Source organism: Mytilus galloprovincialis, chromosome 11, assembly GCF_965363235.1.
Source record: "Mytilus galloprovincialis chromosome 11, xbMytGall1.hap1.1, whole genome shotgun sequence".
Taxonomy (NCBI): domain Eukaryota; kingdom Metazoa; phylum Mollusca; class Bivalvia; order Mytilida; family Mytilidae; genus Mytilus; species Mytilus galloprovincialis.
The window spans coordinates 73,008,111-73,080,199 of NC_134848.1; the positions used below are offsets into that span (position 1 = coordinate 73,008,111).

A 72,089-nucleotide genomic window follows, 5' to 3' on the forward strand; every position below is an offset into this window, starting at 1 on the left:
CATAATTTTAAATCATATGCATCATTTAAATTAAAAGAAATGTAGTCCGTTACTTTCAACACCCCTTCAGGCGAAATGGAGTCTTCCATATTATCGTTTCGAGTTGTCTCTCTTACGGAAGTCACTTCCGTGAATTCTGAATCAAAACATGTACAACACGGTTGAGAAAAATTAACTTGTTCTGTCGATAAACGTCGTATTATATTAAAAACGATCGCAATTTAAACCGAGGATTGTGTACGAAAAAGAGTCATGATCACTGACTCAAAGGAAATTAAATATTTAAAGAGTTAGGAATGGGGTTCCTCCTAGAATTAACGTAGGAAAATTATAGGTGATAAGATACGAAGTGAAATACTTCTCTCACTCTGAGTCTCACAGTGATTGCTGTGGAAAGTAAACTTGGAATTGATAGTACAAAAATAAAACACAATAGGCCTAAGTACATTGTTCATACACTTTTAACCGGGATTGGCTTTTTTGTAATTATTCAGATTACGTAAATTACATTTTACATCAGTTGAATTAGTTTTGAAAATAATATTATCCAGCTACATGTTTTCATGTGTCAATGAAAACAATGGCAATCGTATCCCTCAGAGCAATCTGCTCTTTGATTTCTTTTTCTTATTTGAAAGCATAATATTGGAGCTATCTTCTCATATTTTATCTCAAAATTATATGGTGTAGTTTTGTTTTTTTTTTTGGCGGAAAATTGGGTTTTCCATGCGTAATCTATACAAAATCTGACACTTTTGCACAACCTGTAGTGTGAAAATAAGTCCTGTGACCCATTCTGTATATTAATGTTTTTGAACAAGCAGGATATAAACTACATTTTGGCATATCATCAAAATATTTTATGGATTATAATTTAGACACCCCATCTACCTTAAGTACAGCGTATTTGAAAATGATAATAAAAATGTATAGGTCATCGATGAGTTAAAAAAAATATTACAATTCTAATGCCAAACCAGATGCTCTGCAGGGCGCAGCTTTATACGACCGCAAAGGTCGAACCCTGAACAGTTAGGGCAAGAATGGACACAACATTTAAGCTTGATACAGCTCTGAATTTGGATTGTGATTAATTAGTTGACACAACATAGGTTTCTGACACAATTTAATACGTTTAAAACATAGAGGCAAGTGCATGGGAGAGTGTGACCGGTTCTTAATTGCCACCAACTAACTTCTGTAAAAGCTTAAGTTCCATTTGTTATATTCTTTTCTAGGTTCATTTTGAATGTTCTGCTTCTCTTGTATCACTACAGTGCACGATACTGTACCTCATGTATATCCTGCACTGTTACCTTTTTCTGAGGGTGTTCTCGCTATCCTGCAAATAAAAACAAATCATCTAAATCATTTAAATAGCGTGGGGTAACACTAGAACCCCAGCGGCACCCCTATTAATTAAGTATTGACCTCCACCTCACCCACCAATCCCCGATGCTTATTTAGGTGCTGACATAACTAAAACTTTTAATTAAATACATTTAAAGTTATTATGAGGAAATATATCACTATAAAATATTGTTCTATCTTAGCAGAATTTGTCCATACTTTTTATGTTTAGGTTTGAAAGATTGTCAGATTAAGTGATATTAATATGACTGCATTGTCATGAATAACCGATAGCAAAATCTCACCTTAAGTTCATTGTAGGAAATATAAACATGCATTCACAAATTTAATTTTATACATTGCCTCGTGAAAAACGGTTTAACAAAATTAACTAGCGGAACCTGTTTACACAACACATTTTTAAAGAGTTCTTGTTGAAGGCCTTACGGTGACCTTTAGTGGAGAGTTGTCTCATTGGCAATCATACCACATCTTCTTTTTTTTTATATTTGTGGATTGTCACTAATCAGTGATGCTGCTGACCCATAGAGATCCTGGCTTGAATTTTCTTTTGGAAACGTGGCATTGATAGTTGGTGGATCTGTAATAAATGAGAGAAAATTGACTCGTTGATACTGTTCTTGGGTATTTTATTTATCTTTTTTATTGGTGGCAATAGAAACATATCATCATTCAATTCAGATACACTTTCCCTCAAATTTCAAGTAAAAACAAATACACAAGACTAAATAAGACCCTTTATCAATCCGTTTAAGAGTATCAAGGTGGTCAGTGTTCCTGTCTAGGTTCAAACTGCAACAACCAGTAGATTAATGTGTTTTAGTATTATGAATCATGACTGTTTTCGCTCCAAATTAGCTATTGTGGTTCCTTTTAATCTAACAACAGATACCAGTTTAAAGACGACATGGCGGGCACCTGCCGCTTGTGAACAAATGTTGAAAATAACACTTTCAAACCGTTATCAGTTTAAGCAAATGCAATATTGCAATAGTAAAACAAGAGAAAAACCTTCAAACCAACAATAACAATAAAAAACACCTTGAAACGAAATTTTGCCAACAATTGTTTGTGTATGTAAAATAAAAACATGTAAACACAGTTGAGTGAAACTGATCAAGTTCACTTTTTACAAAGAGCAATAAAAAGAGTAGAGCTTTGAGAAGTTCTAATTAAGGAAAAATAACATTTTGGGATATATTTTTATGTGCTAAATATTATTTACTTACTTGTCTGGAATGACTCTGTTTCAAGTCCACTCTGAATTCCTCTGAAGTGTGGTGTCCTTCATCATGTAGATAACTCTCTCCACTGCTGTGCTGGGTTGCTATGGAGCTGGTTCTCCCCTAGTTTCAAATAATTCACTCCTGTGTGTTAAAAAAATGACATTAGCCACACTTTTGTGGTGTTCTTGCATTTGTTTCGAACTTCTGTATGAAGAGCACTTCCAAGACAATTTACCTTCAGTTGATGGTTATCTAATCATTAATTTCCTTTCTTAACTTGTTTGCCACTGTGTTGGTTAATTTTCAATTTATGATATTGTAGTTTTTTTTAAGGTCTTCTTCCCCCCACAGTAAAGTTTGTCTTGTTAAGTCTTTTTACTTTGCTTGGAGTTGGTTGTGCAGATACAGTCATTTTTTTTGACAGGAACCTCCAAAAACAATGCATGATTGGTAGGTTTAATTGAATCACTTGATTAATCAGTTGATAAAACTTTAACTTTAATTAAACCATTGTGGTGACGTCAGCCTATTCATTTACCGTGGATTCTTTTTCTAGAATCTACGCTTCTTAAATCCGTCGCTGAAATGGACTCACCAGATTATATTATATTGTTTCCTTTGTGTGTCTTATTTCATTAAGGTTGAATTGACTAATTTACTGATTTCTGTTCACAAATGGAATTATTTTAAAAACTTGCCTTTAATTTTTGTAATTTCTGTATGCCTTCACTGGGAATCGAACCCGTCCATGAATTCTGTTAAATGTTACTGACTTCAACATATCGATGAAACCTCTGGGCTACCAATTGGTTACGATTTATATGTTTATTTTATATATAAAAATGAATAAATGATATACATCGGTTCAACATACACACAGGGCTTGTACCTTTATATATTAATAATAGGCAAACGTACAGTATAAGTTGGTAGCCACGAGGTTTCATGGTTAAGATTAATGAGGTAAAGTTTAGGTCTTGTATGTTTAGGTTCGAATCCCTGAATTCTCTTTGTTGTCAATAATCTCTGGTTTTCCAGTTTTTGTTCTTGTTTTGTATGTTATTGTGGATATTTTGTGTAATAAAAGCGAGTTTAGTCGTTTATAATCGGATAAATGTTGGCTATTCCACGTCCACTTTTTTTTCTGTCCATCTGATGAGTTAAGCCTGTTTCAACTGATTTTTATAGTCCGTTCTTATGATGTACTGTTATACCACTGTCACAGGTTAGGGGTGTTGGGATCCCGCTAACATTTTTAACCCCGCCACATTCTGTATGTATGTGCCTGTCCCAAGTCAGGAGCATAGCTGTAATTCTGTGGGTTTTTTGTTCAATTTTTACATAAATAAGCCATTTGTTTTCTCGTTTGAATTGTTTTACATTGTCATTTCGGGGCCTTTTATAGCTGACTATGCGGTATGGGCTTTGTTCATTGTTAACGGCCGTATGGTGACCTATAGTTGTTAGTTTCTGTGTTATTTTGGTCTCATAATAAGAGTTGTCTCATTGACAATCATACCACATCTTCTTTTTTTATATTCCACATGTTTGAAATAAAAATGAATACATTATTTTTGTCCATTATTGTTTTATAAATTAATATAATATGATTTCATCTGTTTTACTACATAATTTTACAAATGTTAATTCGCAAATTCCTATGCTAGAAAATCGTTATGTGCCTAGAATTAGGCTGCGTGTTAAAAAATTTCGGAAACACACTTATTATATGCACTATATGTATCTTTTTCCATTTTCAATTTTAATAGAAATGAGTCCGAATAGAACTTATTTTGTATAAACAGATAATATTCAGATGCCTGATAATATGAAGATCTTAATGGCGGACGTGTTGTGTAATAATGTATTTGTATTTTTAAACATTTATTTGTGATATTTAATTGTAATGGATCGTTTGACACGATCACATGGTTATTTGAACTCACTTACAATACCTTCTAATTAAGAATAGGCGTTAATTTTGACAAGACATTAACACAATAGTTTAAGTTATAGATACAATGGATAAGCGTTGATTCATGAAAAACAAACCATTCGCCCTCCGGGCTCATGGTTTCTTTTTCAAGAATCAACGCTTATCCATTGTATCTATATAACATATTGTTGAACAACAGAAAAAAACGACTCGTTAAATTTAATAAATCATTAAAATAACGACAAGATGAACAACAGACCCCTGGTCTCCACCTACCTCTTTCAAGAGTTTAGATATTATTTGGTTTCGATAGAGCCTGAAAATATCCACGTACTGCTTTTCATACTCATTGACTTTAACAATGTTTAAGAACTATACTGCCAAATTCTAAAACGCTGAAGGTGCAACACTTTCGTCATTATGAAACGTTGTGTTGTCAGAAATCTTAAATTAGATACTGAGGTGCTTACATCAATTGGAACATTTATCTATAGCACAATTCATATAACCTTCAGGACACGTGATTGGCTCTGCATCTGCAGATATATAAACATGTACTATTGAGAAGCACTCTAAAAGATTCCCAATTGCCAGTTAAATGTTTACCTATTTAAGAATTGGTCAGACAACATTTCTTTAGAATGCAAATGGCGTGATTATTTTATTATTTCTTGAAAAGTCAACTTTCAATGCTTTAGACTTCTTAACACTTCCATTAGTATTGCCCGTATCACAACCAGTCGCAAAACGTAAGAAATTTAGTAGGAGGGGATTAAAATGCGACAACCACTCATTTTTTAATCTTCATTCCTGTAATCGTGGTGTACACTTTTCCCGATTCCAAAAAGATCTGAATTGATTAATGTACCACGTTTTGTGCAATATCACATAAAATGCCGCGACTTTTATCATCAATCTTTGACTATTCATGAAAAGAGGATAACTGTGTTTAAATGCCTTCAAGGTCAATATTATTGTAATCTTCAAGGGTTTCCTCATCCAAAAAGTCGGTATTAGGCAAAAAAAGGCAGATGAATCAAGATCATTAAATGTGCTAGTGTCAGTGTTTATAATCGCCCCACTTACATTTAGGTCTAAACAACTAGTCTCTAAGACTGATTTATGTGTGAAATTCTGTTGTGCTTAGTCTAAACAATCTTTACAAACGAATTTGATCTTTGGCGAAATAAATTTTTCTCAACTAACACCAAATACGAAAATCTACTGCATAAATTTGTTGATTGCAACAAGGAACAGGATAAATAAAGGCAACAGTAGTATACCGCTGTTCAAAACTCATAAATCCATGGACAAAAAACAAAATCGGGGTAACAAACTAAAACCGAGGGAAACGCAGTAAATATATGAGGAGAACAACGACATAACACTAAAATGTAACGCACATAGACAAAATCCCACGAGAATAACAAATATAACATATATATATATATATAACATCAAAACCAAATACATGAATTTGGGATAGACAAGTACGGGACACGTATTATCGCAATGTGAATTTACACTAAAAAAAAAAGAGAAAACAAACAACACAACGTTATAATGTAATACACACAGAAACGAACTATAATATAACAATGGTCATATTCCTGACTTGGTACAGGGCAATTTTAAAGGGAAAAATGGTGGGTTGAACCTGGTTTTGTGGCATGCCAAACCTCGCACTTTTATAAACTTGATTAAAAAACATTTTGACTTAAGAAACCACATTTTGCAGCAAACTTCCAATGCGATCTGACAAGTGATGAAGATCTTCAGGTGGCCATTTATCACAGCATCTACAATTAAAAACAAAATAATGTGCTCTATATTTTTTAGAATTTTCCCCCTTGATATTGCTAATTGTTTAATCAACTCCTATGTCACTGGTGTTGCATGAACATGACCAATTTTCTGGCTGTCAACTTTACTTTCTTTGTCGTGAACCTTACTTACATTTTTTAAAACATAATACACAGTTCCAATATAGTGTTTCTTTTTATACAGTGATGTCCGGTAATTATACTTGAAATCTGACCCTTCGTCATTAAAAACATTTTGAAAAGAATTTGTTACAAGAAATCGCAAATTTGCCGAAATCCGGATGGAAAACATCGCCGAATTTACCGATTTCTGATCATAAAAATAACCGATCGCGACAAATCCCGATTTTCGCGAATACTTATTGTAATAACACAACAAAAACGCCATTAAACATTATTTAATGATCATTGGATAAGTATGAAACAAAATTGCCGCGCAAACATAAGGGTTTATGACCAAACTTAACAACATCGGTATAAATACCGATCTCGTTAAAATTAACTTCAAGGCGGAATCCACAAGTCCTGATAACAAACTAGTAAAAAAAAACGTGCGCTTGGTATTAATAGTGACATCGGACGGTTGTAATTGACTTCAGAGTTGTCTTTGGGCCATTACAACCATCCTTTGTCATTATTAATACCTCTTTCATGCTATGCCACTGCTGGTGGAGTTTTGATTCCCCGAAAGTATCGTCAGCCCAGTAGTAGTCAGCACTTATGTGTTGACTTGAGTTATCATTGATATGTTCATAATTATAAATTAACTGTTAAACAAAACTGAATTTGTGAAATACAAGGGTTTTTCTACATCAGGAATAGAATACCGTGGCTTTATTTTGCAAAACGTTTAGGAATTTTTGGTCGTCAATGCTCTTCAACATCGAACTTTATTTGGCCTTTTTAACATTTTTTGATTCGAGCATCACTGATGAGTCTTATATAGACGAAACGCGCGTCTAGCGTGAATATAAAATTTCAATCCTGGTATCTATGATGATAAAATTGAGAATTGAAATGGTGAATGTGTCAAAGAGAAAACAACCCGACCATAAAGAAGACAACAGTAGAAGGTCACCAACAGGTCTTCAATGCAGCGAGAAATTTCCGCACCCGGAGGCGTCCTTCAGCTGGCCCCTAAACAAATATATATATACTAGTTCAGTGATAATAAATGCCATACTAAACTCCAAATTGTACACAAGAAACTAAAATTAAAAACAATACAAGACGAACAAAGGCCAGAGGCTCCTGACCTGGGACCGGCACAAAAATGCGGCGGGGTTAAACATGTTTATGAGATCTCAACCCTGCCCCTATACCTCTAGACAATGCAGAAAAGTAAACGCATATCAATAATTTATAACGCATAACATAATAATGAATTTATTTAAAGGACCAATATGAAATATTCCATACATTATATTTATGGACTTTTCGCTGGTTTATTATTCAATTATAGATAAAGCTAAACTCAAAAACCTAACTGATCAATTATTCTCACCATTTATACTTATGGGCGACTTCAATGCCCACAATCCATTGTGGGGAAGCAAGTCTCATAATGCCAAATGTAAGATCATTAAGGACTATGTCTCTCAAGAAGGACTATGCATTTTTTAATGATGGATCTAATACTTATCTTCATCCTCGAAACGGGTCTTATTCTTCTATTGATATCACTATCACATTTGCGATCCCTCTCTTCTTCTGGATTATTTATGGCGTGTTCATGATGATATATGTGGAAGTGATCACTTTCCAATAGTTCTTGAACATCTTTTTACTTCTGCTAAACCGAGAGTACCACGTTGGAAACTTGACAAGGCGGACTGGTCCTTGTTTGAGAATTTCTGTTAAGCGGAACTTCAGTCAAAGATGTTTGAGACTGTACAAGATCCAATTTTAACTTTAAATACAGTTTAAACGTCAATTGCTGACCGAACTATTTCTAAGACCTCTGAAAATCTGAAACATACAAGCAAACCATGGTTTAATGACGCTTGTGATCAAGTAGTAGGTGACCTTAAAAAATCTGAAAGACGTTTTAATCAACAACCAGCGACGGAAAACTGAGTTATTTTCGTATTTGTCGCGCTCAGGCACGGCGAACTCGTAGGCAAACCTGACGAACATCCTGGAAAAAATTTGTCTCGGGTATAACATCTCCCACTCCGATGACAAAAGTTTGGAGTATGGTACAAAACAAAGTTAAACATTCTAAAGCCAATTTTAAACATTTGAAAAACGGCATTGATTTAGTAACATCTGAGAAGGATATTGCCAACAAGCTTGGTGAAACTTTTGCAAAATCTTCTAACAACTACAGGGAAGATTTTTAAAAAAGTTAAAAAAAAAAAAAAAAAAAAATTAAATTAAGCTTTAAATCAAAAATGGTGAAAATTATAATAAACTCTTTTCTCTTGAAGAACTTAAAACATCTCTGTCAAAACCCCATGATACAGATTGTGGACCTGATCATTTCCACTACCAACTCTTAAAACAGTTGCCAGATTCCTCGCTTGAAGCTCTCTTGCAGCTCATGAATGACATCTGGGAATCTGGTGATTTACCATTAATCTGGAAGCTTGCAACCGTCGTGCCTATTCTTTACCCAAGTAAAGATCACACGGATCATATTAATTATCGACCAATTGCTCTTACCAGTTGTGTCTGTAAAACACTCGAACGGAAGGTCAATGATCGCCTTGTTTGGTTCAAATGGACTATTAGCAAATACCCAATGTGGATTCCGGCAGGGCCGCAGTACTCTTGATCATATTGTCCGATTCGAATCATTTGTCTGTAATGGTATTGCAAAAAATGAACATGTGGTGTCGGTCTTTTTCGGTCTGACACTACGTGGAAGTATGGTATTTTAAAAATCTTTTTGATGTGGCGTTAAAAGGCAATATGCCAAATTTTGTTTCTAATTTTCTCTCTAACAGAAAATTTAATGTTAAGAGTAAATTCGACCATGTCTGATCTATATGATCAAGAGATGAGTGTCCCTCAGGGGTGTATTTCATCTGTGACATTATTAAGTCTTAAAATTAACAGCCTTGTTGGAGGTTTAAAAAGTAATATTGAAGGCTCATTGTACGTTGATGATTTTGTAATATGTCATAGAGGCAAAAATATGAATAAATTAGAACGCCAATTACAACTATGTCTCGGAAGATTTGAAAAATGGGCCTCAGAAAATGGTTTTAAATTTACAGATCTAAATCGGTTGGGATGCATTTCTGTAAAAATGAAAGGAAATTGCATCTCGATCAAGAACTCACTTTATATGGAAACCCAATTAAAATGGTTGATGAAACCAAAATTATAGGATTAGTTTTCTCCCCCATATCAAAAAGTTAAAATCAAGATGTTTAAAAGCATTAGATATTTTAAAAGTTGTCGGCAGCACCGACTGGGGTGCTGATCGCAACATTTTGACATAATTAATATAGATCAAACTAGATTATGGCTCTATAGTGTATGGCTCTTGGTGCCTTTAAAACCTCACCAGTTGAGAGTCTGTATGGAGAGTAGAGGCCGATGATCATTCACTCTTTAACAGACGTTGGAAGCTTAGACTTCAATATACTGTCAAACTAAAAGCCTATTCAGATAATTCTGCATACAGCTGTTTTTTTGATCCAACTAATGAAGATATTTTTGCAAAACACAAAAATGAAATTCCTCCGTTAGGTATACGTTTAAAATCAAATTAAGCTACTTTTGATTTAAAATCTGTTGCTTCGGGAACTTCCCAAATCAAAAATGATCATATGATATTTGGTCTCCGTAAACACAACAAAAATGAAACAAATCCTCTTTTAATTCAGCAACACTATGCTAAAATTAAAGCCAATTATTCAGATTTTTTCAACTGTCAATACTGATGGATCAAAAGATGGCGATAGAGTTGCATCTCCTGTTGTCTTCAGGGACAGAGCTGCAACCCTTCGTTTGCCATCTACTGCATCCATCTTTACTGCTGAAACAGAAGCAATACTTTTGGCTTTGAAATGTATTGCTTCTTCAGATAAATCCAAATTTATGTGAACTACATTACTATAAGACGTGTAACGGTACTTATCTATCCCAAATTCATGTATTTGGTTTTATACTAGAGTGACACACGAGTATCTTAAAAAATGAAGATGAACCACAATATTGATTGATTGATTGTTAGTTACTTAACGTCCAGTAGCAAATATTTCATGCATATTCAGGACGAGAACAAGTTAACAATAAATACAATAGGTAGGTTGTTAATATAGAGGATGATGGTCGGGGAAATGTTGACTGCCACTGGAAAATTAGGGTATATTGGGTAGAGACAGAAACTTTGCCTTGCAACAGGCCACCTACGGACCCCTCAGAGTTGTTGCAAGGGTTCTTAACGTGCAACGAGCGTGGCACTCTCTTTACACGAGGCATCGGATTTAACGTTCCCATTCTGACCGGACGTGACTGCAAACTAAATACATCCCGCACAGCCAAACGGACGCCCCACATCGGCAATATGTACCTTTCAACTACAAGTATACTATTAAACATGTTTTAATTAATTGTATTGACTTTGCTGATATTCGTAAGAACATTTCAATGTCATAAACATGTATAACTTATTTAATATCATTCTAATATATTCGAAATACTGACAGCTTAACGAAAATTACTTTGGTTGAGACTGTCCCATGTGATTTTGAACAAAACGTCATGTTCCCCTCTGAAAATCATATTCCATTGCCATATTCCCCTTATTTGAATTTCCCAAGATTATACTAGAGTTATCCTTTGAACAAAAAATAATAAATTGAAAAATCTGGAGAGCGTCTGAAAACTTTTTTATGTAAAGAAAAATGGCCAAATTATTTCATGTGGCAGACGACGATGAACTTGGATAATTGTTACAAAACAAAGATTCGCTGAACACAAAAAAAGTACTGCAGTGGCAGTTAAATGTTTCCGAAAATTTCTTGAGGAGAGTGAGAGGGAAAACAATTTGAGGAGTATGAACTTTTAGAACTGGACGTTGCGCTGAAGAGTTTTTATGCTGGTGCACGTAAATCGGCTATACAAAATGTCAAATATGGATTAAAAAGATACCTACATGAACAATGATAAAAAAAAAAACAAAAAAACATTGACATGAACAAGGACAATGAATTTACTCAGCGCAATTTGATATTCCAAGCCGTAAAGGTTGATTAAAAGCACAAAGGCTTTGCTAAAGTTGATCACTATCCTGACATTTTTAAGGAGAATTTACAGAAACTATACAGTGGTGATACCCCTGTTTTTACATTACAACACCTTATGGCCGCCAGTTCAAAGCAACCAACAATCAATCAATCAAAGTTTGGTTTGAAGTAATGCTTTTCCTCTCTAGCAGAGGTCAGGAAAATTTGAGAACAATGACCAAAGATACATTTTATGTGACAAAAGACGTTATTAACTTCCTGACGGTGTATTAATGATTGACACATTTTGAGAGGTTCTAAAATGTGTCCAAATGGGTCATAGAAGCTACAAAATCTCGTCAATATATAGGCTTGAACCCGTCTGAAAAACAAACAACCTACAGTACGCCAAACACAATGATAAAAAAGCTGTAGACTGAACAACACGAACCCAACTGAAAACGTATGTTCTCTAAAAGGGTGCATAGATTCATTCCCACTTGTGACCCCATGAAGATATTGTACATCGTTCCTCGTTTGTCTTGCAAATTATTTAAAGCTTCATTTGAAAACGTTCATCAATAAATGGTTTAGTTTATTATGAAAATGGATAATTAAAAAACAAACTCTTTGTTCAATGTCAGACTAATTTGTTAATTAACTTTAAACGCACGATTAAGCATAACATTAAAAATGGTATCCAATTAAGTTTGTTTCCGCACCGATGAAAAGATAACTGATAATTAAAGTTGAAGTTTTATATTTCAATAGTTCATTCAAGTTTAACTACATAAAACAAACATAACACACAAAATAAAGTGGTCATGTGTAAAACTTTTGATAACGTCATGTTAACGAGAATAAAAGAATTATTTAAATATATATGTTATCATTAACAACGATACCTAAGAGAAAACAAGGTGCTTCTACTGTTTCATGTTTTTGTTAGGTTATTTGATTTCTATCTTTTATTTTGAATTTAACAGTTTTGTTTAACAGCAGTATACAGCTCAATAAACTTTAATTAATTATTACCACACACATACACATTAGTAGACTCTTGTGAGATTTTAAAATCAGCTACAAACATATATCAAACACTTTTGTGGTCTAAGCGTATTTTTTTCAGAGTGACACGTGAAAGTCGAGTAATTAAGCGTGAAAACTGGAAACGAAGTCCGGTGGGACACGGTAAATTATGCGCTATAATGGCAACGAGGAGCGGGATACGGGATTCTCACTAAACAATAAGCGGTATCCGGGATCAGAACTCTTCCCACACAAATGAGAACCCCGACAATCGCGACATTCATGCATTCAAAACAGAAACAATTTACTACAACATTATAGTGATAATTAATGTGTTATCAGCGCTTAAAAATTTACAATTTTTCACCCAATTTTGTTTTATTGTAATTATTTCATGAATCAAGATTTATCAAAAAGAGGTTCATTGTATTATATTTAGGAGGGGTATATACGAAAAGTACATGTCATGGCAACCTACAATCAATCATGGAGATGCTACAGTCGCGAATTAAAAAAAATTGGATTATATTTTGTCTCTTTATATAAATACGATGTAATAAAGCAGTTATATCGTCTCCAGGATTGTATTGTACAAAGAATACAAGTCAACTTCGGAATTTTCTTAGATCTTGAAATTTCAAATTTTTCCGAGTGGTATTTAACGTAAACTCCCGTCCTGAACATGCTATTATTGATAAAAAAAAAAAAGCCCTATTTAGAATGAAAGCCCCCCATACATACATTTATAAATCATAAACTAAACTATATATCATTAAGATGGAAGCCATCTCTGGGATCCGCTGTGAATAACATGTGATTAAAAAATATATCTTTACCATAGGACATGGGGTTGTCAACTGAAACCAAAGTTTTTGACCTTGTCCTTAAAGAAAATTGTTCATAAATTATGACACAACCTCTTGTGTTGGTGAATAAACATTTGAAGTATCAACTTTGAAATCATTACGGATCTCTCGATATAGAGTGGACATTATTTTTTATGAACGGACGGACAATCTGATGCCAGAATTTAGCTGTTTTTAATTTGCTGCACTACAATAATGTGTACGGAAATCAACCAGTTATTAAGTTACTAAACTTCTAATACCAGTGTTTGATGTGAACTTATTGTATTTGACACAGATAATAAATGATCAGAATTATACTACTGCTTATGCTAATTTATATACAAATATATATCATGCTTACAAGGGGTATTTGCCAAAAATACCGGTTGAGAGGTACAAATTTCCAGAGCCGTTAGGCGAGGGAAATTTGATTACCTCGAAACCGGTATTTTTGGCAAATACCCCTTGTAAGCATGATATAATTGTTTAATTCCACCGAATGTTCCACCTCAGAAAGTTTATTATAATCGGGTATCATATGAATTTCGACTTAAATGTATAATTTTTGTATACACTGCAGCTGTGCTATTTGCGCAGTCAAATTGCATTGACCGTATAATCATTTCTTATCATTTTTTTTATGTACAGTCACTGACTGTATATATATCTCCCTTTTTATGATAATAAGCTGGTTCTCGGCTGACTTCTACACTTTGTTCATCAGTTTCAGTGAAGCGTAATACAAGTGGATTCCAGTTGTATGTGACGGTTGACAATTCAGTTCCGTTGAATTTTATTTATGACGTCATTCGCGGAATTTTTACGTCATTCGCTCCAAATTCAATAATGATGCTTTTTATCCTAAATATTTCATCTGAAACCATATATTTAGAATGACCATGAATTTGTCATATTAGAATAGAAATAATTCATTGAGTTATTTTTAGACATGGTATTCCCCATCTGCCATGGTATTTGCTAGGGTATTTCCCATCTGCCATGGTATTTGCTAGCAAATTCCCCGGCACATGGAATTCCCTAAGGACAAATTCCCCGGCAGAGAAAAAAATCCCAATAAATAGAAAATTGGTGAAAAATACCATGTCTTTCATCCAATCAAAAGACAGCATTAATACATGAGGTGGAATTATTGTTTAAATTTAGTTGATGAATGTAAATTGTGTTGATTTTTAATGGAACAATTTTGTTTTTGTGTGATGTTTTTAATATACTTGTCGACTTTACAAGCTTGTTAAAAGTAAATTCAAAAAAAGAAATATGATGACTGGGGAAAAGAAATATGGTCACTTGGTCTTCATTCGACCATCAGAAAAACGCTTGCCAAAGTGGGGCGTCCGTTTGGCTATGCTGGATAAACTAGATTGCATCCACGTTCGGTCAGAATGGGAACGTTTAATCTGATGACACGTGTGAAGAAAGTGCCTCTCTCAATGCCCGTAAAAAACCCTTGCACCAACTCTTTGAGGGGTGCGTAGGTGGCCTGTTGCAAAAGAACTTTTCTGTTCCTTTTTAATATATCCTCATTTTCCAGTGGCAGTCCAACTATCCCGACTATTATCTCGGATGGCCTCTATAACAAGACCTACCTATTTTATTTATTGTTACCTTGTTCTCGTCCTGAACATGCATGAAATAATTGCCACTGGACGTTAAGCAACCAACAATCAATCAATATCAAATTCCATTTAGAGGTTATTTAAGAGTGTGCTGTAATAATAAATTGACATTATATGGCACTTTATAACAAACACGTCGAATTTGAATTAAAGAAAGAAAAGAAATTATGCTTTCAAAAAGCAGACAAAATATATTTTTCCTAGTTTGGTATTAACCATTCTTTTAATGATCATATATTAACATAAATGTATATATTTTAACAGTCTCAAAACAATAGGCGTTAAATATATTTATTAATAGTATCGGAAGCACATGTCTGTGTTTGTTTATGTTCAACACGTGTTGATGAGCACATGGTTGCATACCTGGTTTGTTATTGTATGATTTGATTGGCTATTGTATGTCGCAATGCAGGTATCCTACCCGTTTTTACGAGGGTAGGATCGTGATTCTCGTGCAGAATCTTAATATAAATAATAGATATTTTTATAACCAGTTATTCGACGTTCGGCCTTTTCCGAGTAGCATACCTTCCGTTTCGTTATACATATCCCCCACCCCAGCCCACCCCACCCGTTTTATAGATTTGAGTTAGACAGTTTAATGATGTGACAAGATAAATTCTAATAATAATGTATTTATTGTGTTTTGTAGATTGTTGTTGATTTTGATTTTTAGTTTGATGGAGTCCAAATACGGTCTTTGTTGTATTGAGGAAACTTGTGCGATTTTCTTGGATGAGTTATTAGATGCAGATTAACATTTGAATGAATATTGAAATATGAATAGATGAAATGGTATTTTGATGCTTGGAGGAAAAAATAAAGTATTAAAGTGTGCTACTCACAAGGTGAGCTCATTCCTATGTGTTGAGTTTTATTGACTAAATAATTTATGTTCGGTTAAGCTTAGCGAATTAGAACATAATCGATATTTAACTTGTTCTTTACATTATCAATTTAATTTGTTGGTTAACTGTTTTTAGACTCGAGTAAATAATTGAAATTTAATATTTCAACTTTAATTATCTTATTTTGTTGATCAATGCGGCTGCAAACTAGAGTGATGATATTCAAATCAATAATATTTGTGCAGTTAAAGTTATTATGTAAAAAGTTAATTAGAAACAACTCAATCATTGAGGAATGACGGTAGTACTAAATAACTTTACCAGTATCAATATTTAACTAAAAAAGATTATTGATAAAAAAATTCCATTAAAACTTTTCATCAGTCTTTAGAAGAGGAACGAGAAGGATGTTAACTATATTTACACTTAGATTAGTTACAATTTCTTACTTGACAATATCGTGGAATATACAAAACGTGTTAGGTTTATTTCAGAAAAATAAACAAATGGGCGCAAATGTGATATTTGAAATGGAAAATAGAGGACCAACCATGTGTCTTCGGGAATGTACACATTATAAAGGTTGTAGTGGGGTAAATTACAGACGAGATACCTTGACTTGCCAACTGTTGTCTGTATCCCTACCAGGAGACCAGTTAAAATATAGTGAAGTCTTCTCATTCTCTGATATATACAATTTTACCTTGGTAAGACTTTTTTTATACTAATTCTAGTTGTACATTGTTCTAATTCTAATCAACAATAATCTTAATATTATAGTATTACCTTGTTTTTATTATTAAGCAGTTGTAAGTATGATAGTTGTTTGGCACAACTTTTTGGAATTTTGGGTCCTCAATGCTCTTCAACTTTGTATTTGTTTGGCTTTTTAACTATTTTGATCTGAGCGTCACTGATGAGTCTTATGTAGACGAAACGCGCGTCTGGCGTATTAAATTATAATCCTGGTACTTTTGATAACTATTAAGTAGATAAACTCATTAAAGAGGCCAGGATTAAATTTTGTATTTAAGCCAGACGCGCGTTTTGTCTACAAAGACTCATCAGTGACGCTCGAATCCAAAAGATTAAAAAGGCCAAATAAAGTAAGAAGTTAAAGAGCATTGAGGACCAAAATACCTAAATCTTTTGCCAAATACAACTAAAGTAATCTATTCATGAGGTAGAAAAGCCTTAGTATTAAAACAAAATCAAACGTTTTGTAAAAAGTTAATTTTTAAATATGACGCAGAACGTGTAGTAATAACTGATGGGTGCGTTGTTGTATTGTTGTAATAGTAAATGAACATCAGAACAACATTTATAGGAAGATTATAGTGTTTGGAGGTCCGTGTATATCTGCGTCCATTCGTTTTTCGTTTTGAAATATCAAAAACAAAAAACGAAAGTGTTTTCATTTTTCGTTTTTGATTTCTTAAAAACCAAAACGAAAAACGAAAATGTTTTCATTTTTCGTTTTTGATTTCTTAAAAACCAAAATGAAAAACAAAAGTGTTTTCGTTTTTCGTTTTTGATTTCACAAACAAAAAACGAAAAACAAAAGTATTTTCATTTTTCAATTTTGATTTCTCAAAAACTAAAATCGAAAAATTAAAGTGTTTTCTTTTTTCATTTTTGATTTCACAAAAACAAAAAATCGAAAAACGAAAGTGTATTTATGTTATCTTTCCAACAAAGTTTAATTGTCATTCAAAAAATGACAATGTTGTCATTTGTCATTCATTTAAAGGTTGTTAAAGTATACATGCACAGCGGTTGTCAGATCAATACTACTTTAATCGAAGATAATGTCGACGGATGCAAAAGTCTTTAGCCATCGGAACAATATGGGTGCGTGAACTTTATTACTTTTAGGTTTAGAAAGGTCGATCCAAGATTATTAGAATTGATGACCAAGATCCATCTGCCAGTATATTACGAACTACGAGGACGATAATGTATTTTGCTTGATCAAATTTTCAAAATTTCCGCAATTTCAAAATTCAAACTGGGATATTAAATTGGTTTGTCATTAGGAGCCTATAAGGTATTAATTTTGCTTATTTGTGAAGACTATAAGGTGATATTAACTAGAGGTGGTTGATGGGGAATTATGGAATTGAGAATAGTGGACAAAAAATATAAATAATAGAGACAATGGACCAAGAAATAAATAAAACGGCTAGAATAATGGTGTTAAAATGTAATGATAAGAGATTAATTGTCAAAAAGTATAAAGAATAGAGAAATATGGCATAAAATATCAAAGAATACAGAAATTAAGATCCCCGAATCAATACCATCATACTAGTTGCCTTAATGAACGTTAGTTTGTCTCTGGGAGATTGCTATTGGTTATCATACGGTTTTCTTTATTTCTATGTCTATTAATTAAGAATCGTGCTTTCATCATTTACCCTGTAATTTTTTTTCAAGTGGACCTCAGTTACCCATCCTACCCCATCATTACTTAAAAGTTAAAAAACAAATGTCTACGGAAATACTTCTGTCTGAACAATGTGTAAAGGGGAGCTTGGTAGCTGATGTCTGCTGGAGAAAAAAATCAAGGTTGCTGTTTAGCTTATTTTTTTTTCAAAGATAGGTCCAAAGTTGGGGTCGAACACCGAACCCCATCCTTACCGAAAATGTAATAAAAATTATCCTCACTAGGTGCAAAGGGAAGCTGGGTAGCTGGGGTCTACAGTAGAAAAATCCAGGGTGTTGTTCTGCTTATTTTTTTTCTTCTAAAGTAGGTCTTAAGTTGAGGTCGTATACCCTATAAAAACCCTTACCAGACAATACTTTTATCTGCACTAGGTGAGAACGTAAGCTAGAGATCTAGGGCCTACTTGATCAAAATTACAAGTTAATTTATAGCACGGATCAATCTTTTTTAAGCTAATAAATAATTTATTTGCCCACCATACTTTGAATACAAAAAATAAACCTTAAATGCGCTTTTGTCCTGTCATATTTAAGCGAAATCCACTAGTTCAGAGGTAGAATGTTTTGTAAAAACAGTTTTGTGTGGCAAAAAAAAGTTAAAGCACGAGTGCAACTTTCTTTTCTTTTAATGCAGAATTATTATTACTTTTCATGAACTCTTTGACAGGATGCCGATAATAAGGAAAGCTATTTCACCCAATAGTGCAATTTTGCCATCATTAAAAAAAAAATCTTAATTATTTACGATTCTATAAACACCCCAAGTGTTGACTATTTAAAATGTAAAGCGGGCAGTACGCTGTGTAATATATCGAAAGCGATTGATTTTGGCTTTATATAACTAATAATAACATAAGATGTATGTTTCATAATAATTCGTTATTCTGATTGGCTAACTGCACATCTCATGTTACATTACACAACGAAAATCATTATTCATGATGACACGAGGTCCCACAATAAAGTGCAAAGGTGAATTTAATAAAAACTTTTTAAAAAACGTGTTTTCATGATCCTAGCTAAAACATGTAATTATAAATATTGAATTCTTCTTTTTGTAACTTCATAGGGTTGTAAAAGCGTTGACCGTGCGTACATTTTCAGAATGAAGCGCTTCCGTTTTTCATACAAAATGTATTTCGGTCATCGCTTTACACCTCAATGAAGTAACAAAAAAAAAGCATTCAATTCTTAAATAAACCAGAAATGAAATTTTAATATTCATTGAAAAGTGTCTTTAACTGCTGAATTATATTTTAAAAACTGATGATATAGTGGTTATATATTAATAAAAACATTTGAAGTACGTTTGAGTCTTATGCAATATTTGTTTTTATATATTTGAAAACTGACTGCTACCGACTGGCTGCTTGAGCCTGGTCTCACAAACTCCGCATTTTCATTACAGCCGATTACAATGAGTGTGTAGACAAAGATAATATCTTTGGATCGCTTGTTTGTTAGCTGAACTATGAAGTAACTAGGTAAGGTATACCACCCTCCTGTAGAAGGAGCCTAGTCCTACAGACAGATTGATTGGTTATCTGTCGAACTAGTTTACTCTAAATGGAGGGTAGTTTACCTAACCTAATAATACAAGCAAGCTAACCAAGGATATGCTACCTTTGCCTACACACTCAGTGCAATCGGCTGTAACAGGTTGCAACACCTTGCCAAATCATTGGGTTCCAATGTGCTTTCCCATAGGGTTTTATGAAGAACAATTACCGGAAATCTATTATGGAAACTAGCAAAAACAATATCAAAATCGAAATCTAAGTGAACAATGAAGTTACTCACATTAAAAAAGGTTGAGACATTGAAGGCCAAATATTTTTTTTTTATTCTTGCGTGTCTTACTAAATTATAATCTTGGTACCTTTGATAACTATTTACACCACTGGGTCGATGCCACTGCTGGTGGACGTTTCGTCCCCGAGGGTATCACCAGCCCAGTAGTCAACACTTCAGTGTTGACATGAATATCAATTATGTGGTCATTTTTATAAATTTCCTGAATATAAAACTTTGAATTTTCGAAAAACTAAGGATTTTCTTATCCCAGGAATAGATTACCTTAGCCGTTTTTGGCACAACTTTTTGAAATTTTGGATCCTCAATGCTCTTCAACTCCGTACTTGTTTGGCTTTATAAATATTTTGATAAGAGCGTCACTGATGAGTCCTCATACTCTTCCGGACACATTTGTTATACTAGATAACCCAATGATGATGGTGGCTAAGTTTGGTTGAATTTGGCTTAGTAGTTTCAGAGGAGAAGATTTTTGTAAAAGTTACGACGACGGACGACGGACGCCAAGATATGAGAAAAGCACACTTGACACTTCGGGCCAGGTGAGCTAAAAAACGAGAAGCGAGAACGACATCAACAAACGACAACTACTGTTTTTTTGTGTGATTTTTTTTATAACTAGACCAAATATTTCATGATTTTTTATTATCTAGGACTGTATTTTTTTTATTAATAATTGATAACCAAGTTTATTAAAATCATATGTGTGTATAGCAAACATATTAACTTTGGCTTGAAAGACGTCTATTTAATTGTTTTCGACTCGCTCTGCTCGGTCGGAAAAATTGGCAAGAATAAAATCCTAAGATTGAACGCGTTCGTTCAACAATCTTATCAAAATTAATATATATATATTATATATAAGTATTACGAAATCAGAGATATACATTTTGATTAGATTAGTGCGTCTAATTTACAAATGTAGTGTTATCTGTAGTAAATTTACTGACTTCTTTAATAAAGGATTTAAATAAGAATGTGTCCATACCACATAAATGCCCCACTCGCACTATCATTTTCCATGTCTAGTGGACCGTGGAATTGAGGGTCAGAACTCTATATTTGGCATTGAAATTAAAAAGATCATATGATATAGTATATGTGTACTGAGTTTCAAAAAAAAATATATCTGTACTTCACTTTCAAGTATAGAGATGTGATTTTTTTTCTGAGACAAGTGCTTGTGACAATCCAAAAGAACTTGCAGTCATTCGATGTTCAGTACTTCAGTACTTTGATTGTTTGAAAACGAGGTAAAAATACCCTGCCACATTCGGTATGTGTTTTTGTTAGACCTTTTTTTTTCTTCTGTTTTGTATCGATCTCATACGTTAAGCCCTTTTCAACTGATTTGTTCTTATGCTGTGCTGTAACAAAACTGTCTAGGCTATTTACAAGCATGTTAAACGCCCAATATATTGCATGTGCCTGCTCCAACTCAGGAGCATGTAGTTCAACGGTTTTCGTTTGTTGATGTATTTTGTATGTGTTTTTCGTAATTCATGTTGTTTTAAAATAGGCTGTTATTTTTCTCAATTGAACTGTTTCATATTTTTCAATTCATGGACTATTGTAGCCGACAATACCGTATGTTTTTTCTCATTGTTGAAGATTATATGGTTGCCTATATATAATTGCTTACATCCACTACATTTGAACTTTGTTGGATAGTTGACTCATTTGCATTAATACCAAATCTCCTTATTAAAAGTTGAGGGGTGTTTGTTTCTTTGGAAATTTCATTTTTTTTCTCCCAGGTCACCCAGTTTGAATAGAATATTTTGACATTTTGCTGTGCTCTTGGATTTGAGTTAAAAGCCAACCAAAGCTCACGGCCTGTTGGTGGGTAGTTGATGACTATATGGTAAGCTCTGGATGTCTTTTTGAGTATTGCATACGGTGATTTGGTGATGTCTTCATGCCATGCATTGTCCCATTACTTTATATAGACAGCTTATCAGTCAACCTGATCTATCAAAGTAGCTCTCCTCGCCTTTTGTATATTCAGACGAAAAACAAGATATAAACTGACTTAGCTTGGTATATACATGTTTATTTAATATACTCATATAAATATAAAAAAGAAGATGTGGTATGATTGTTATTGAGACAACTTTCCACAAGAGACCAACATAACACAGAAATTATCATCGTACGGCCTTCAACAATGAGCAAACCCCATACCACATAGTCAGATATAAAAGGCCCCAAAATGACAATGTAAAACAGTTCAAACAAGAAAACTAACGGCCTAATTTATGCACAAAAATTGAACAAAAAACAAAAATGTAACACATAAACAAACAACAACCACTGAATTACAGGCTCCAGACTTAGGACAGGCACATACATTTTGAATGTGGCGGGGTTAAACATGTTAGCGGGATCCCAAATTCAAGTCAAATTGATATTTTAAAACAACATAAAAGTTAAAAAGTGTAAAAAAAAATATTTTAATAAATGTTGAAAATATTATTGTGTTTGTGAGTGGAGAACTACTTAAAATTGTAGAAATATTCAAAAGTAGCTCTCGCGTTTTTGTTCTGCGGCTACGTTAACGGAACACCAATCAAGTAATCGATCTTCATGACTATGGCTTCAATATTTAATGGTATAAAATATCATATTCTGCTTGTCGTAGACTCAAAAAGACTACAAGTTGGAATAGATCTACGAAGACTAAATAACGTTCATGTGTAGTTTAGCAATTGTACATGTCCACGACACCGACGTCCAGATATTGTTCGGAAGATGTTTTGAGAAGTACCGGACAAGTAAAATTAAACTGTTACAGTATATTACAGAACACAAAACTGGCCATCTTTGCTGTAAATACAAATCCCAATCCCACGGCATCAAATAATTTAAAAAAAAAACATATGACCTTTAACATTGCAGGTCTAAACTAGCATTGAGCCGTGTCCAGGTCCAAAATAGAAAATAAAGAGATGTGGAGTAAATGTACACGGGACAAAATCGCACACAATATATAGAAAAAATACAAATTATTAATGAACAGGGCTTTTATGCCTGTTCTTCATCTTGAGAGGAGCTGGAGGGTCTTCAACGAGGAACTAGACCATTGATACTCATTATACAAAAGTAACATAGGTTAGTGCATTGGACTATACAAAAACATAAGTTCCTGGTTCGATCACCGTTCCGGTGAGAAAATTTCCAATCCAAACTAACAATAGCCACACACTTGACTTTGTGGATTACATTATTTTTTTCATCATCCTACATTATGTCTTTTGATATTGTTCATACATGTCAATACTAAAAGTCTTACACTGTATCTATATATTTTGCTCCGAGACCAGAACATAATAAAATAGATAAATTAAAACTTGCGCTTTAGATTAAAAAAGGGGTTGAAAGATTTTGTATCATTTTTTCCAGTTCTTCTGGAGTCCTTGAGCCCTTCCCTCGCCAACAATATATAGTTTGCTTTATTTGTAAAAGAGGCTAGTTACGCTACAGTATTATCATTTAAGATTAACCTCTCCAAACTTAAAAGTAAAGATCACGCACCCTTATTGTTTAGATTGATAAAGACTTTTGCATCCGTCGACATTATCTTCGATTAAAGTAGTATTGATCTGACAACCGCTGTGCATGTATACTTTAACGATCTTTAAATGAATAACAAATGACAACATTGTCATTTTTTGAATGACAATTAAACTGTGTTGGAAAGATAACATAAATACACTTTCGTTTTTCGTTTTTTGTTTTTGTGAAATCAAAAATGAAAAATGAAAACACTTTCATTTTTCGATTTTAGTTTTTGAGAAATCAAAATTGAAAAATGAAAATACTTTTGTTTTTCGTTTTTTGTTTGTGAAATCAAAAACGAAAAACGAAAACACTTTTGTTTTTCATTTTGGTTTTTAAGAAATCAAAAACGAAAAATGAAAACACTTTCGTTTTTTGTTTTTTGTTTTTGATATTTCAAAACGAAAAACGAATGAACGCAGATATACACGGACCTTTGGAGCCTTCTTTATCCAATCTGGCTTTACATTGTTCAAAACAATGACATGTTTTAAGGACTTAATGATTGGTGTTTGCTTAACGCTGTATCAGCATTATATGATATATCGCGAAGAAACATCGACGTGAAAGCATGTTTACTTGTGTTTCATTCGTTAAGCATACAAAAACAAATTTTGCGTTCTTTTTGTTATTTGTACTTATTTTCTTTATATAACTTTAATTTCAGGAAGGAGATAGTTGTCTGCCTACCAATCCCTGTAAGGAACGTGAAAAGTGTGTTCCATTGGATAAGAATGGACACGTTTGTGTATCGTATCGTGAGTAAACTTCAACACTTAATAACTTTCTTAGTAAGACTATTTCCCAATTACAAAGTCTGGATTTTTGTTGTTCATTTTGTCCTCTTTGGATATTGCAAGTTTATGTAATGTTCGTTTAAGCGTAAATGTAGAAATTACTATATGGTTCGTCAAAACATGTATGATATACTATTTATTTTTTAATTCCGTTCGATCAATTTTAAAAATAAATCTACAGTGGAATTATTCCACATAAGAGCACTAAAGGGATAATAGAAGTCGTCGATGGAAGCTTAAACGAGTAAAGTCCACAAAAACTAAACAAAAAGTTTACAAAATATCACCATTAATACACAACATACTTAAGTTGAGGAACGCCACCCTTTGGACAAAAAAAAATTGTTCGCCAAAAGAATGTAGTTTCTGATTGTCACTTTTTTTTTAAATCCTAAATTTAACCAAGGTCATTTCTACATTGATGGGGTTTCTCTGGTTTGAATAAACAATATCCTTGATTGTATTGAGTTGATAGTGTTCGCTAATGACTATGTTGTTGCTAGGAATAAAAGAAAATGTATGTTTTTGTGTCATTGATGCAACAACCCAACAACACTAAAACAGTCTTTAACAATTTACAGCTGGAGTTTTTTTAGACAAGGTGTTAACAAAGCAAAGACAATATTAGATATTTCTACTGTTCCTTCGAGGACCTTAAATGTCATATCACAATTGAGAGCAAAGTTAGTTTATGATTTAACGAAGGAGAAGTTTACTTTAGTGTCTTTACAATTTGAGATTTTACATTGCAGCTACCAATTCTATGTTTTATTAAGATATTAAAAATAATTAAAATGAATGAATATAAATGTATTGCAGTACCAGTATTTAAAATGTGTAATTTCATTTCTCTTCCTCAGGCTACGCTGGACAGGGTATCATTCCATAAAATTGATTAGTTAATTCAAAATTGGTTCTGTTTTCTGTGTTCAATTTTTTCAGCAAACACTATACAATATATCAAGCTCCAAATCGCTAACAATGTACAAACATAAGGGAAACAGAATTTCCTAAAGCAAGTCAAAATGTTCAATGATATAAATCATTTAAATATTCGAAAGATCTTCTGGATGATTTTAAATCTCGATCTTTTTCTGAATTAGTTCTACCAAAACTATACATTTTTCAACCCTGTATACAATTTTGAAAAAAATTTGAACAACAAAATTTATTTTATAATTCTTCCTGTGTGACGTTTACATTCTGACGTCAAACACGTTTTTTGTCCTAATTGAGATTGTGACACAGTAATATCTGCTGTACCCCTATATTGACAATTTTACCTAGTATGTCTGTTTTATTCGCGCATCGTTGTGAATATACTGGAATTTGATGCACTGTCATACAAGTGAGAGGTTTAGCGCCATACAAAAGGTTCAATCTACCATTTTCTACATTTGAAAATGTATGTACATAATCAGGAATGTGACAGTTGTTTGCCCATTCGTTTGATGTGTTTTATTATTTGATTTTGCCATGTGATTAGGGACTTTCCGTTTTGAATTTTCCGCGGAGTTCAGTATTTTTGTGATTTTACTTTTTAAACTGTTATCCATTCATGTTTTTAATGTGTCAATGCTTGATTTGACCAATAGCTTAATAAATGATTTCATTATAACAGTACTCGATATATTGATGTTATCTTATCAGCGTTGAGAATAAGCAATTATAAAATAATTAAACGGTAGATAATTGTAAATAATATATAAACCTATTTATTTAAATATTATTTGGTTAAACTTTCTTTGATATAATCTGTACTAATGTACGACTTCCAATCCTAAACAAAAAAATCAAATCGATATTATCACTAAAATACAAATATCAAAAATGAATGTTTTCTAGATCGTTTGTTTTTTGAACGATTTTCTTTCTTCTTGTTTTCAAGGATAGTTTCGATTTTTCCTCAACTAATAATGTTTGCTTGTCCCATTGTGGTCTGTTGCCTCTTATCACAGTTAATTTTCTAATCTAAATCATGATAAACTTGCATTAATAAAACTCATATTATCTCACCATTTTCGGTGATAAGGTAAAGGTATGGTTGAGAGGTCAAAGATATGTCTAATACAATTTTGTTTAATTTGCTTTGCCAGAAATGAACGTGCAACCTATTGGTGAGTTATAATTGTGTTTTGTATATAATCATTAGTCAAATTCAGGCTCTTAGTTTTAATTTTGTTCCCCCAAATTATGTCAACCTCTGTCTTTTAACTACACTCTATATAGTCACTACTTTTTGTTGTTAGTTGTATCAAAAAAAGTACATCACACACTCTTATTTGAAAAATAGTTTAATTGTAATTGTTATTTCTTATTTAGAAAAAATAATTATCCAAACACTATTATCATGACGATATAACCGATATGACTTTATATAGCGAAACTTGACAAATTCGCAAACATGGCAAAGGTATAGAGTCATTTGAATTGTTAACATAAACAGCTGCAATAAATACGTATCGAAGTTTATTTCATGAACCTTTTTTTATGTAGTATATACATATTTCAAACAAAGTTTTTGTACGTTAATATCCACAAAACAAAAATAAACCTGTTAAAATCTTTACAAAGAAAAGCTCATGTACCAATGTATTTATATGTATGAACGACTTTGAACTCAGAATGAATGTTTGACACAATAATCTTATTGTATTATGAATGCGACAAAAAACAAAACCCCAAGAAAACTGAAATTATTCAGGGTTTGGAAACGTAATGGTTACTAAATGCATGTAAAAATCTGTAAATTTGTCGTATGTGATGATTGTCATAAAATAAGAAAATAAAACGAAATTTTTACACTGACTGGAATGCTCAGATCCGTGTTCATTTGTGAAAAAATATGATAAAATACCATGCCTATAAATCAAAAAGAATTACAAGTCGTTATTATTAAAATTAAACCAATAATGTAAAAATAACAATACCGTTTTTATCCATTTACAGGAGTACCATGCGATGCACAGCCTTGTAAAAACGGAGGCATCTGTCTTAACCAGGTGAACAGCTATTTATGTACGTGCCCTGATGAATGGACTGGTCCTCAATGTGAAAGTAAGTTGAAACAATCTGAAAATCTTTTGTTATTACTACACATTAGGAAAAGAAAGATGAAATATAGTTGTTTCATATATTTGATTAGTTGCTATCGATACCGTTCTGACTGCAATGTATACGGATGAATTGTCATTGTAGTTAAATGATTTTACTTTATATCGCAGAATGTCTGATTTATAACGGTAAATTCGGTCAAAACATCTAATGTATCTGTTGTCTTTCGAAATTGTCGGTAGCCATTAATTGATAATATTTATTACAAAGGTCAAAAACTTGAAATCGTAGACTTAGGTACAGATATATTTGACTGCTTTTAATGTATAAAAACGAACAAAAAAACCCGATTGAAAACATTCTTTTTCAACTACGACAAGTAAAATATGGTTTAAAATATGTTACTACTAACAGGAGACATGGAAATAAGGATTGCAGAGTATCAGTTTATATTTTGTATGTGTTAAAACATGTTACCTCCCCTCCATTTCATAGTACTATCTTTATGTTGTGTAATGTATTCTGTTGTTTATTTGTCTAGTTCTGTTTAAAGCCATGGCGCTGTCAGTTAATTGTGCCATTTGAGTTTAAATTTACCTTTGGTATCTTTCGCCACTTTTTAACTTACGATGAAACAAAATATGTAAATTCCAAGGCGTTAGTCATTTATGACACTCCATTTGAACAATGAGCTAATTGAATTACATTTCTAAGATCAAGTATTACTTTTGAACATATCTTTACTGTAGCAAATATATGTGATGTAAAGATGGACTGTTCTGATCTCAAAAGCCCTATCTGTAAAACTGGTATATACCAACTCAATATAAATGGCACCATTAATGTACTCTGTGAAATGAATGATAATGGAGGCGGTTGGACTGTAAGTATTCCAAGTTAATGGTAAAACGTTATCAAAGGTACCAGTATTATGATTTAATACGCCAGACGCGCCTTTCGTCTTCATAATACTCATCAGTGACGCTCGGATCAAAATAGTAATAATGCCAATAAAGTACAAAGTTGAAGATCATTGAGACCAAGTATTGAAAGTTAATAGTAAAATGTCCTTAAAAATGGAGGAAAGATGCCAGAGGGACAGTCAAACTCATAAATCGAAAATAAACTGACAACGCCATGGCTAAAAATGAAAAAGACGAACAGACAAACAATAGAACACATGAAACAACATAGAAAACTAAAGAATAAGTAACACGAATCCCAACAAAAACTCAGTAATCTCAGGTGCTCCGGAAGGGTAAGCAGATCCAGCTCCACATGTGGCACCCGTTTATTTTGAACAAATAGACCTCTTGTTTTAAAATTTCACAACTATGCAAAACAAATCCTAGGTTCAACAAGCCTCAAAAAGGAAAGGGAGTGATCATGACGTTAAACGATGATCAAGCAATGATTGGGACATGATAAATGCATTATTCGTGATCTGAAAATATGTGTGGCCTCATAATTGCATTATACGTGATCTGACACTAAATATTACTTCGTATGTGCTTTATCCGGGATTTTACAATGATTGTTATTCCTTACGTGAATTATCCGTGGTCTGATAACATTGGCAACGTCGTAAGTGCATAATCCGTGATTTGACAAGAAGCATTATTCCGTTAGTGCATATTCTGTGATGTGACACTCTGTATGACTTTATAGGAACATATGTCTCTTTTTTCTTTCTTTTTTTTTTAGCAATGGCGTAGTCAGTTTATTTTTGATCTATGAGTCTGTATGTTCCTCTGGTATCTTTTACCCCTCTTTTAAAATATCATTTGTTATGTATTATTGATAATATATTTTACGCCCTCAATTTGGCTTCAAATTTTAACAATTATAAAAATTGTCTCTAACAAACGGGCATTGTCAATTATCGTTAATTAATTTGAGAAGGTATATAGAGTATTTTCTCATGTAAACATGTGAAAAGTGCCTTTGACATTTAAATAAAATAAAGTATTTACATTGTTATAAAATAGAATCCACTTATATTTTACGCTTCATCCGCAAGTGTAGAAGTCATCAAATAACCAGCTTAACAATTTCACACATAATTTATTTTATCAATAAACGGTTTTAAATCATGTACTAAATGTCAAAACTACAAAAAAGATAGATTTGGCAATCGAGAACGCAAAGCTTTTCAGAGCGTATATCTTTACAGGGCCTCAATTTTATTCAACCTGAAATAAAACAAAAACAAAAAATTTACATTTAAAAATGGTGTAATTAGACATCATATAATATCTCCTTATTTGCATATAAAATATTTATTAAGGCATGATTGAAGGGAACTGAAAACTTGCATACTAGTAATAATTTCTCTATGTATAACTACTATTTCAATACCATTATTCTGTTTTTTTTCTGACTGTTACCATGTTCGATTTGTGAGATTTTCCGTCTGTATATTCGTGCATTTATGTATTATGCAATTCATATGTATTTATAAGCCTTGCATCTTTGAAAACTATAAATACAAATACAATTTACACAATACATTATTTTTATAATTACAGACACCATTTGTAAGTAGTTAATCTTGTTTAAATTCCCTGTTGATAGGTTATATCACAATTTGTATGTTGACAAAACTGCTGTCATTATACCTGCAATTAAATTGATTAAGGAGAAAGAAAATAAACTCTTTTTTGTTGACAATATAATTAGTTGAAGTCAACTTTATACACGTGATCATAACTTAATATCTTTTATATCATTGTTTCTGTAAAAATAACATAGCCAGTAGTTTATTATCCGAGTTTAAAGATTAAAAAAGACAAGAATAACAATTTGACAAATGCCATTTTATTGAATTCAATGTGGAATTCTTATTTGGGGTCCCCAAGGGTGACTGGAGAATAGAAATATGGTCATTTGGTCTTCTCCCGACCGGCAGTAAAACGCTTGCCGATGTGGGGCGTCCGTTTGGCTGTGCGGGATGTATTTAGTTTGCAGTCACGTCCGGTCAGAATGGGGACGTTAAATCCGATGTCTCGTGTAAAGATAGTGTCACGCTCTTTGCACGTTAAGAACCCTTGCAACAACTCTTTGCGGGGTCCGTAGGTGGCCTGTTGCAAGGCAAAATTTCTGTCCCTATCCATTATACCCTCATTTTCCAGTGGCAGTCCAAATTTCCCCGACCATCATCCCGAATGGCCTCCATTATAACAAGACCTACCTATTGTATTTATTGTGAACTTGTTCTCGTCCTGAATATGCATGAAATATTTGCCACTGGACGTTAAGCAACCAACAATAAATCAATCTAATTTGGGGTTTAACCACAGTCAATTAGAATAATAATAATGTCGACCAAAAGAAATCGAGAAACCATTTTTTTTTGTAAACAATGGTAATTTACTGAGACTATCTTTTTTAAGATACATGTAGCTGATAATTATGACGGTCCACTAATAGGTTACTAATTTAGGTGCAAATATAAAAGCTGTGGTATGATTGCCAATGAGACAACTGTCCACAAGAGACCAATTTGCAAGTTATCCCGAGTTGTCGTGTGCTCAACAAATTGATTGTCTGTATCGATAATAGGATGTGTCAAAATCCATGTGATTAAAAAGATTTCACTATTTTTTTAAGGTATTCCAGAAAAGACAGAACGGCAATGTTGACTTTTACAGGGATTGGAATTCTTACAAACTCGGATTTGGAAATATGAGTGACGAGTTCTGGCTAGGTAGGCTGTATTTCTACGTATTTGAATTATTATTTAAATTCGTATAGAAAGTGCATTACAAAAGTAACACAAATGCTTGGCTTGTCTGATCAGATCGTGAGTCTTGAGTACGGACGCCTATAGAAAATATAAAAGTGTTTTTTGAACTGTTCTATTGTTCAGAAAAAAATGTAATATACATGTACAATAAACAACATTACGTCTCTTAGCCAGTAAGCATGATAAGATGCAAAATATTTTTTATGAACGTTTTTCAACAACGATGATACTCAAAAACTAAGGGAATTGCAAATTTTTCAAATTTATATCCTTTTTTATACGTCAGTCAAAATTTTGTAGGGACGTATTATGGTATTCAAATGTCCGGTGTCCGTCCGTCTGTCCGTCTGTCTGTCTGTCCGTCTGTCTGTCCAGCGTAAGCATGTCGTACCGTAACTTGAGAACGACTTATCTAAATTTAATGAAACTTAATATAGTTGTTTCTTATGATGGTCAAATGATCTGTATACATTTTGGTGAAAATAAGATTTAAACTTTTTGAGTTACGGCACTTTGTAACTAAAACAGGGGTGTGTTTTTTTTTTCACATGTCGCACCGTATCTCAAAAACGATTCTTGATTATTGCTTAAAACTTTACACACTTCTTAGTTATATTAATCTTAATATCTGTATACTTTTTGGTGATGAATCAAAATTTCATTTTTGAGATATTGAGTATTTTGTAAAAAAGGGGGAGGGTTTTTTACAAGTCGCGCCGTATCTCAAAAACGATTTATGATTATTGCTTAAAACTTTACACACTTCTTTGTTATATTAATCTAAAGATCCGTATACTTTTTGGTGATGATTCAAAATTTTATTTTTGAGTTATTGAGTATTTTGTAAAAAAGGGGGAGGGGTTTTTTACATGTCGTGCCGTATCTCAAAAACGATTTATGATTATTGCTTAAAACTTTACACACTTCTTTGTTTTATTAATATAAAGATCTGTATACTTTTTGGTGATGACTCAAAATTTTATTTTTGAGTTATTGAGTATTTTGTAAAAAGGGGAGGGTTTTTTTTTACATGTCGCGCCGTATCTCAAAAACAATTTATGATTATTGCTTGAAACTGTAAAAACGTATATAACACTTCTTTGTTATGTTAATCTAAAGATCTGTATACTTTTTGGTTTGATTCAAAATTTTATTTTAGTGATATTTGTAAAAAACAAACAGGGTGGGGGGGTTTCACATGTCCCGCCGTGTCTCAAAAGCAATAAATGGTAATTGCTTAAAACTTTCTCAGAAACTATTTATGATTATTGCATAAAACTTCCACACAAGACGTCGGGCGTATCATGCGCTCATGGCGCAGCTGTTTATTTAATCAGTTATTAAGTGGACGAAACGCGCGTCTGGCGTAATTAATTATAATCCTGGTAGTAGACGAAGCGGGCGTCTGGCGTTATAAACTATAAACCAGGTACCTTTGAAAACATTAGAGGAAACGAAATAGAATTCGGTTAAATCCACATGTTTCAATCAATTGAATACATCTATTTACATTTTTGGAAATATTTAAGAGATAACTGTATTGTATTTGAAACTTTAAGGACGTCCATCGGTAGTTTTACTGTCGCAAATTTAGTTTAGGGAGCTACCATTTGATTTTTATGGGGGGGCTAGGATGAAATTTGAAAAAAATAGGCAGGACAGGAGTTTTGAGTAAAAAAAAAAAGGCAGGATGAGACACTTTGCCAAAAAAAAAGGCAGGATGACAATTTAGGTAAAAAAAGTCAGGATAAACTAATAAAAAAAGGCAGGACCGAATAGAGTGAAAAATAAAAAGGCAGGACAGAGAGTACAACTAAAAAAAAATGCAGGACAAAATTTTTCATCCTAGCCCCCCCCCCCCCCCCCCCCCCATAAAAATCAAATGGTAGCTCCCTTACCTGGCGACGCGGAGCGGAGACAGGTAAACGGGTATTTGCGACAGTAAAACTACCGATGGTCGTCCGCAAAGCTTCAAATACAATACAGTTATCTCTATTCTAATGCAAAACAATTTCATTATTCAATTTCAATCATGATTTCAGTGTAAAATCTTCATTAAAGAAAATTCCGCGAAAAGATGTTATCTTCTTTGGTCCCTTCCCTGGGTGACGTCATAGGTATGCTTCCGGCGTCAAACATAAACACCCGGCTTTTTCTTGCTTCTGTGCCGCTTCAGAATAAAATAAATTTGATAAAAAGAAGATGTTTTTGTCTTATTATTGTAGAAATTACATGTCAATATATTCAGCAATTCAAAATGTCGGCTTCCTTAGTTACAGACAAGGAGATAGAGAATTTTACGCGTACTGTCATCCAATCAGAACCATTGTTACAAAATAATTGCATTAGAAATTGCGTTTAACATTTGATGCTACAACTAAATAGAGTATAATAATTAAAACTACCAAGTTAATCAAACTCCCTTTGTACACGTTTGATTCATCTTACTGTACTGGTAAAACATACGGGCATTTGAGTCACCTTTGGGTTCAGAAACAGATCAGGACACGGATCCAGTCTATTCATTAAAGAGGGGCAAATGAAAGTTGTCAATATTCAAAGTTTTTTTAAATTTATCTTGGGAAAGATCTTGCTAGATGAACAATTATTTGCCAAGGATAAATTGCAAATCAAATCTTAATAGCGTAGCATTATCTATCTTATCCTTTATCTTATTTTGGTTAAATGAAAGAAATGCCTATTGGAAAATTTTATGAAATGTTAAAGGCCCGAGTGAAATCGAATTCGAAATTAAAACCTGCCAATTACAGTAGAACATGCCAATAACGGTCTTCCTAGGGAGTTGGGAACACTGACCTAACATGAGGGTTGATATAGATTATTTAATAATTGAATGCTTCTTTTTGTAACTTTATTGGGGTGTAAAAGCGTTGACCAAAGTACATTTTGTATGAAGCGCGGAAGCGCTTCATTCTAAAAATGTGAGCAGTGCACGGTCAGCTCTTTTACAACTCTATGAAGTTACAAAAAGAAGCATTCAAAACTTATAATTACATTTTTTAGCTAGGATCTTAAAACACGATTGTTAAAGATTTTATTTAATTTACCTGTGCACTTTATTGTGGGACCTCGTTTTATCATGAATGATAAGTTTTATTGTGTAATGTAATTGCTTAATGAATAACACGTGATGCGCAGTTAGCCAATCAGAATAACGTATTTTAATGTAATTATTCAGGTTTAAACTTTATGAGGTACTCATGTAACTACAGTGACAAAAGACAAAGACTAGTGACAAGAAAGTTGATATTTATAACAGCTTTGACTGTACTTTAAAAATTCGTTTAATTTCCACATAGCACGAATAACAAACCCTACTGTAAATTAAAATATAATCCATTAAATTTTCAGGTAATACCTATCTACATCTTTTAACAAACACAGGCAACTTTACAATGAGAATCGAATTAGAGGATTTTGACGGTAATCATCGTTATGCTGAATACACCCACTTCTCTATCAGCGATGAAAGTTCTGGATTCAAACTGAAGTTCAGTACCTATACAGGAGATGCAGGTATTATTTGAAAAAAAGGGAAAAGTTGTTACAGTTTAAATCTTAGAGGTTGTTTACATAACCTTAAACACGTCTGACGTCAATTAGTCTTTAAGGGAGTGTTAATTTAGGAACTACAATTAAAACTGTCCAAACAAATATTTGAACAAAGTAGATCTCAAGATTGCTCGGTTGTCCTCCGCCAGTTTGTATAGTAAAACAGCAGAAACTATTGCATGTATTTGTCAAGATCTATAATGTCATTCATTTTTTAGACTTTCCATTTAAACGAAGAGTTTCTACTTTTTAAAAACTGAAAATACTATTGATTAATTAAAATTATCACTTTTCTGTATAAGTGGCGAAAAGACAGATAATGTCACATTCTAATATGAGAAAGTGTTATAAATATGCATACTTTGTTTTTTTAGCAAGAAAAGAGTCCCGTCATCCTATATTTTTTTCATTTCACAATATATTATTTCTAAAACAAATTCTTATCGTTTATTTACTTTTTATAACCAAAGTTGTGCTTTCCGTGAAAAACCTTTACAACTTACAATTTGTACAACAAGTGGCTAGAAACACGCATGGTGATACATTGTGTAAACTTTAAAAAAAAATTCTATCGATTTAAATTAACACCCCCTATCTAAATTAGCCAATAGAACCCAAATAGGAATAACATAATTTGCATGATTGGTTGCAAAATTAGCTTTAATACATTCGTTTTTCGTTGTACCCAGTAATTTGTATTAAGAAAAATGATTGCAATGTTCATTATAACATTACAAGTATTCTTATTGTTTATCAATAACACTCAGTGGAATTATTTACTTTAGGAGATGCACTTACGTATCACAATGGACAAATGTTTTCGACTAAAGATAAACATAAAATGAAATGTGCCCAGGACTACAAAGGAGCTTGGTGGTACAATGCTTGTCACAGTAGCAACCTGAATGGTCTTTATCTGAACGGAACGCATACGACATTTGCTGATGGTGTGAATTGGAAGGAATGGAAAGGACATCACTACTCACTTAAATCAACTAGAATGATGTTTCGTAAAGCATAATTTAATTAATGCGTAAATTACAGTGCAGATGTTGTAAACGTCACGACCGCTACTTGATCTTAATATGACACTCAATAATCACAAAAAAATCATTTCGATAAACTGTATCAGAACGACTGCTATTTTTCTAGCGGATTTCTATATGATTAAAATTATCACAATACAATATTGTGTTTTGTGAATTATTTGAAGAAATAAATGTGCCACCTCAGCAGTTTTACACTTCTTCATTAAAAATCTGAAAATTCTAAAACCGTATGAAAAATGCTTAATTTCCGCTTGCTGTCTTTTCCCTCATTTTACAATGTTTACATGATTTCTCACATCGTATTTATCAAAGATGATTTTAACTTATTTATATTCCTGACTTGGTACAGGTATTTTCTTAAATGGAAAATGGTTGATACGACCGGGTTTTATAGCTAGCTATACCTTTAACTTGTATGACAGTCGCATATAATTCTGGCCTTATTAAATATTACATAAGGAATCTGAGACTAAGATCTGAACTGCTAGTTATTTTCTCGATTGTTTTTGGACTATGAACAATAAGATATAATAGATTATCCGACCGACAATATTACAGAAACTACAAAAATAAATATATAAATGTTGGATGTACAAAATACCGTATATAATTGCAAAATCGCCCTCAGTATAGCAGTCATATTCGGGAATAAGACAATGATGGTATTGAAAGGCAACTTTATTAATTTTTTAAGACAAAAAATATTAAAAGATAACACGTTATTAAACTAAAACAAACAGTCAAAACCTTAACGAAGAAGTTGTTATGATTCGAACTAATACATAATAATTGTCCAACAACAACATCCCTACCTTCGCATATATTTACGGTAATATTTCCTATAGAGGAATTTTGAATCATAGAAAAGTTTGAAGCATAGAAGTATATACTGATCATTATTACTACATGTTTTCTATGAGATGACTCACAATTGTCAATGGTATTTGTTACTAAATGTAGATCAATATTAAGTACTACATTATCATCATTTTGAAAATCTTAATAATTGGATTCAGACATGTTTACTGTCTGTTTTTCAATAACAGAAGGTTCTGTACAAACAGTCGTACCACCGGATACAATATCAGACAATATATTGGACATTTCAATTTGTTGATCTAAAGATGCTTAATAATATTCATTTGTAGACACACATTTTACTGCATTACTGTTGTTGCCTGAACGTGCTATTGCATCAATGATGTTTTTCTTGCTGAAGGATTAGCTTTTCGACCTGTTAATCATCCTTTCTCTGACATTATCTTTACTAGTTCACCAAGTTTATTCTTGCTCATTGACTGTTCCATATAAATTGTGTTTATTTGTCGTAATCATCAATTAAAAAACAAATGTTACTTATCTGATACCAATTAATAGAAACAAGCACATGTTCACAACATTTATGAGAACAATTTGGCAACACTCTTAGGATTATTTTGTCCTTAATACTATTCAACTTAGTATTTGATTTGGCCTGTTTATAACTCGAGTATCATTGCTGAGTCTTTTGTAGACGTAACGCGCGTCAGGTGCAAATACAAAATTTCAATCTTGATATCTTTTATATAGTTTACGTTAGATTTTTCACTTGAATGTCTATTTATTGATGACTGTGTGGACTTTAGCGCGTTAGGTTCATACTCGTCACTTTTTAAATCCTCACACATGTCACAAATCAAAAACAATTGGCAAGATATAGGTCCATGTTGTCATTTGCAATGGTTGAAATCGGATGTTTTCCTTTTCGGTTTTCATTGTTTTCGTGTTTAGTTTAAACATATTTATTTAAAGTGGAGTACTCGCAATGATGTCAGTCCCTGAAATTGTCGGGAACCTTTTTGTTTTAGTTCAATGCATTACCCATCCACACCACGGTTTCTTTTGGTTTTGTTAAGGGCATACGATACAGAAACAGGGGAGGTAATGACGTTGCTAACGTAAAATGTTATTTTTGCGACGTCAAACTGTGACATATCGGGAAAAGATGCATTTTAAACTGATTTTCATCCATCAAACTGATTAATTTTGTAAACGAGTGCATGGACCCCTATTTTTTAAAACGACATTTTGTTTCATTTTGCATTGAGATTATGTTGACCAAATTTTATAAACTGTAAATAGTGCAATTTTTTTTTAATTTTGATAAATATACAGCAAAAAATGACGTTTTTTTCTCAATTCATGACCATTTGATAAATATGAGTTATTTCTGAATAAAAAATGAATGAATTTTTATGATACATATATAATACAAAAATTGCAAATTATTTAACAAAAACAAATTGTGTTTATCTTTTAAAACAAAACAGTTATGGCTTTCATTCGAAATGAAAAATACGGCCACAAATCCGAATTTTGAGCAAATATACAAAATTTCGACCTCATTTAACTCAAAAAGTAGCACATGAAGGTATATTTATTTATTACATATTTGATTTAATTAGACAAAAAATAGCCTATATGGAAATTTTTATCAAACTGTAAATACTGTATCAAAACTGTATCGTATGCCCTTTAAAGCCAAGTGTGAAACAGGCTTACGTTACTTTTATTAATGGCATTAGCATTTTCATCGAGTAAATAATATTGTTTGTTTCGCCTTCACTCATATTTATTAACGGATCTTCCTCTATCATGTTCTTTCTAGTCAGATATTTTATGCAGTTTTTGTAAACAGACGATACCGGAAATACCGTAAGTACTTTGCACGAGTGGCACTGTTGTGTATTCTTACACGAGAGTACCCTTATATGGGTTATCAGCCAGGATGTGAAGTTATGGCTTGTTTATTTCCATTCATTATACATATGCAAAATCTTTCATATATATGCTAAGTAAATGTTAAAAAACGAATAGATATCCATGATTCCATGATTACAGTTCATGGATCAGATTGGTATTGATATTAACCACAAATTCTGTCAGAAAAGTAGGAATTTATTGATATAGCTCTGACAAAGTTAACCAATTATACATCCCTACCTTCAAATTGAATAAAAGGAAACTTTATTTAAAATCCTTTGATGAATATAAGTACAAATCACAAAAAGATTAAGTTAAAATAAACAAAACCAACTTATTGCATATCTGCTTACATATAACCAATTATCTTAGATGCTCATAAAAAATAACAAGATTGTTATTGGCAGGAAATGGCCACAGCGTTTATTAACAGATAAGATGTATGTACTATTATATATATGTACTATTATATGAAATGCAATTTGTGATATGATATATGTACTATTATATGAAATGCAATTTGTTATATGATATATGTACTATTATATGAAATGCAATTTGTGATATGATATATGTACTATTATATGAAATGCAATTTGTGATATGATATATGTACTATCATATGAAATGCAATTTGTGAAACATGTAGATCTATGAACTAAAATTAACTGATAAAAATGCATATGTGTCTTTGAAAATGTTATATGATGATCGCCGAATATGTTTGGGGTGGCAGACCATATATGAAAAGGGGAAGTTCAAGATAAGCTATTAACCCTGGAAATCAGAGGCTAATGCTATCATACGATTACAATAAGTCTGTAAACTGCGAATATGCTATCTAAGCGCAGCGAAATCTGCTAAATAAGCGGTGCTGCTACAATTTTAGCCTACAGTTAAAATTTTCACAGAACCGTCAACCGCCAATAAAATTGGGGGGAGCTGCGCATAGCTGTGCCATTTCAAGCAAAATTTGATTAAAATAATTTTCTGATAAATGCATATTAACAAGCAACTATTTGTATTATTTATAAAACAGCCCAATAACGCCGATGTTTTGTTTAACTGTTCACTAAGATCATATATAGGCATTTGTTACTAACAACAAGTCAACTATAAAACTTCAAAGAGTGGAATAGTCGTCTGGAAAAGTAATGCTACCCGTCTTACTAGAAATTATTGTTTCTAGGGCTCCCTGTATTAAGTTAAAAAAAAATGTTCTTCTCTTTGTTAAATACACCCCATCTTCTGCTAGAGTCTCGTGTTTAGCTTTTATGTAAGGATATCGAATGTAACATCAATGCTTTGTCATGTGGACAACAATGGAGCTGTTTAACCGACGCCTGCACTTGTCCATACATTACAATTCCCTTTGTTTGAAGACCGTCATTGCAGTCTTGGCAATAAAACTTGAGACCAAATCAAGTTGTATCAGGCAAATTAATATATAACCTTGACATAAATTGAACAAGCTAATGATGAAAGTAACCTAGTTTGATATTTTATATATATCATTTCCAAATATGCACTATAATATAGCTGGGATGATCTTCAAATCTTCGCATTATTTTAATGCGATTCTTCACCTTAGAGATAGTTAATCCATCGGTAAAAACAAACCTACCATCAAATTTTCACTCCAGACCTTTCAAAGCCAAATTAGCTCCTCCCGGTCGTTGTCTTGCTTCCAAAATCACATTCTTAATAATTGACGACCTAACAATCCAAACCCTTATAGGAGAATCAGCAACATACACACAATTAAATGGGAATACATATATGTAACACAAATATGCACCCGCTTTCAAACGACCTAAATATTATATCGGATAATCCATCAACGACACAAGCTATCTCCATATATAGATATAGGAAGATGTGGTATGAGTGCCAATGAGACAAATCTCCATCCAAGTCACAATTTATAGAAGTAAACCATTATAGGTCCATACCAATGTTGAATGAGTTCGACGAACAACGAGAATATTTAATACCTAAAGCATGTATATGTATTTTGAGTATTGCAGAAAATTGGTATTTAGTCAAACTAGCTAACCATCAAAAGACAAAATAGCGGTCCACCTACTACAAGTCCATCTGGCAAATAGCAAAGCAATAAAAGCCACTGGACAAATACATTTGTCTAATTGCGCAGGAATGTGTATAGTTAACCCTCTACCAAACTGATCGGTCTTACATGAATCCAAAAGAATTTCTACATATTTCTTGTAAATTTTGACATCATTCTTGTTTAAAACATGATTTGTAGAACATGCATTGCTCATATTTTGAACTGTCAACTCCCCAACCATGCATAAAAAGTCCACGTCAAGCCAAGGAAAAAAACCGCATGGAATAGCCTAGCTTTGTATGCAGAACTTCATATACCTGATAATATTGACAAAATACGATGCAATATCTCTCTTAAAAAGTCAGCCTAGTGTCCATCTGAAGCAACCTTGAACGCTCAAAACCACCGCTTACTATTAATTTTTAGTAAAGTCTTCATAATCATTTAGCTTATTGTAAATGCTTAAGCGAGATCAAGCCTGATCGATGTGTACGTTTTGTTGACTGAGCAAATCTTAATTTAACATATATGCAGTAAGAGCAACAATGTCCAGCAAGGACGAAAGCCATACTTTGGCAAGACGGAAATCTTTCCTGAAACTGTTTAACAAATTTAAAGCCCGGGTAAACTTTTCTGTACTATACACTACCGAATTGTTTAAGTGAAAGTATATTCCAGTTTCGAAATGACCATATGAAAGTACATATTAGGAATGTCTGGTATAATAAATGCTTCCGGTCCCAATGTACGGGAACGGATCACCCGAAAACGAGACAGAGAATCTGCACCTGCATTACTTCAGCCTGGAATATACAACGCTCGAATCTGAAAATATTTAATCATTAATAACTATACTAGAGGACGAATCAACATCCTTACTAACTTTGATTTTGATATTTGCTTGTTAATTATCAAATATAGTGCTTGGTTTTAATATATTCTTAATAAATAAAAAAAAAAAAAAAAAAAAAATGTTGCTAAATTGAGAGGTTCAAATTAGCATTTAACAAAAATTTAATAAGATTAAAAGTATCCGATCCCAGTTCTTGATTGATTTTCACATGATAATACTAATTTCCGTGCTTAAGACATTAAATTTATTTGCGGTAGTTTAATTATTTTTTTTAACCTTCATATGATAACCTTAAGCCAAAAGTAAACCCCTCAGCCAGAGCTAGGAATCTACACTTTTGTATAACCCCCAAGTTACATTCTTTTAATTCTTTTAATTTAGTTGTGCTTAATGGAGTCCACCCTTTATCCAATAGATGATACATCAGTTTGGATTCGAAATCAATACAATCCAAATTCTATACAAAATTAAACATAAGATAAATATCACAAAAATACTCAATTTGATATCTCTTTAAGATCAATTGTAATTGCATTTGCTAACAATTCACTTCATATTTTGCCCAATATACGAGTTCGTATTGATGGGATACTGCAACGAGTTGCTTACACGTGCCTTAAATCTCGGTCTAAACTGAGGCCAAGTTTGCTTAAATCTTACATTTTGCCTGCCTTTAGGAAAACAGTCTTGTCTAGGGCACTGAATCATAAGTGGGTGCTGATCAAAACATCTTAAACAAGAATGAGTATAAGCACATGATTGATTCACGCATGAACCTTGGTAATTGAATGCATAACATTTTAAGCGCCCCATGCTTATTGCCATTACCAATACTAGACGGAGGATACATATTGGACATCCATAAGTCATGGTCAACGACAGCCCAAGAACCAGCTGAATCCTGTAACATTCTGAGACGAAAGTGTTCATCGTACGACTTCCATCCTAGTGCGCACCGCTTAGCGCCTAGCCGTATACTATGCATGTACTTGATTAAATCTTGAAAAACAGTCGAGTGAGCAGTAGTATAAAATATACTAATATAGACTAAAAACGCATCTGTCCAGTTACACATGTACCTATTGTGTAAATTTCTTTTTTTTTTGTTGCTGTCTTGGTTGTATTACGGGGGAGGGGGAAGTAACTGACTATTTTTTTGTCGGGTAAACTGTGCCGACATCACTTTCCAAATCATACCCTGTTCTAACCAGAAAACATTGCAAAACATACCCTGTTCTAACCAGAAAACATTGCAAAACATACCCTGTTCTAAACAGAAAATTTTGAAAAAAAATCACCTGTTCTAGACATGCTTAGAATTCGAATATGTATACCCTGTTCTAGACACGCTCGGAAAATGTATACCTTGTTCTCGACAGAGACCTATATGTTCTAGACTAGTTCAGAAATATAAAACCTGTCACCAAACAGTTTATTAATGTAAGCAACAACATACTTGTGTCAATATCCATTATCCAATCTGTCCTATTAAATCAATTGTTTAAAAATAAACCTGTTCCCGACAGCAGGGCATGAAAAAGCAACAAAAATAATGCTAAATTTAGATTTAAAAGTATGCTCTAAATTTAAACTAAATTCAAATTGTAAAAATGGCATATCGGAAATAAAATTTAGAAATAATTCGATGTAAAAGTAATCTATTTTCTTCTCGGAATGACGACAAAACCTGCCCATGCCGTCTGCTAAGAATCATAATTTTGCCATGACCCTTCGACAATTGTATCCATTGAGTCAAAATAAACGACAATTAAATCCTTGATAAATATTATTTGAAACAGTTTTAAAAAATAAGGTTTTTAACAACTTATGTGTCAGATAGGTGTCGATTTTTTAGAAGATAAATCTATGGCTAAAAATGCGTCTGCTTTTCCTAAATGTCGACGTCAAAAGGAGGATTATGGGTAAATCAATCACTTGCAAAGATCGATAATCCAACTATAAACCAAATACTATTACTTGACGAAGTAGTATAACGACGGACAGTGGTATGAGCACTACCGATAACTGATTTAAAATTTAGATTTTAAATCCTATTAAATCCAATTTGTCTTTTCAACTTATTTTTCACCATATAACCTGTAATAACAGAGCAAATTTCAATTTTTAATTGCTCTTATTCGGCATTAATTCCATATGCAAAATCATAAATTGCATTTAATAGATAGAAACAAGGAGGTATGAGTGCCAATGAGATAACTCTCTCACCAAGTCACAATTTGTAAAAGTAAACAACTACGTTTGAATAATACTGATTGGTAATCAATTTAATGGTTATTCATGTAAATCATGAAAATCTATTGGATGTCATCCACTTTGAAAGATAAAACATCTAAATGTAAACAAGGAAGGCAGGTAGATAAATCCAATCTAGAGAAACATAATTATAATATAATAAGTATTCCAGTTTTTCAATACACAGAAATTAATGTAGAATACACCGTACAACCGAATTATTTGGATAAGATTGAAACCCATTAGATAAGGCCACACAACTTAATAATTTGTCTTATGTCGAATATCAATATTGTGTTTATGTCATTTCCATAAACAAAAAATCATAGTACAGTCACAAACTATATAATTTTCATACAATATAAAATAGATTATAACTTTTTAAATCATCCTTCACCGATAACAGTGTTTACAATCAAAGCAATGTTATCAAAGACCAAAATGGTATTGGTTGACCTGTGATGGAGCATGCACTATCATAATCAGTACTGCTAAATAAGATTGGATTGTCTTCCCTTAAACAGATTAATTTTTGCATTTAACTATTCGTCAAAAGACAAAACATATACCTTTACATTAAAAGTAAAACTTGCATGTATAAAATGACCTTTTGACATTTCCAGGTTTCCAAAGATTTATTACCCTTGTTGCTTAAATAATAAGAAGTAAATAACAAGTCAAAAATTATATGTGTGTGGTTTTCACATTTAAAGTTTTGATGTTAATTTTAAATTGCAAGTGTTTTAGTTTAATTTCTTTAATTCAATTTTAAATATCTACTAGGAGACACCCGCGAAATCGCGGGCAAATACAGCTTGTGAACTGTTGTAGGATGATTTTTTGTAAAAGATATTATGTATGGAGAATTTCATAAAAAAAGGTACCAAAAGCCCTCTCCCTTTTTCCAAAGTCCGATATTTGTTTCCTTTCTGTTAATTTCAATTATGTTCGTGTTTCTGGCCTACGACCACAATTATTCTTCTCCTTTGCTACACTGCTTCTTTTGGTAAAAGTCAAATCAAATTAAAAATTTGCACCGTTTCAACTGTGACATGAAATAAATGTAACTGCTTATATATAGACCATTATTAGTCTAAAAAATATGCTTCTATAACAATCCATCAGTGATTTTTTTTTTGAGAGAGCCTTATTAACATGCCAATGGTAGGATTTGAATCATGTACATAAATGACTAATTCCGACTAAGGCTGAATTGAGGGGTTGTCGGAGGGGTCCTGATCCCGATATCCCGAGATGCAGAATTTTAAGAAATTCATATCCCGAAATCGAAAAATATATTCCCGGATCCCGTAAGGATCAATCCCCAAATCCCGCGCTTAAAACACCCGATCCCGACACCTCGAAAAAGGTCCTGCCTCCCTTTCATCTCTACCTAACTTTTTTGCCAGATCACTATTTTCCCTTTTAACAATAAATTTTTATGCCCCAATAATGGGCATTATGTTTTCTAGCCTGTGCATCCGTGCGTTCGTTTGTTCGGTCGTCCGCCCGTCCGTCTCGTCCGCCTGTCCAACTTCAGGTAAAAAAATTTGGTCGAGGTAGTTTTAGATGAAGTTGAGCATGTTTTACTTATTTTAATATATATATGCAAGTGGTATGACCTCTTTGATAGTAAACATTTCAAATAAAACAGTAAACAGAATCAGAGATTCTCTATATATTAAAGTAGTATAATCGTAGTTTACATGTACATAAACGCGAAAAATATTAGCCGTTGTGATTCTTGCGATCTAAACACCATGATATGGAGAACGCTCTACGATTGGTTGTACTTGTGTCACATATTTTACTTATTTTAATATATATGCAACTGGTATGACCCCTTATATAGTAAACATTTAAAAAAAAATTAGACAGAATATAGAGAGTCTCTACATATTAAAGTAGTATAATCGTAGTTTACATGTAGATAAACGCGAAAAATAATTGTTTTCTCTAAGGAGGTAAAATAGTTGTGGTTCTTGCGATCTAAACACCATGATATGGAGACACTCTGATTGGCTTAGCTATTTTTCATTTTTGTTATCTATCATACGATTGGTTGTATTTGTGCATGTTTCAAACCGGAAGTCTTATCTATGACTAAAAGTCAGTCTGATGACGGAATCATATTCGGACTCCTTTTTTGTCGTTTTTCTCCCAAAATAACTCAATCTGAATAATCATAAGAATGGATGACAAATGCGACTATACATGTTACCTATAGGACACAGAGGCATGATGATTGCTTTATTGTGGAAGGAAGAGAAGCGACACACAAAATAAGGTCTTCTCGTTTAATAGTATAGATAATCCTTGCTAAAATAATTATATCAATTAATTTTGGATGTAACGCGTTTTCTGATTGGCTGACGTGGTTTTGTTTATCATATCATAGACACAATTTTGCCATGTGACCATAACGTCATCAAAGTTTTTGCATGATGTACGCCGGTTTAAAATGGAATTTAGAATTAAATTATAAGAAAAAGCTGTAATATTTTGTCAGTCTATTCGAAATAATATAAAACAATGTGGTGCACACTGTTAAATAACCCGCTACTTTTTCTTCCATAGACAGAAAAGATAATACAGTCATTCCTTAAATAGGAGATTCACCATTATTGTGTGATTTTCACTAAGTTGCGATAGTGAATTTTAAACTTAGTGTTGATTTAAAAGTAATAAGCATAATATGTGGGTATTCTAAACGTAAATAATATGAATTTGTTTGATGTATTCAGTTATGCAACTTGCATGCAATATAGCACGAACTATGTTCCTATGTTTGTGTACCTTTGCTGTCTACATCGGAATGTTAATGACGTCGTCGTGGGCGGAAGTAATTGTATATATTGTTAAATGGTAGACTCGAACGGCTGTATTTCTATATGTCTCATATTTCTACTTCATTTTGCCGCCGTGACTGTCGGAAACAATGGATTCAAAATTAAAACCAGTACGAGGAAGACACAGAGGACAAGTTACAAAGTTATTAAAGAAATTTGATGAGATTGAAAAGAATTCGGACTTTGACAAAGACGATGTGAAATTATATTCGGATGCAATTGAACAGAAACAGAGGACTATTGTGGATATAAATGAAAAAATACTGGATTTGACGTCCAAGTTTCAGATAATCAGAAAATTATCACATTTTGATCGCAACAATGTATCTAGATCAAAATGCAAACAGTGTTATGCCATCTAACCCCATAAATTCATCACTTACCAATCCCAATGTTATACGCAGCAATGAAACTGACATTAATGTACAGCCAACCCATTTTGATAATTTCTGCTCCATACAAAATACTCATCGTGACTTGCATTCTACACATAATTGGTACAACCAAGGCTTTCCTTTCGTATGAAAAAGCAGTTAAAACCACAGATTACCTATACTAGATTTACCGCACAAAGTCATCAAAACTTGAAGACTGCCATAAACTTCATGCAGGTACATGTCTTTCAAGTTTAGCTCGATGTCATCTGAAAAAAAGAATAAAACAGACTATTCACTGTTATTTCCGATAGTCTTTTCACTAATAAGTTAAGATGTAACGTCTTTCCCACTGTTCGGTTTATATATACTAATGATAAATTGAAAAAGAGAAACAGATGAACTTGTATCAACAATTATATTTGTATATTTTCCACACACACAGGAGCAGAATTCACCTAGGGAACATGATATGCAGATATATTTGAAAAAGTTGCAGTGTTTTACTATAATTTCAAATGATAGGTTTAATTTAAGATTTAAATTATTTAATTAACAAAACAGTGAAATTTATATTTTTACACCTCAGTAATCACACTGGTTCAAACTAGATATTTGTTGTTATAAACTCTTGCATTAAAATTACTAACTAGATTATTTCGCTCTTTTTATTGGATATAAACATTTCCTTTGTTGTAAATTGTTTATTTATACTATTGCAAAGTGTTTTCTTTACATTTTTGAATTTAATATTACGTTGAAATTACCAGATTCTTCATTTTGTCCCGTTCAAACTTTTTGGAATATGAAGTCTTTAGTTTGTAGTTCTAAGAAGAGTCCAGCTTATTGTGTTATGAAAAATAAATTATGTGTTCCTGTCACATATAGACAATATCAGACAATATTGAAACAGTTAATTACTGAGATTGGTTAAGATGCGTCTTCATATTCTACACATAGTTTTACCCTCCGGTGGATCGCTATCCTTGCCGTGGTCGGAGGGCTTGCGTGTCTCAGTGACCACAAGAGCTATGCCAGCTGGAGCTTCGTCTCCTGGTAGGGTTACCCATGCTGGACAGGTCGAAGGGTAGAAACCAGACTAAAGTGATCCGAACATCGTGAGATGCCCGATGTTTTATATAAAATAGGCTCTCCAACCCGTTTGCCGTGGGTTGCTACCCGTGTCGGTTGTTGACGAGATCCTTGTGGATGAGGGCTATAGCCAGACTCCTTACGGTCAGAAAATACCCGGACGGACGAGACTATAGTTCAATAAGCTGCTTTAGCTTCGAAATCATCTAAACGGGAGGTCGGATGGACCCGGTTCGATCAATCGGCTGGTCAAGTCGAGCCCTTCAGTTAATCCTCAACAATAAGCTTTCTTGTAACAATTTTCATAATATACACATGTATTTTAAATTAAGCTATTTATATTTTGGATAACTGAAGAAGGCGATGGCTCATGGGTCAATCAAGTGGTACGCTTTCTTTTTCGCTTGATGGATACGCTCTGCTTCAGTATACTATTCTTGGAACATCTGGTGCTTTCCGCAGTGGATCTTGGATGCTGATTTTGAGGACCAACTACATTATATTTGGAGCTCGTTTTCAGCATTAACACTCGATCCCGGTTCGCCACGGAAACGCAGCATCGCCCTTGTAGGCACTCCGAGGTGGGTGGATGGCAAGAATGGTGAATCTTTCTCCTTTCATATGGCACAACAAAACAAACCCTCTAAATCAGCTTTAATACATAAGAAAAGAAAATGTGATGATTCAGAGCCCTGTCGGGAAGATGACAGTTGGCCCAGATTTATTGTAATAAAAGGAACAGAAGAAAAACCAATTTCAAAAATATCGCCCTTTGTAATTCACAAACAAATTCAAAGCGTTGCTGGTACTGTTAAAAAGGTTTCAAAAATGAGATCTGGCAATTTGTTGGTTTAATGTTCCAACAAAAGTCAATCAACAAATTTACTTACAATGTCTACAATATCAAACTTTCCTGTTTCTGCCTCTCCTCATAACAGTTTAAACAGCTGTAAGGGGATCATTCGAGACAGAAGTCAATACCTTGGTGACCTTACTGTGGAAGAAATCGGTGAGGAACTTTCAAGCCAAGGTGTAACTAATGTTATTAGATTTCAAATTAAAAAGAATGGAAATATAATCAAATTAAATACTTATCTTTTGACCTTTAGAACTCCAACTCCTCCTCCATCTATTACTTAAGGTTGCTTCGGAATCAGAGTTGACATGTTTATCCCAAACCCAATCCGCTGCTTTACTTGTCAAAAGTTTGGTCATGGAAGCAAACAATGTCGTGGTAAGCAGAGATGCTTCAAGTGTTCTGACAAAGGACACGAGGGAACAAACTGTAGCTCTGAATCTTCTAAATGCGTAAACTGTAGTGAATCCCATTTTTCATCGTCAAGGGACTGCCCTGTTTACCTTAAAGAAAAAAATATAATTAAAATTAAAACAGAAAGAAACATTAGTTACCCAGAAGCTAAACAGATAGCTTCTGTTTCGAATGATCTCCTTGTTTCAAACAGACCATCGTACGCCAGAAAAGTTGTCCGCTCATTCAGTCACGAGAATACACAAACTCGCATGACTTGGCCAATTGATACGGACAATTTTAAAATGCAGCCTGTTGAAACAGAACCTACCGATAAAATAATAATTCCAAGGAAACCAAAATCTTCCAAAACCAGTACTCAGTCAACTCAATCTTCCTTACATAGCTCACTATCATCACAAAAAAAAAATGAGAAAAAGAAATCAAATAAAAAAGAAAGAGTAGAAATACACAATTGGTGCGGTGAATCTGTCTGGGATCTTCCCAGTGACATAGATGATTCTTCCACCTCAAATAGTCTTCCTTCAACTGCATCCAAAAAGTTATCTTCTTCGTCCAATGCAAAGTCTACTAGAGCCCCATCTCCTCTTCGTTCTCCAGAAAAGAAGGATATCCAAAAGAATACATCCTCTCAGAAGTCTTCTGATTCGAGGTCGCGGGGTAGGGGTCGAGGCGGAGTAAAACCAGCTGCGTGTGGTCCTGGAGATCGACGACTCTCCTCGCACAACAGATTTTCAACACTTATCGACGAAACTGAAATGGATATCGAAAGTGTTCCGACACCCGAAAGATCCAAATCTCAGGGTGAGCGAAATAAGAATGCTGGCAAACTCGACAGCATTCGCCCTTCATTTATTAAATAAAGCAATAATTTTGGCTCTGAAATTTCATGCTTACAAGCTATACGAAATACTAAATTTAAAAACCCAACAATCCTGAAAATTTTATATGTAAGGCCACACCAATTTAATTTCTTGTTCTACGGATTTTTGGACTTCAAAATTTGGGGCGAGCGAGCGATTTGAAAATTTAAATAAAAAAATATTTAATTTGCAAATTTTTGAGGCGAAGCTTGAAAAGTAGAGGCGAGCGATTATAATTTTTTTTTGTAAACATAAAATAGTAGGTTTTGACAATATTAAAGCTTGATTTATCACTTGTACTTTGACATTTCTTTAATTTCTGAAGTATTTTTTCCCTGTTCACCAAGAAATAATTAAATCTGGTCTATGTATGACATGTATGTGTGACTGACAATGAGACAATTCTCCATCCATGTCATAATCAGTTTGGGGACAACCCCTTAATGTTATAAATATCCCTTTTACATGTTTTATGAGGGATCAATATAAGTTATAATATATTTGTTTGTACAAAAGGGCTCATATTTTCTCAAAGAACTATATATCTATCTGGTATTAAATGGTCAAAACATGTCCAAGAATTTTGTAATATTCCTGGACTTTAACCATGTTAACACATTTACTTTAACAGTTTAATATTATTCAAAATAAGTGGACCCCTCTTTTAGAAAAAGTTGTTTAAAATATGATGTAACTCTCCTCTTTTTGAGTACAAAATTCTAAGTTTTCAAAGGTTTTGTATAGAAGAACTATACAAATCCTTGGTATTTCTATTTTCTTTTCTACATCAGTAAAATGACCCCTTGTCCATGTTGTCTGAGGGAGGTTTGTTCTCAACCTGATATAAATAACAAACTTAGGTCAAAGTACGGCCTTTTACACAGGGCTTTGATACAGACCAAACAGCAGGCTATAAAGAACCCAAAATTATTTGCATACACAATTCGAACAGGAAAACCAACGATCTATTTTATATATCCATGTATATCCAAACGGGAAAATACCAATGAACAACATTACCAAACGATAACTGCTGAACGACAGGCCCCTCAATCGATCAGGACAGGTGCATAAACATGCAGAGGCTATGGATAGTTTTGTTTCGCCAGCATACAATATAATTGCAGTTGAAGGCAAATCCTTCAGAAGTTCTTTGTACTTTATTCTAACAACGTACATGTTTTGATAGGGAATATAAGTAAGGGGGAAAGTAACCAATTTTTTGTTCTTTACTCCGGTATTTCCGCTGATATAGATTTATATCGGAGATACAAATCCTTGATCGGAGCACTCCCGCTTTGGATAAGTAGGTTTCATGCTGAAACAAATATTCTCACAGATATTTACAAAGTGTGCTGGGGTGCTTTTATGTTTAAAATCGTTATATACAGGTTAGACTGTGATTTTAAAAACAAATGTTGATATCTTTTTATAATGTTTACAAAAAAACGGTGCGGGAAATGGACATGATTACATTTCCGGATGCGGGAAGCGGGAATATAAAAAAAATAAAAAAATTCTGTTTTGAAAAAAATAGGTGCGGGCGGGTCCGTCGAACAAGGAATCAAATTGGTGTGGCCTAATGAGGAATTTAAAAATTCATCTGAAAGAAATAATATTTCTATGGGTTCCGAGTCATGTTGGAATCTTTGGAAACACAGCTGTAGACCTTGAGGCAAAGAATGCCCTGGGTGATCCTCTATCTAACTGTGATATACCATATACTGATTTTAAATCTAATATTAGAGAATATGTTTTTAATATATTGAAAAATAAATGGAGTAAAAAAGATGATAATAAATTGCATGAAATTAAACCTAATTTAGGCAAACCTTTTAATAATATTATGTGCAGAAAAGATCAGTGTGTTATTACTAGATGTCGTATTGGTCATACTAGAATAACACACGAGTATCTTTTGAAAAATGAAGATGAACCACAATGTGTTCCTTGCAACTGCAAGTATACTATTAAACATGTTTTAATTAATTGTATTGACTTTGCTGATATTCCTAAGAAGTATTTCAATGTCAATAATATGTATGATTTATTTAATAATGTTCCATTTACAAATATTGTTGCTTTTTTAAAAGAAATTGGAATTTATTATAGAATATAAAAATGTTATTATATTTAAATCGATTTTAATTTTTATCACGTTATTTTACTGTTGATTTTTATTTGTATATACTCAATTTGCTTTAGTCAAGAATTTTAGTATATTGAAGGACTTTTTGTCTTATTTTAAAAATATGCTTTAAATTGTAAAAATATTCGAATTAGCTCTCGCCGCGATATAGCCTTTTTGTGCTAATGCGGCGTAAAGCAACCAACACTCACTCACTCACTACACATAGTTTTAGACGAGGGGGTTGTAGTTGGGCTTTTGCAGCCGAAGTAGCTACTGAATTAATTCAACTATACGGAGATTGGAAAAGCGAGGTTACAAGAGATATTTAAAATTTTCATTAGACGATAGGATTTCAGTAGCAGAAAAAATGACGGCACATATTTCTGATGTTTTACTGTAAATTTTACAGGGAATTTCTTAGAAAAAAGGCGACCATTGTGTCAGCGTCTATACCTAAATATGTTAGTGGAATGGATGGGTGTACAACTCAGGTCTTTCCTGGTGCCACTATTGGTCGTCTAACTAAATTAATTTCATTTGGGAAAGTAGATTTAATTTCATTAGATTTTGTTATAGTACATGCTGGTACTAATAATATTTCTTCGTCTCAATCCGTAGACATGGTAGATACTATTGTGTCATATTTTGGAGATTTAATTCACAAGTTAAACAAGAAGACATGTGCTAAGTTGATCTTTACTTTTATTCTTCCTAGACAAGTTGATCACATGGAAACTGGAGATAAAGTTAATAAGGTAAATACTGATTTAAAAAGATTGTGTATTAGAAATAATTTATTATATTGTAATTTGTAAAGGGGTTTCTTTCACAACAATATTCCAGATTCTTCCTTATTTGCTCCAAGAGATGGGCTTATTTAAATTTCGCTGGCACAGAACTTTTCAGAAAAAATATTATCAGTCTTATTAAGCATCAGAGTATATATTGTATTATGATACATTTGTGATTTTATTTACTTCATACATGTATATTGTTTGTTATAATTATTCTTTTCTCTCTTTTCAGAGAACTTGCATCCTGAATATGATGTTGGTGTTCCTCTAACTACTCAGGATTTACATATATTCTGAGTTGGTTTGCTGTTTTGTCCTTTCATTATCTATACATATTTTGAAAGGATGGAGCTTATTTGAAGAGAGAAAAAAGAGTGATAATAGTATGTCCGGTTTTTATAATGATTAACTGTTTTGGTGGTTTGTATTTTATTAATTTTTTTTTTGGCGGCCTTGCAGGCTTGACGGATGTTTGCCAAAAAATTTGGTTATATATTTTAGTTAATGTATTTTCATTTGTGTATTTAATTATTTAAGATGAATTGTGTTTTGTAATATTGAAGAAATATTTATCATGTTTATAACAGGCAATAGAAGTTATACCTAATGACTTCCTTTTATTTCACCCACTTGATACTTGGTTTAATTTAAGATTTAAATTATTAAATTAGCAAAAAAGTGAAATGTATATTTTTGCACCTCGGTAATCACACTGGTTCAAACTAGATATTTGTTAGTATAAACTTGCATTAAATTTACTCAATAGATTATTTCGCTCTTTCTATTGGATATAAACATTTCCTTTGTTGTAAATTGTTAATTTATACTATTGCAAAGTGTTTTCTTCACATTTTTGAATTTGATAATAAGTTGATATTACCCAATTATGTCTGCCAATCACAACCCAGGAACAAGTTATGAACTGCTGTCATTTCTGTAATATGTGTGAAAACATTATTTCGAATATAAAAATTTCAAAATGAAAATCCATGACATATTCAACCTAGTTTTTATTCTATCACAACAAACTCAAATTTATGTCTTCAACATAGTATGATGTTAAAAAACACAGCTTTTTGTGGGTGGGTGTTACCTTTCCTCGTTAGTTTTGTTATCTAGCGTCGTAAAACAGTACATGATATATAACATGTATAAGGCATGAAGATGGAATATTAAGGATCAGATGAATATCGTATAGAATCTTCCAAATAAATGTAGGATACAGTCACCGCATAACTGTATTATAAGTACGTATGAACCAGTGACAATTCCACGAAGATTTTTAGCAATTTGATCCCAGTGATGGCGATACAAGCCTTAGCACATTTTCTTTATATACAATTCGTGTAAATAGTAGCCAAACAATGTTAGATCTGTAAATTTGCAGAAGCATTTTTTCGCAAATTGTTTTATCTTCCCTGGCCGGGATATGAACTTATACTTCTGAGATATCGTGGCACTAAATCGCTTTGCACTATGCCTGGCGCTAGACCACCTGGGTTTGAATCAAATTCAAGTGTTCGGTTGTTAGGTGTTACCTTGTAAAATTTTTGAATTTTGTTTGTTTATCTATATTTGTAGCCAACAAAATAATATTATAATTTATTTATGTATTCAAAACGTATTAGGTTTATTTCAGAATAACAAACAAATGGACGCACATGTAATTTTTGCAATGGAAAATAGGACAAATGATGTGTCTTCGAGAATGTACACGTTACAAGGGTTGCAGTGGTGTCAATTATAGATCAGATACCCTGACTTGCTAACTTTTGTCTGTGTCCTTGCCAGGAGACCAACTAAAAGACAGTGAAAGGTTTTTTTTCTCTAATCTAGACAATTATACACCGGTAAGATTTTAATTCTGATTCTGATTCATATCATACCACTTTGTATTATCAGTAAGCAGTTGTAGTAGTAGTAGTATTAGCGGTTAGTTGGTATAATTGATGGATGTTGTTGTAGTATATCTGCCAAAAAGAAAATAATCAAACTTTACCAAATGTTTACTATAATTTCAGGATGGGGATAGTTGTCTTCCTCCGAATCCATGTAATGATCGCGAAAAGTGTGTTCCGTCGATAATGAATGGACATGTTTGCCTGTTCTTTCGTAAGTTAAATTAAATTTATTGACTTCTTACTACCAGTATTTTGTCCCTTTTTAAATGTTTTACATGTGCAACGTTTATTTAATGTTCCATTTTTGAAGGTTAACATGTCTCTGTGGTTTATCGTATCGTGTATTATAAATTATCTATTTTATCATTACTATTAGCTTGAAAGTTTTATTTTATTTAGTTATTACACAGTTGAAATTAATAAGAGGAAACGAACGTGACAGTAAAAATCACAAGAAACAAATGGGACAGAAGAAACAGTGAAACCAAAAGGTCAATAATATAGTGTTATTAACTGACTGTTTCTGTATTGGCACTGGTATAGATTCAAGGTTTGCTGTATTAGCCTCGAGACCCGTAACAGAAACAGCCAGTTCATAACATTTTTATTAAATGATAATAAGAAAATTATAAACCGTAATCAATACAGGGCTAATAGGGCTTTTTTTCCCCTTTTTTTCTGTATTGGCCCTGTTTTTCATTAAAAAAAAAACGTGATCAATACAGGGCCAATACGTCTTTTTGCATGCCTTTTTCTGTGTGGTCCTGTTTTTTCCGTATAGGCCCTGTTCGAAGGGCAATATTAAATCTTGATTTATATTGACAGTGAAACGTTTTCAGTATTTCACATGCTTATTTATTCGTATTAGGGCCTATTTGCTCATATCATTTAATAAAGTACACCAATGTCCCAGGTTTGGGTGAAGGTTGGAGTTTTAATAACTGTCTTAAATATCCTTGATTTCTACAAAACTTGGACAGAAGCTTGTTTATGATCATAAGATTGTACCAAGAAGTATATTTGTAAAAAATCAAATCCTGTTTTATAACTTTCTTAAACATGTTAAACTACCCTTGATTTGTACCACACTTGGACAGAAGCTTGTATATGATCAAAAGCTGGTATATTGAAGGGAAGAAAATTTCTTTATATAAATCAGACTTAGTTTTTCTTTCACTTCACATTACATATAAATAATTCAGTCTGCAGTTATATTTTTACAAAACATTTGTTAGATTTATGAACAAATTAACAGCATAAGTAGGCAAGACACTTGATTCTGCGAAACCCATACAAATGTTTACCCTTAAACAATGGGTATTAGTTATATGCATTTGTAACTGGTAAACCATTAGTGATAGAGACAAATGGTCTATTGATTTGAAGGTCAAACGTCAAGATCACATTCTAAATTTTGATTTTGGCCTTTAACTTCTTTCAAAAGTGTATACAATATCGACAACACATAGTTACAGTTAAAAGTTTACATAATATGGCAGTTTTCTTCACCTTTATATTCAAAATATTACATATGGTGATATAACTCACAAACCGTATATAATAATTACCCACGATATATTTATTTCAGGTCCTTGGTTTATGACCTTAAAATTTAAGTCAAGGTCATATGTAATTTAGACGTTCAAGAATTTGCCCTTTGCTTTACCTTCATATAGATATAGGAAGATGTGGTGTGAGTGCCAATGAGACAACTCTCCATCCAAATAACAATTTATAAAAGTAAACCATTATAGGTCAATGTACGGCCTTCAAGACGGAACCTTGGCTCACACTGAACAACAATTTATACAGGGCCCTGAAATAACTAGTGTCAAACCATTCAAATGGGAAAACCAACGGTCTTATCTATATAAAAAAAACGAGAAACGAGAAACACGTATAAATTACATAAACATACGACAACTACTGTACATCAGATTCCAGACATAGGACATGTGCAAACATTTGCAGCGGAATTAAACGTTTTCATGGTACTAAACCTTCTCCCTTTTGCTGAAACAATAGCATAACATCACAACATAAAAAAACACACGATAAAATATCAATTGGCAGGCTTAACTCAATCAAAAAACGTAAATTAACACACTATGAACGAATAAATTTCATCTGCAATATCTGAATGCAAATGCACAGTTAATAAATTATTAGGGACAAACATTTAAGGCCAAAAAGCAAACAAACAAGTCCAAACAAAGCGATGGCAAGACACCACTGCGAAATATTTAACCCTTCGAAAATAATCACTTTTGAAAAAAAAAACGGTTTTGATAATGTAAATCTTGAAGTTTATACAAATGTAGTACGAATAAGTGAAAATTAGAAGATATTCCAAATAATCAAAGCTGGTATGTAGACAAGATCTATATTAATATAAAATAACAAAAAAGCATTTTAAACAGTATCAACAGGTCAAATTAACAAAAAAGTACGATTTGAAGTTACTCGCAGTTACTTACATGTTTGCATGATAAAGTAATATGACGTTGTTATTACGTTGCAAGCCATTTGACTCTGAGAAACCAAACTAGAAATGACCCTGTGTAAACCTGATGTTGCTATTTTTTATTTCTTTTTTTTTTATGTGAAAGCATATCTTTTAATAAAAAGTGTGAAATTAACTATCAGATATAACCGGATATAAAAATGTTTCAAACCGGAATCAACATTTTATTCCCCTTATTTCAAACAAAAGTATCAATAATGTGGTCATTTTTATAAATTTCCTGTTAACAAAACTTTGAATTTTCGACAAAAACTAAGGATTTTCTTATCCCAGGCATAGATTACCTTAGCCGTATTAGGCACCACTTTTTGGAATTTTGTATCCTCAATGCTAATATATATTCAACTTTGTACTTGTTTGGCTTTATAATTTTTTTGATGTGAGCGTCACTGATGATTCTTACGTAGACGACACGCGCGACTGGCGTCCTAAATTATAATCCTGGTACCTTTGATAACTATTAAAAGTATTGTTGGAATCAGTTCCTAATGAGCTATCATTTCACATTGGACATGACCTGTTGGACTAGTTTTAATATTTTTATACCGCCTTACACATCACTTACTCTTATTGTATGTGTTCTTCTTCTACGCTACCATTAAAGACTACGACAAATTTATTTTACTAAATACTCGTTACAAAATCAGGTTGTCAAGAATCTTTTCAATATAATAGATCTGATCATTCCATTTGAGATGTAGTTCTGCCTATGTATTTTACATAATAAAATTTAATTGAGTCATAAATCTAAAGTAAAAGCGGCATTGGTTCTTTGTTTGGGTGGAAGTTCGTACGGTGACCTATAGTTGTTAATGTCTGTGTCATTGTGGTCTTTTGTGGATAGTTGTCTCATTGGCAATCATACCACATCTGCTTTTTTATAAGTTGAAAAACGTATGTCTGATTAGTTTGTCCTTTTTAAACAATTGAATATGTTTAAACTTTATTATTGACGAAGAGATTTTCTTTCCTTGAATGATCAAAGTGATAATTGTAACATAGTTAATAACAATACATAGTAGAAACTAATCATATGAGTCTCTTTATTTGATGACCTTGAAATTAATCCATTGGAAGGCTTGGTAGAACTTCGCCCTTTCTCCAGTTTCGCAGCCTCATTCAAAAAAGTTTATATATTTTTCTGAAAGTGACCTAATATTGTATATTTATTATAAAAAGCTAATTGTGTACATTGTAATAATTTTTTAAAACAGCTATATTTTCGGGCAAAAAAGTGGTCTTACTGAACTTACTCCTTTGACGAAACAATCAACCAATTGATGGCTATTCCTGAATTTTATCGTGAGAGACAATAGAGTGATTTGCATATTATTTTCAAATAATGTAAGGTATATTAGGTTGTAGTGCTGGAACATAATAACCGTAATGTTTGTCGTGGGAATGTTTTTACAAATAACGTTTGTTATCACTCAAGTTGGATTAAACCTATTGTTTAAACAATTGCAGTTGCCAAAATTGTATGAGGGCATGTAAACACTATTCCTTGTTTTTTCTTTATAGCTTACTAGTAACATAAGTTTCTTGAAACATTAAGTTCATCAGTAAGGCACCATAATAAAATGCTTGATTTCTTGATTGACAACATATTTGTTACTTTCGGAGGACGTGTTTTTAACAAAATATCGGCATTACAATGGGGTCAAATTGTGACCTCTTCTTGCCGACTTGTTTCTTATTATTATGAGGCTGACTTCATGCAGGAACTTCTTAGGAAGAAAGATAAGAAGTTAGCAATATCCTTTAATCTACTTTCCGCTATATAGATGATGTTCTTTCACTAAATAATTCAAAATTTGGTGACTATGTCGAACGCATCTATCCCATTGAACTTGAGATAAAGGATACAACAGATACAGTTAAGTCGCCCTCATACCTTGACTTACATCTAGAGATTGCCAATGAGTGTCGATTGAAAACAAAACTTTACGACTAATGAGATGAGTTCAGCTTTCCAATTGTGAACTTTCCATTTCTAAGTAGCAACATTCCAGCATCACCTGCATACGGTGTGTATATCTCACAATTGATACGATATTCCCGAGCTTGCGTTTCCTATCATGATTTTCTTGATAGAAAGGTTGTTGCTCACAAGGAAGCTATTAAATCAAGAGTTCCAAATGGTGAAGTTGAAATCATATCTTGGTTGACCATTATGGAATAACCGTTTCACAAATGATATCGGATATGTTCCTTACGTCGTAATAACAATCCCCTTCCCTTTCATAAATGTGACTTACCGAATTAGACTTTTTACCGGATTTGTTATTTCATAACCAACATGACGGGTGCCACATGTGGAGCAGGTTCTGCTTACCCTTACGGAGCACCTGAGATCACCTCTAGTTTTTGGTGGGGTTCGTGCTGTTTATTCTTTAGTTTTTTATGTTTTGTCACGTGTACTATTGGTGTCTGTTTGTCCTTTTCATTTTAAGCCATGGCGTTGTCAGTTTATTTTCGATTTATGAGTTTGACTGTCCCTCTGGTATATTTCGTTCCTCTTTTTATACATAGTATTACACTTTTGAGTATATTTGTAAAAATTTTAAACTTTATTATAATTTCATAGCTCAGGTAATCAAAATAAATTTTCAGAATAAGCAATAAGACCATTTTTAGTAAATTATTTATTAAATTATTCGTTATAAATATAATTTATTTAGAATGCTATAATATGTTGTTACTATCTGTACAAGGATCGATTTCTCATCATAAATAGATAACCAAACGAAAGGAAATTATTAAATGCAAATATCGAAGTTCTAATATTTACTTTTTTGTTTTCATCTATTTGCTTAACCATGGAAATATCGACTTTACTTTAATTTATTAACTGTGGTACTTTTTGTGTCTCTTTTCTCTTTTTACAGTTAGTTGACTCATCTAAATATTTATCAAATAGATATAGGAAGATGTGGTATGAGTGCCAATGAGACAACTGTCCATCCAAATAACAATTTATAAAAGAAACCCCTAAAAGTTTGTTTGTATATACCATTGTCCCATGTTAGAAAATGATGCGCGCTCACATTTATGCTGAATCCAGCTGCATATTATGTTGCCTTTCCTTCAACAAAAATGAACCTTTAGTCAAGAGGTCGACGTTTTTTTCCGACGTAGTCGGTATAGTTTCGGTTTGTGCCCTTTGAACTTAAGGACGCTTATCTATGGCAACAGAATACGCATGCTCGAAAATCCTTTCTGTGATTGGACAAAATGCTGGCATGGTGAGTGATTTGGTTGTGTTTGAAAAAAACGTCTCGTTAATTATATCGTAATGGAAAGCAAGTGAAAAACTATAAATATTTGAACTAGATCTTACAAAGATTTATATTTTTATTAAAATAACTGTTTCTCAAATAGCTCTTTGCATCACAGCTGTTTATTCGGGACAATTATATAATTTTTAATGTAAACTTTGTTGTACGAACGTACATGACTTTTCGAACGCACCTACGCATGTTAAATTTCCGCGCAGTTTTGGTGAATGTACATGTGTAAACAGAAAAATACGAAGACAGAGAATACTGAACACAAACAGAGAAAACGTTATTTAAATGGTATCTTTGTGTTTCTGTAGGTTGTCGAAATGATAGTTTTAAACATATACTCAAATTTAAATACATCGGATATCTTTTTTAAAGATAGTCCTTGTTTATAATTGTGATCCGTATTTAACCCCTATATTATAGGTTGAATAGGCTGTGAATTCTTAATTTTGTATTTTTTCTAAATTTTTCATACCAAACCTTTGACAACTACCTACAAAGTATAAGCATAAACACTTTGACTTTTATGTTTTGCTCTAATTGTATCCAAATAATCACACCACACACACTTATTTGTATAGTTTATTTCTGTTATATTCAATCCCGAAGAAGAAATGTGCTCAGCAGTATTATTTTGTAAAAATCATATGCCTACCACACACCCTTTTTTGGATAAATTGTTTCTGTTATTTACAATTCCGAAGAAGAAATGTGCTCAGCAGTAATATGGCGTAATAATCATATGCATACCACATACCCCTTTTGTATAAATTGTTTCTATTGCTTACAATTCCGAAGAAGAAATGGGCTGAGCAGTATTATGACATGGTAATCATATGCCTACCACACACCCTTTTTTGGATAAATTGTTTATGTTGCTTACAATCCCGAAGACGAAATGTGCTTAGCAGTATTATGGCGTAATAATCATATGCTTAAGTATTGCAAGAAGTTAAAAGATAAAAAAAATGTAAAAATGCAATTTGGGTTCTAATATACAAAGTTCCTGATACATACATGTACCAAAGTAAATGATATTTAAATCACCAAGTTGGTTGGCTGTTGTGGAATAACCGTTTCACAGATGATATCGGATATTTTCCTTACGTCGTAACTACATTCCCTTTCATAAATGTGACCTACCGAATTACACTATTCAACCGGAGTTGTTATAACATGAGCAACACGACGGGTGCCACATGTGGAGCAGGATTTGCTTACCCTTCTAGAGAACCTGCGATCACACGTAGTTTGTTTTTTTTTGGGGGGGGGGGAGGTTCGTGTTGCTTATTCTTTAGTTTTCCATTATGTGACAAGCAATGTGTGTACTATTGCTTGTCTGTTTGTCTTTTTCATTTTTAGTCATGGCGTTGTCAATTTTTTTTCGATTTATGAGTTTGACTGTCCCTCGGGTATCTTTCGTCTCTCTTCTATGTATATTTCAAACAGCTCGTTTATCAGTCAGTAAAAGCACAAATCAATAATACACCCGTTAGGTGTAGGTTAACTTGTATATATATGATCAGCCTTAAAGTCAACTGGAATGGTTGATATTATACTCTTCAAGTTACATAAACGTAATCTGACACCATAAGCATAAAAAGTTTATTTAAAGTCGGTTATACATATAACAATACAACATAAGGTCTGTAGAGCTTTTATCCGACATACGTAGAAGACAAGCACAATACATAAAAGACATTAAGGCAACGAGGAGCGGGATACGATATTCTCACTAAACAATAAGCGGTATCCGGGATCAGAACGCCTCCTACACCATTGAGAACCCCGACAATCGCGACATTCATGCATTCAAAACACAAACAATTTACTACAACATTATAGTGATAATTAATGTGTTATCAGCGCTTAAAAATTTACAATTTTTCAACCAATTTTGTTTTATTGTAATTATTTCATGAATCGTGATTTATCAAAAAGAGGTACATTGTATTATATTTAGGAGGAGTATACACGAAAAGTACATTTCATGGCAACCTACAATAGATCAAAACTATTCATGGAGATGCTACAGTCGCGAATTTAAAAAAAATGGATTATATTTTGTCTCTTTATATTAATACGATGTACTAAAGCAGTTATATCGTCTGTAGGATTGTATTGTACAAAAAATACAAGTCAACTACGAAATTTTCGTTGATCTTGAATTTTTTTCCGAGTAAACTCCCCTCCTGAACTTGCTATTGTTGATAAAAAAAAACCCTATTCAGAATGAAAGCCCCCCTCATACATACATTTATAAATCATAAACTAAACTATATATATCATTTAGATGGAAGCCATCTCTGTGGGACCCGCTGTGAATAACGTGTGATCAAAAAATGTGTCTTTACCATAAGGCATGGGGTTGTCAACTAAACCAAATTTTTGACCTTGTCCTTAAAGAAACCTGTTCATAAGTTATGATACAACCTCTTGTGTTGGTGAATAAACATTTGAAGTATCAACTTTGAAATCATAACGGTTCTCTCGATATAGAGTGGACATTATTTTTTACGAACGGACGGACAATCTGATCACAATAGGGCGGCCGCCATTTGACGGGGCCCTAATTATTTAGTTTTTGCTAAAATGCCAAAATTTAGCTGTTTTCAATTGGTTACACTACAATAATGTGTACGGAAATCAACCAGTTATTAAGAGACAAGTTACTAAACTTCTAATACCAGTGTTTGATGTGAACTTATTGTATTTGACACAGATAATACATGATCAGAATTATACTACTGCTTATGCTATTTATTGTTTAAATTTAATTAAGGAATGTAAATTGTGTTGATTTTTAATGGAACAATTTCGTGTTTGTGTGATGTTTTTAATATCCTTGTCAACTTTACAAGCTTGTTAAAAGTAAATTTAAAAGAAATATGATGACTGGCAAACAGAAATATGGTCACTTATCTGCATTCGCCCATCAGAATAACGCTTGCCAAAGTGGGGCGTCCGCTTGGCTGTGCATGATAAAATAGTTTGTGGGAACGTTTAATCTGATGACAGGTGTGAAGAAAGTGCCTCTCTCTTTGCACGTAAAGAATCCTAGCACCAACTCTTTGAGGGGTACGTAGGTGGCCTGTTTCAAAAGAACTTTTCTGTTCCTTTTTGATATTTCATCATTTTCCAGTTGCAGTTTAACCATCCCAACTATTATCTCGGATGGCCTCTATTACAAGACCTTAGACCTATCTTATTTATTGTTACCTTGTTCTCGTCCTGAACATGCATGAAATAATTGCCACTGGACATTAAATAACCAACAATCAATCAATATCAAATTCCATTTAGATAAAATTGAGAATGAAAATGGGGAATGTGCCAAAGAGACAACAACCCGACCATAGAAAAAAACAACAGCAGAAGGTCACCAACAGGTCTTCAATGTAGCAAGAAATTCCCGCACCCGGAAGCGTCCTTCAGCTGGCCCCTAAACAAATATATACTAGTTCAGTGATAATGAACGCCATACTAATTTCCAAATTGTACACAAGAAACTAAAATCAAAATGATACAAGACTAAAAAAGACCAGAGGCTCCTGACTTGGGACAGGCGCAAAAATGCGGTGGGGTTAAACATGTTTGTGAGATCTCAACCCTCCCCTATACCTCTAGCCAATGTAGAAAAGTAAACGCATAACAATACGCACATTAAAATTCAGTTCAAGAGAAGTCCGAGTCTGATGTCAGAAGATGTAACAAAAGGAAATAAACAAAATGACAATAATACATCAATAACAACAGACTACTAGCAGTTAACTGACATGCCATCTCCAGACTTCAATTAAATTGACTGAAAGATTATGATTTAATCATATGAACATGAGGCACAATCCTTCCCGTTAGGGGTTTAGTATCATACCATCATAACATAAATGAGAAGAACATAACCCGTGTCATGCCTGTGCTGTAATAATAAATTGAAACCTGTTACATTATATGGCACTTTATAACAAACACGTCGAATCAAATTTAAAGAAAGAAAGAAATTATGCTTTCAAAAAGCAGACAAAATATAAAACTAGTTTGCTATTAACCATTCTTTTTATGATCTTTTTTTAACATGAATATGTATTTTAGTCTCAGTCTCAAAACACTTGGCGTACACAAATATGTAACTTGCTCTTTACATTATCACTTATAACCCTGGTACTTTTGATAACTATTTACACCACTGGGTCGATGCCAATGCTGCTGGCATTTCGTCCGCGAGGGTATCACCAGTCCAGTAGTCAGCACTTCGGTGTTGACATGAATATCAATTATATGGTCATTTTTATAAATTTTCTGTTTTCAAAAGTTTGAATTTTTGAAAAACTAACGACTTTCTTACCTCAGGAGTACATTACCTTAGCCGTATTTGGCACAACGTTTTGGAATTTTAGGTCTTCAATGCTCTTCAACTTTGTATTTGTTTGGTTTTTTAATTATTTTGATCTGAGAGTGACTGATGAGTCTTATGTAGACGAAACGCGCGTCTGGCGTATAAAATTATAATCCTGGTTCTTTTGATAACTATTATTTGTTTGTAATAATTGTTAAATGTTGTAAGACTCGAATAATAATAATTGAAATTTTAAATTTCAACTTTAGTTATCTATTTTGTTCATCAATGCAGCTGCAAACTGTAGTGATGATATTCAAATCAATACTCATTTGTGCAGTTAAAGTTATTATGCAGAAATAATTGAAACTGCTCTATCATTGAGGTATGACTGTAGCATGTGTATTGCTTTATTAACTTATCAGAATCAATATTTAATCAAACAAATTATTGATGAGATTTCCCATTAAAACTTTTCATAAGTATTTAGAAGAGGAACGAGAAGGATGTTAACTATATTTTCACTTAGATTATTAACAATTTCTTACGTGACAATGTCATGTAATATACAAAACGTGTTAGGTTTATTTCAGAAAAATAAACAAATGGACGCAAATGTTATATTTGAAATGGAAAATAGAGGACCAAAAATGTGTCTTCGGGAATGTACACACTATAAAGGTTGTAGTGGGGTAAATTACAGAAGAGATACACTGACTTGCCAACTGTTGTCTGTATCCCTACCAGGAGACCAGTTAAAGTATAGTGAAGTCTTTTCATTTGCTGATATACACAATTTTACTTTGGTAAGACTTTTAATACTAGTTCTATTTAACAATTATAAAAATTCTAGTCAACACTATTCTTAATATTATAGTATTACCTTGTTATTTTTATTAAGCAGTTGTAAGTATGATAATTGTTAAGTAAATAAACTCATCATAGATAACAGGATAAAATTTGGTATTTACGCCAGACACGCGTTTTGTCTACAAAAGACTCATCAGTGACGCTCGAAGTTAAAAGATTAAAAAGGCCAAATAAAGTACGAAGTTGAAGAGCATTGATGACCAAAATACATAAAACTTTTGCTAAATACAACTAAAGTAATCTATTCATGAGGTAGAAAATCCTTAGTACTAAAAAAATGACGCAGAACGTGTAGTAATATTTGATTGGAGTGTTGTAATAGTAAACGAAAATCAGTACAACAGTAATAGGTATACATCAAGTGTTATGGGCCTTCTTTTTTCCAATCTGGCTTTACATTGTGCCAAACTGTGACAAACTTACATGTAAATAGGATTGAATGATTGGCGTTTTCTAAACGCTGCATCAGCATAATATGACATATCGCGGAGAAACATCGAATCGATATGAAAGCATGTTTTCTTGTGTCTCATTCTTTTGTCTCTCAGAGTTGTCTGAGGTATACAAATATGGTCAGATGATGTCTCCCGTTCCTCAGGTAACATCTTTGTGAAATTGTTTATATGAAATGTATCAGTTTGCTGCCATGTCCGATCGTACTAGAATCTTACATAATGACGAAAGGTACGAACGAACGTAAAGGGAGCACGTATTTCATTTCCCTAATAACAATTTAGAGTCTTTACCATATCCGGTAAAACAGCGTTCTTTCCTAGATCAAATTTATCTTTCAAAAATAAGCTATCGCAAATAATACACGCTTTTATAAGAAAACAAAGAAAAATAGTATCAACTACACTTACACAACTTGTTCGCTATGCCCGTGTCTGTTGTGACGTTTTTTATTTTAACGAACGCAACCTATGTATTACTGGTAAATTATAAAACCAGGGATATCGTCACTATAAATTACTTAAAACATTTACTAAATTTTTCCATAGATATAAATATTTGGTTTTGAAGTTTGGTTGTACCTGTAGAAAACTTATTTCAAACGGGATAGCACATCCTCATTTTTACGGAAATGTTGTTAACCATGCCCGGAAATTTAGAAATGATCCATGTAAACTTGTCGCTACTTTAAATAAACTTATTCTAAAAGGTTACCTATTCAACACTATAATAAGATCATTGAATATTGTTTTTATTGGTATAAATATTGATTTTGTTATCAGTAAATTAAAAGCTAACTAAATTCTACTAGTATGTTGTATGCATATACATATTCATGGATCTACAATCTGTCAATACTTGTAACTTGGCATTGCATAAGGTCATGTTTTTCTCTGGCTGTTTATGACGTCTTTACACTAAATCCATTGGATGTTGGATGTGCACGGATTGATAGTTAAGTCTTAGTTGCATGATTTTTTATTAGTTGTTAGTGGCTTTGAACTAGCTGTCAGATAACTGCGAGTACTCTCAGATCTGTTCATTGTATTTTTTTGTGTCGGGATGCATAAGTACCGGGCCACGTCCATTTGTATTTTTGTCCATCTGATGAGTTAAGCCTTTTTCAACTGATTTTTATAGTTCTTTTTATGTAGTACTGTTATACCACTGTCTCAGGTTAGGGGGAGGGTTTGGATCCCGCTAACATGTTTAACCCCGCCACATTATTTATGTATGTGCCTGTCCCAAGTCAGGAGCCTGTAATTCAGTGGTTGTCGTTTGTTTATGTGTTACATATTTGTATTTCGTTTATTGTTTTTATTTACATAAATAAGGCCGTTAGTTTTCTCGTTTGAATTGTTTTACATTGTCTTATCGAGGCCTTTTATAACTGACTATGTGGTATGGGCTTTGCTCATTATTGAAGGCCGTACGGTGACCTATAGTTGTTAATGTCTGTGTCATTTTGGTCTTTTGTTGATAGTTGTCTCATTGGCAATCATACCACATCTTCTTTTTTTATATTACGTCCGATACGTTACATACGTAAACCACGAGTACACACATTTCCGCGGGAATATTTTAAGCACCAGTTTCACGATTAAAATTTTAATGGCATTATTGAAGTACGTTAGTTTAAATTTAACGACAAGATTCACATTTGTTTTCATTTTTAATATAACACTTTCAGCAAATTGTTAACGTGGAATATCGAGATTTGCAAAACAATGATGCTGCATTGTTTTGAAAAAGTAATGTGAAATGAATCTAAAAAATTGAAAATAGATTTTGTGATCATTTTTTTTTCTTCTATTAATGTAATGTTAAATGTTAAAAAAGGTAATGTAACTCTTGTGATCGCAGGCGACAAATGGGAAACTGTAACTTTATGATTGCAAATTCAGTCAAATATGAAACGTTACAAAGTTTACACTGTGAAACAAGTATAAAATGGGGGAAAAACAAGTTATGGTAATGTTTTTTTTCTTTTCTTGGTTTTTCGACGCTATCAAGCAATTGTTTTTTTTTCAAAATTTTAACACTAGGGTAAAGGGAAAATCTGGATTCAGAATTTTTTGTTTGTAATCTACATGACCACAATATTTGTTTTGGTCAAATAGGGAATCAGAATATTTTTAAAGGGAAAAAACGCATAACCCTCTTCGTAAGTGAATTGGTTTCTTACACTCAAAGAATTATCTATCTATTTATCTATCTATCTATCTTAAATGCATATAAAAAATTTAGTCAAAGATTTAGAATTGTAGGTTACAATGTGTCTGTTGAGTTGAGGTACTTTTTTCCCTCCTAGATCTGCCCTTGAGCTTTATTAATAGATCAGCTAATTATATACAATTAGATTGTTTGGTTCATTTACATACACATTTAAACACCTGAATGTATATCAAGAAAATAAATCTACAAATTTGCATCATATATTGTGGATTTTACAATGACGATTCAACAGTTCATATGCTTGGAAGATAGACACGTAGTTGTCACTCAACGTCCAGTGGCATATTTCTCATGAATGTTCAGTAATGAAGCCAAAACTCAATTATACGCTAAAAACGGTTCCATAGGACTCTAACGCTGGTTTATCTTATAGCAGCATATTGCATAGTATGAAGATAATCATTTTTCCAATTTTATTATTTTGGCGTTGCAAATATTTATTTTTCATATTTTTCTGTATAAAGGGAAGAAGACAATATATTTGATTTGATATTTTCTGAGGTTAAACAATGCAACATTGTTATTTGGAAGAGTAGGTAAGGGGGTTTGGAGCACTTTTTTGTTTTTGTTTTTAGGGGAATTTTTTCTTCTGAATTCCCTATATTTAAGATATTTTGTAGAGTTATCTCCTTTTACCTGGTGGTATTATATGTTAACGTATGTCCCGAAATCCTATATGTTCTATTTATCAGAAAAAAATCTAATTTAATAAGTTTCGTTGCATGTAAGGTAATGGTCTGTCAAAGGTTTAATGAGTATTATTTAGATATGTCAAAATAAAGGATCCCTAAAACGAGTCTTACGTATGATTCGTCATGCGTACGTACATTTCGTCAATGTGTAAGAAAGCTCTACTAGGACTTAATAATCCTATCTGTTAATGATGAAGAGAGAGACTATGTGGCACGCTCTACTTACCACGCTTACAACTTTCTATAGATTACCCGTGCATTCTAAAGTATATGTTCATAACTAACTAGAAAAAAAATAACTTTTGTAAGAGCATGGCTAAGTTTCCAAACGTTTATAAATGCGTTTTTTGTTTCGTTCGTCGGTAGTCGTTACATCGTTACATATTTCGAAATACATAAATTATGCAGAACCTTACGAAATAACTTTTTAAAATTCATCATTTATTTATTTATAAATGAAAGTGCAATATTTCATAATATATTGTTTTAACTTTTAACTGAACGTTACGCATCCAACAATTTGTTTTTGTGTTCTTTTTGTTAACTGTACTTTAATGTGTTATATAACTATGATTTCAGGAAGGAGATAGTTGTCTGCCGACGAATCCTTGTAAGGAACGTGAAAAGTGTGTTCCGTTGGATATGAATCGGCACATCTGCCTACCGTATCGTGAGTAAAATTCAACACTTGCCGACTTTCTTAGAGCACTACAAAGTCGTATATTTCACGTGCACAACGTTTGTCTATTATTCGATTTAGCTTAAATGTAGAAATGACTTTTGTTATAATTGATATCACAACTGCTGGTTTGACCATTTTAATTGCCAGGTTTAATTGCTGGCACATTGCTTTTAAATTGAAATGATACTAATTTGTGTACATCACTTAAGGCACAATTGAAATTTACTACATTTTGTATATTATGTTTTTGTTAGTTAGTATAACATCATTTAATGTTGGTTTAGCGTGTTGTGTGATGCAGGTGGCATCTTTGACTACACTCTCTAGGTCACATGTATCACAGACTTACTCTAATGTCTGTTTCTTCTCTTTATAAAGTAGGTCATAATTAAGGTCACCAAGAAGTACAATGTTGTCCTATTTTACTTATATCTTGTCATACGATTGTATAAAATCGTTTTTAAACTCATTATCTGTAATTGACTGTGGTCTATATAGACCGGCAATCAGCCTCTTTTTAGCCTTTTTATAGACAATAACTGTTTAGTGTCTTTAAATATCAGCTTTATTTGTACGAGGCTAGGAAACAAGGTGTATGCGAGCTTGTAGCGAGCTACTACACCTGTTTCGAGCCGAGTACAAATACAGCTGATATTTAAAGACGCTAAACAGTTATTTTCTTTATCCTGTAATTAATTCTGTATATTGTTTGTATTTTGAAAGACACAAAAACTAACATATTTAGCATTTATTTTCGATTTGTAATCCCATGAGGCCCGCGTAGTAATATCAAAATCACACATTACGCTGAAGACGGGTTCGCAAAAAAGAATCTCGAATGATCAATAATAATACATCGCTCAAGGTGAATAATTATCTATTTTAACATAACAACTAATTTAAACAGTAAAAACAAATAACAAAACATTGTCAAATTTGAAACAGAAGTGTACGAGTTGTCCTACGCTTCAGACTTTACATTCACTAAAAATGCATGCTGAAATTGACGTGGTTGATTTTGTAACACAATCATATATTCAAGTTTTGAAATCGACAATTGTCATCGTTATTGGAATGCAACTGGAATACACATTCTGAGGTCACACAGGTTCAAACAATACTCAGTCCGGCAGTGGGCGGAGCTTTAAAGTGATATCTGTATAATATACAGATACAGCATAGCGATATCTGTAGGGCTGTATCTGTATAGTAGGACGCCCAATTGCAGGATAAAACCACTTTTACATATAATGATTCTATCGTTTTGAACTCAAGGTGTGACTGTAAAGAACAAAAACCAGCTGAAATGAGAATATATTCTTAAATTCTAGATGCATGTAAAAATTTTATTATGTGATATTCATGAACATAGAAATAAGAATTAATTTGATACAATGATTGACATGTTCCGATACGTTGTTATTTGTATTATATTAGAAATATGGGATAATAAACCAACACGAACAGACAAGTTTCTATTTTGATGCATTTCCGTCCAAAATTTGGTTTTAGTGAAAATCATTAGTTCCTTTAGCATCGTCACTTATGGTCCCATTTTGAACGAGTGGTTGACAAAATATTATCCTATATTGCAAGAATTTTTCGGCATATTAAATTCTTATGATTGACAATTAGCACTGCTGTTATTAGGAAATTGCGATTAAGTACAACACATATGTCAAGTTTAACCATGCACAATAACGATAACTAGTACGCCTGATTAATATCAATCGTCCAGGGATACAGATCCCCTCTTTTTTGGAAGCGCCCAAAATTGACGATAACTTGGAAGTTGTCTATTGTATAGTAAACGGTATTTTTACAGAATATAATTTATAAATATACTTTTAAAAAATAAATAAAAAATAATATAATAAAATGGA

The 72,089-nt window shown here is 32.8% G+C and overlaps 1 protein-coding gene across 1 annotated transcript; it reads left to right on the top strand.

The window, feature by feature from the left end:
- The first annotated feature begins 16,121 nt into the window (after positions 1-16,121).
- Positions 16,122-36,072, top strand: LOC143052766 (microfibril-associated glycoprotein 4-like). Its single transcript, XM_076225873.1, has 7 exons — positions 16,122-16,608; positions 24,384-24,474; positions 27,463-27,570; positions 28,317-28,450; positions 31,177-31,273; positions 34,685-34,849; positions 35,671-36,072. The coding sequence occupies exons 1-7, from the start codon at positions 16,309-16,311 to the stop codon at positions 35,904-35,906; spliced, it is 1,131 nt and encodes a 376-aa protein (XP_076081988.1). The 5' UTR covers positions 16,122-16,308; the 3' UTR covers positions 35,907-36,072.
- Positions 36,073-72,089: the final 36,017 nt, after the last annotated feature.

Bases quoted from the DNA above. Each gene is read 5' to 3' on its own strand.
- LOC143052766 (XM_076225873.1), top strand. From the start codon at position 16,309: ATGTTAACTATATTTACACTTAGATTAGTTACAATTTCTTACTTGACA. The intron at 24,475-27,462 runs GTGAGTAAACTT...ATCCATTTACAG, and splicing joins ACACGTTTGTGTATCGTATC to GAGTACCATGCGATGCACAG. The intron at 31,274-34,684 runs GTAGGCTGTATT...TTAAATTTTCAG, and splicing joins GAGTGACGAGTTCTGGCTAG to GTAATACCTATCTACATCTT.